This window comes from Maniola hyperantus, chromosome 10 (genome assembly GCF_902806685.2).
Source record: "Maniola hyperantus chromosome 10, iAphHyp1.2, whole genome shotgun sequence".
In the NCBI taxonomy this organism is placed as follows: domain Eukaryota; kingdom Metazoa; phylum Arthropoda; class Insecta; order Lepidoptera; family Nymphalidae; genus Maniola; species Maniola hyperantus.
Window position 1 is genome coordinate 8296343 of NC_048545.1, and position 72089 is coordinate 8368431.

Below are 72089 nucleotides of genomic sequence, written 5' to 3' on the forward strand. Positions count from 1 at the left end.
ACGTTATTATTAGTTATATATTAGTTAATACATAAGTAGTTAGTACATAAGTACTTTGACGTAAGATTTTACCTGTTATCTCCCAAAGCCACTATGATCCAAAGAAACGTCCAAACAAACGTTCCTCCTAGTGTTGGGGACAATACACAGAGAAACTTTCAGCTTTTATAAAATAACGAAGGTCTGGCACGTGCTGGCTCTCTCTCTATAATATGTACATTACATGTAGATAAACCATGCCGGGCACCATATCGAAATTACTCGTACCTAATATACGAAATTGACACCACATGATGAATGAGATGTCGTAGACTGCGTCTCTGCGTCCTATTTATGGTTTTCCTCCGTATGCTGTTTAGCCGTACCCAGAGGTGGATTAAATGTCGAGAGCACCCTAGGCAAGCACATCATAGGCGCCCCTCTAACAGCCATTATTTTTGCTAAGTAACTTATTTCAAAAGGACGAGAAATTGTCTCATTGCATAGCTGGTAGTTGGTGTTAGTCTCGCATTATTACTTACTAGAGGATGCCCGCGACTTCGTCCGCGTGGATTTAGTTTTTAAAAATCCCGTGGTAACTCTTTGTTTTTCCGGGATAAAAAGTAGCCTATGTCCTTCCCCGGGATGCAAACTATCTCTGTACCAAATTTCGTCAAAATCGGTTGAACGGTTGAGCCGAGTGAAAAGCTAGCAGACAGACAGACAGACAGACACACTTTTGCATTTATAATATTAGTTTGGATTTTGTACAGTTAGCCACTACTCACTATAAAAAGTTACACTTTTTATGGAACTCAGTATCGAAATGATGAATAGATAATTTCTTTACTGCAAAGAAGGAAGGCTTCAATTTCTTGCCAGATTGTTCTCTTTCGTATTGCATTTCTAACCGGGGAAAGAGTCAATAAGTATAAAGATACATTCTAAGAGTCTGTAAATATATACCTATATACATAAGTATATTACCTACCTAGTTCAAGTAGGTACGTAATTATTTTAATTTTTGTATTAATTTATTCCTAGAAAGTTTCCAGTTCAAAAATTTTCACCTCTATCAGTAGGTAGGTACCCTTATTATAAATGCGAAAGTGTGTTTGTTTGTTGGATTGTTGGTTTGTCCTTGAATCACATCGCAACGGTGCAACGGATTGACCTGATTTTTTGCATGGGTATAGATAAAGACCTGGAGAGTGACATATGCTACTTTTTATCCCGGAAAGTCGAAGAGTTCCCACGGGATTTTAAAAAAACCTAATTCCACGCGGACGAAGTCGCAGGCATCAGCTAGTTTTTAATATATTGCAATAAATCCATACTTAATATTATAAATGCGAAAGTGTGTCTGTCTGTCTGTCTGTCTGCTAGCTTTTCACTGCTCAACTGTTCAACCGATTTTGACGAAATTTGGTACAGAGATAGCTTGCATCCCGTGGAAGGACATAGACTACTTTTTATCCCGGAAAATTAAAGAGTTCCCACGGGATTTTCTAAAACCTAAATCCACGCTGACAAAGTCGCGGGCATCATCTAGTTACAAATAATTACTTGAATGATGTATGAAGTTAATTCGGTAGGTAAACGAAATTATTACTTCAGTCGAATTATTTCACAACAATCGACTTGTTTCCTATCAGCCGTAACCGTGTCGAGGAAAAACGTGCGACAGTGGAAAATAATAAGGCATTGTGGCCCACAATAATAATAGGCGAATTTGACATTGTCTTTCTAACGCTGACTCCAAACGACTGTAGGCCAAGAGTCAATGGCGGCACAGTACTGGTAGATGAAAACATTTACCTACCTCCTTGAAGATCCTGTAAAAAGTAGGCAATGGTAGTGCTTTTCTGCACGTATGAAATGCATGCCACTGCTCAAAGCGACTGTAATATTTTTAATTCATAAAGAGAAGAGAAGATTAACAATGTTAGACTCAAAAAGATAGCCACAGTTACTACACAGTGTTAAAGACTCACTAAGTTTGCACACAGTTACTATTATGATAGAACGTTAAGTAAAATGAATTTTGCCGTAGAGTCCAAAACATGGAAACGAGAGTGAATCCCTCTATGATTAAACAGGTATATTGTATCCATTACATTATGGATGTTATCAAAAATATAATTGCTTCAATGTTTACGTAATAATATAACACAATGTAATCTATCTCTCCTGAATCAAAGTAGGTTTCTACTTGGGGTACTAGTGGTAGATGTACGGAACTATGGATGAATCCAAACCATGAAACAATCAGTTTTAAGTTGATTTCATTATAAATTTATAGTGTTTCTATATTTGATGCTCTATGAACGTTAGCGAGTTTTCAAAGTCGTAATAACTGTACTGGTGGACTCTTACCCTACATCGCATAACGATTGCATGAGATAGTTCGATATCGTGCCAGATCTGTTCCCATTTAAGACGGCAATACAATCACTATTATACTATTACCATAGATGAATAATAAAATATAATAGGTAGTTATGGTTTTAAAGTCCTCTTAACGCTAAGTTTTAACGCAACCTTGAGATTAGAGGGCCGGCCGTGAAAATTCGTAATGTTTTAACCTTTTGAGTTTAGGTGCTACTTTTACTTTACTTTAGCTCTGGCTTTTCTTGTGAAAATTATTCAAAAAATGTTTATTGGCATAAGTAAGTACGTTGTAGGGATTGCAGTAATAAATTATAGAGAGTAAGCCAGCGTGTGCCAGACCTTCGTTATTTTAAAAAGCTGAAAGTTTCCCTGCGTAATTGTCCCCAATACAGGGAGGAACGATCAGCGACTATGAAGTTTGGACCATGGTGGCTTTGGGAGGTAACCTAGGTGATAAAGGCGTAAAAATCTTTAATATTATAAAGCCATGTTTTTAATATTTTGTTCAAAGTAGTATTCACGTCACGTCAAGCATTGCCAGACACTTAGTGTCGTGGCGAACCCCTGCCAGACGCCATTAAAGTTTAACAATTAAACTTTCATTAGAGTAGCTCACGATCGAGAACTGTCTTTCTGGTACCTATTTATCAATTAATTACATAGGATTTAATAAACACCTACTGAAGGTTAATAAAAATTATCTCTTCTTACATTTCCTTTTACCTAATTTATTCTGAGTATAGATAATAGAGAAGAAATATTATAATACTAGAGTAAGCACGGCATTTTCGTTTCATTAAGACACTATGACATTATCCAAGGGAAAATAAGGCAAACACGGAAAATGAAGAAGGTCAAGTAATTATTATTAAGTACATGGATCAAACTAATAAAAAGTAAATACCTATCAGTCCTGTGTGCGTGAGATAATACCGGAACTAGAACATTAGGTATGTACATACGTAAGTAAATAATAGTAGAATTGTACGTAATAACCTCTCATAGTTTAGGTGATAAGCAAGTACTTAAAGTAGGAAAATTTAACTCCTACAGTAAAATTTCAGTTTAGGAAAAAATGACATTTTACCCGATTATGACAGGTTATTATCGATATTGTACCGGGGGAATTATGCTTTTACTAGTATTTATGTATATGTAAGTGTGAATGTATGTCGGTTCATCTGTTCCATATTGAATGCCAAGATTTCGATTGGTAAATGAGATTAGATTCCAAATAAAACAAGTTTGATGTAAAATAAAAGATGTAGACTTATGTGGGTCTGTGTGGTAGTAATTAGTTTTTGTGTAAAATCCGAAAATATAATAATATTTTAATTAGTAGATATATTGTAAAGAAGCTTCTGAAAATTCACTGTTGTAACTTGTATCCGAAGATTCTCATATACCTAACACTATTCTCATAATATACCTAATTTCTACTTAGGTACATGTAAAATGTCAAGTTTCTCTATAGTAATAATATTATATGAAAATACGAACTGTTCGCCAATGAATTTTTTTTATTTCTTTTATCGTAAGACCGCGGATACACCTGTAAGTTTTACTTACGTAAGTAGCTTGCATGATTAACTTACGAGAACTAATGTAAACACTTTTATAAGTACATTTACCTTACTTTTATTGACAATTAATTACGTAAGCTACTTACGTTACGTATGTAAAACTTACAGGTGTAATTGCGGTCTTAAATCAGAAAATGAATAGCTAGCTCGACACATCCGCGCTCTAATGTACCTAGGTGTGAAACATGTTCATAATTTGTCATTTAGATAATTATTGCGAAATAACCTGCTTTTAAATTAGGTATACAACGACCAATATTTTTTTTAATTGATGAAACCCTTACTAATTAACATACAGATATAATAAAATTCCTACAATAACAACATAAAAAGCCTAAGATGTATAAAAATTTAATAATATTATACCTGATTTGGGTTAGCAATTAGCACCCAAATATTGTGATTTTATGATGGTTTTTCCTAAAAAATACTATCCTATGAGTCAATCATTTCAAGTAGGTACTTATATAAATTAGTTTTGGTCGGAATAGGTTAGGTTTTTACTTTGTCTATTTAAGTAGCTACTTCTTTAAAAATATATTAATAATGCACGCCTGATATAAAGCGTTGATGCTTAGCTAAAACGTAGGTATTTATCAAGAAGATGGCTATTCACTTTTAAGGGTCAAGTGAATACAGAAATATATCTTGAACTAAAAATAATACAAGGAACAAAATATGGGCTTTCACTAAAGCCCATATTTTGTTAATCATCTTGCATAATCATCTAAATCAAAAATTCAAAATCCAGAAATAGACCAGCATGAGCGGGTCTGCCATGATAGCTTAGTGGTCACGACGTCCGCCTCCTGTTCAGGAGGTCGTGGATTCGATTTCGGGCACGCACCTCTAGCTTTTCGGAGTTATGTGCATTTTAAGAAATTAAACATCACGCGCTTTAACGGTGAAGGAAAACATCGTGACGAAATCTGCATGCCTGACAGTTCTCCACAATGTTTTCAAATGAGTGCGAAGTCTGCCAATCCGCACTTGGCCAGCATTGTGGACTATGGCCAAACCCTTCTCAAACTGAGAGGAGTCCCGTGATCTGTAGTGAGCCGGCTATATAGTCTAGGTACCTACCTATTTAACAAATATATCGGAACACGGAAATTGTTACTTCATAACTACTAATGTAGAAAACTAACTTGTTCTCCTCCGTGAATAACACAATAATAATATGTAATTTGGATACTGCTACAGTTAGGTACTCCCACGGGCTATTGTATATCATGAGTTCATGAATTAGGTATATGAGTATCTGACGTCGTAAAAATAATATGTTACCCAAATAAGTATTGCTCAATATCTTTTTATTTGACTTATAATTTTACCTATAAATTCCCAATATTAAATACTGTTACGTATAATATTGCACATATACCTAATACATAGGTACCTATTTTAAATTCAAATTATAATTTGAAAGGCATTCCGAACCAGTGGTAGATGCATCCGACTATTCGTAAGTACTTGTAAAAGTTTATACGAATAAAAAAGATTTTTTTTAAACAGCATCGTTATAAAATAACGAAGTAATCATTTGAAGTATTATTTTTAACGATCATTTTAATTCAACGACCCACAATAATTCTGCCTTTACTAACAGCATAATATTATATATATTTTTTTCAAAATGTGTAGATATTAGCTATAAGCATATAAGCTACTAGCTATAAGCCAATGTATAAGTAGTGTATAAATTCTTATTAGTAGGTAAGTAGTAGGTATCCGTATAAGTTAGTAGCTAGGTTTTCATTGATCCGTTACATTTAAAATCGCTTACTTATTTTAAGTCTTAATTTAAAACCTAAACAGAGTCAATGAAATATATTACTTCTGAATATTATTACATAGGTAAGTAGGTACTCACCTTGATCGTCCAATAGTTTTAAATTTAAAACACAAACCACATACATGAACAAAATAAAACCAAAGTATTTTAAGTAGTGTAAATGCGCAACCCAACTTAGCGTTGTTTCTTTGCGCACGCGCACCTTTTCAAACTAAGCCGCGCGAAGGGAGGCCGAAGAAATATATACTGAACAAGCGGGGATATGATTTATCTTGGCTATTTACTTAGTAATAATATAAAAACTCTACTTTCATAAAGATTAGCAGATCAGGCAATGTCTGGACTCTGAATGTATTTACCTACTTACATCTCAGAGGAGAGCTTTTCTAGGTGACCCGAAAGTCCGTACTTAAGGATGTTTTTACTGTTATTAGTCACAAGTGACCCACCCGGGCTTCCACGGGTAGCTTATTAAAATTTTCGTAGGGATTTCTAATTATCTAATTAGAGATAAAAAGTGCGCAGGTTTCATTCCGACTGTGGTGCGATCCCAAGATGGAAAAAAATCTTACATTTTGTAACAGAAATGGTAACGACTACGAAAGCTTCACACGTCATTCGTACCTACACCTAATTTCTAGCGCGTATATAAGGTTTCTGTCCTTGGAGACCCGAATTTACTGGCAAGCGTCTTAAATCTGACCGCAATAATCATAAAAATAAGTCTGCGGAATCTTTGACGAAAGACCGAGTTGGTACGATGTTACCAAAGATTGCAGATATACCTACCTACCTATAAAAGAAAAGTAAAAATAAGAAAATGTAATAATTAATTTACGAAGTAGGTATAGGTACTTTACTTATACATGCTATACTAGGAAATAGGTAAATATTTCAATGAAATGATATGAAATTATTTATTTGTTTATATATTATATTGTACTGTGATAATAGAAGTTAGGTAGGTAATTATACCAAGGTACCTAAAGGGTAGGTACCTAAGATTAAGGACTAATGTCATACTTTGACATGACAGTTCACACATAGAGCTAATATGGCAAGTCTTTTGAGACTTCCATCAGACATTACAAAAATCTTTGTTTAAATCCCGCAAATTGCTAATGCGTGCGCCGCCATTTTAGTGACGTCAGTACTATATGGATGGTAGGTATATTTTTACTTAAATATACCTACGTCAAATGACGTCATTTCGATGTTAATAATGCATGGTTCCAGCGCAATAGCAATTTGCGGGACTTAAGTATAGTTTATTTTAATGTATTTAATTGACTTTTATCTCGACTTGCAAAGCAGCACTAAAATAAGTCGTCAAAATCTTGTAAAATCACCTACATAAATATGTCCGGGTTGAAATCCATCACTTTTATTAACAAAACACTGCAATAAATGTTTCTTGTTTCCAGCCCATTTCCTTTTATAGCGCATCAAACTGAAGCCTGAAGGTATTTTTCTTAAGCCAAGCTTTCACTAGCAATAATACTTACAGCTAAGTCGGTTGCGTCATTGCCAGTATCAATTTCTGCAAATTTTTGCAACTGTGCAGGAATAGATTTGCTGAAAGTACACCTACACTAGTACACAAGTACACCTACACATACACTTCAAGTGATGTGCAAGGTACAAGTGATTTGCCGGAGCTCACTTCTGCAAGATTTATTGCTAATGAACATATTTTGACCTTAAACAGACTTTTATTATTGTGCGCGCAAAAGCAGTAGTCTAAACTGAACACGAGGCATATGATCAAGCATTGTACAGAGATTTATCTTAGCTGGCCTTATGTATTTTAGTCCTAACCTGTTGTAACGTCAATTGGACTACCTACCTACTTGTTGTGTACTTTTTTTTTTTTTTTTTTAACGTGGGGAAATCCTCATGGATACCACCGCGCTCGGGGAGGTGCGGTGGTTATGTCGGACTCTTACCGACTAAAACCCCACGGTGTTCTGTCTCATCCGTTGTTGCTAGGCACAGGGACATGAATGTATTCGACTGCAACCTAGCTAACGGCTCCCGCCAAAGCAGGCCTAGCTCTGGGACTTAATGGGGTCCCCAACTCAGTTTTAGGCTCACCGGGAACAAGGGCTTGCCTTCCAACTCAAGGACCTATTCTCCCGCGGGCAACAGACTCCCCGTGTCTATTACCCGGAGGTCCTATTCAAGGGGGCAAGCGGCGGTCATGCGCAGCTCGCCTGCGCCCGATTCTCCTGCGGCGCATGGGATGAGAGTTCTCGGCTTCCTCTCTTACCCTCTCCGCTGCCTCCTTCTGCGTCATTACTTCCTCGCTGAAGGAGACCATCGCTTTCCAAGCCCTCTCACTGTCCACCATGGATACTTGTTGTGTACTTGTACCAACCTGAGAACTTTTTATTAAAAAAATTGTTACCGTAAAATGGACAACTTCTAAGCGTAGGACTGGGAAAACGTGCCACTAAATGTGTCAATGGCCACATATCGGTATGTGGCCATTTCATTGTACAAATATTTACTAAGCTGCATACAAAAAATCAGCTCGTTATTCATAATTTTTATGACCTCGTTATTTGGAAATATTCGGAGTGGAGGACACTCCAGTCATAAGAACCATCTATTATGTAGGATAATTGTTTTTCTAAGTTTATTATCCAATTATCTCAATGTTCAAAAAATACTTAGTGTTATTCAGACAATTTCGACACCCCACCAAATCGACAAGTTGTATGCCTGCGCAGTACAATAGCTAGGTACCTGTTTAAAGAATTTTCACAAAACCAAACTTGGGCGTCTCGTCAAACGGAACCTACAGACGAAGAATCAGCTTGTCACAAAAAAAAATCAGCCAAGTGCGAGTCAGGCTCGCGAAATGAGGGGTCCGTACTACAATCGTATTTTTTAGACATTTTGCATGATAAATCAAAAACTATTATGCATAAAAATAAATAAAAATCTGTTTTAGAGTATACAGGTGAAGACCTTTCATAATATGATACCCCACTTGATATAGTCACTCACTTCGAAAGTTGAAAATACTAATTATTAGTTCATGACCACAATTTAATTTTTTGTGTGTGATCTAACCCTAAATTCACGGTTTTCAGATTTTTCCCCAAATGTCAGCTATAAGATCTACCTACCTGCCAAATTTCAGGATTCTAGGTCAACGGGAAGTACCCTGTAAGTTTCTTGACAGACAGACAGACAACAAAGTGATCCTATAAGGGTTCCGTTTTTCTTTTTGAGGTACGGAACCCTAAAAAAACCACTTGGCGGCTGCTGGAATGCTAAGGAAAAAAAATCATCAGTTCTCAACTAAGTAATACTTCAGTAGATATTGTAATAAGTATATCACTTTGCCGACTTTGCCAAATATTTACCCAAAACTTCTTAGTCTGGCAAGATTTATTGTTACAGTAATTTCTAGTCTTGTAAGGGAAAATATTTACCGGCGATCTTTGGTTTACCAAACTAAAGTTCAAGAGACCAACGCGACCCGAGTTGGGTGCGACTTGGTTATCTTTCATTTCAAAATGAGTACTACCTACTAAATATTATTTAGAAACAGTAAGCGTACCTAATTGCCGCGAAGAAAATCGTCCTTTATTTCTATTCTTTTAATTTAGCTTTGTTAAAATTGAAAATTTTATACGTAGGTTGGTAGTCGAACCAATAGACCTATTGGTTCGATAAAAGATTAAATATTAAACAATATTGGTAAGCATAGACAATAGCTTGTTTTTTTCATAAAGTTTGATCAAATTACCATCAAAGTGGCCGGACAACGACTTTTATAATGGGACAACTTTTTTGAAAAACGCCCAGGTGAACGAATAAGCGGAATTCAACTTGTTATAATTATTGTCCCCCACCTGCATGCCAAATTTCTGTCTGTAGGTATGTCTGTCCCGTAGTTTAAGCTGTACGTTGACAGATCAGTCAGTCAGTAAGTCAGCTTTTCCTTTTATATAGGTAATATAGATTATACCTATCGTAAAAACTATTGAAATGTACATAAGTTAATTCCGAGTGTCTCAAATTGTTAACTCGTAAAGTTGCGAAAAAACTTCCTTTGGAATAGGGAAAATTGTTTCCTAAGTATTTAGATTAGAGGACGTCATTATAAACGTTTCACAACGTTTTATCTCTTGGCACGTCAAGTTACAAAATGTAGCAAAATGTGCATCGACTGTGACAAGTGACAAGCAAAAACAAAGGTGTTTGGCAGCACATGGTTTGAGATGCGGTTCTTGTTAAGCTGCGGTACTTATCAAAAATTATCTATGGGTACTTATTATCTTTTTGTTGTTATATTGTTACTAGATGATGCCTGATGGATTTAGGTTTTTCAAAAATCCCGTGGGAACTCTTTAATTTCCCGAGCCCTTTCCCGGGATATTAAAATCGGTTAAACTTTTGGGCCGTGAAAAGCTAGCAGATTGACAGACAGACGGACAGACAGACAGAATTTCGCATTTATTATATTAGTATGGAAGTAGGATGGATTATTCGGATGTGTTTACTACAAGCAAAGGAGTACACTAGAGTTGCATCCTTTCTCCTTTGCTGTTTAACATATACCTATACGGAGATTACAAAATCCGCAATGATTCCCGTTAGGTGGAAAGCGGATATCTATGCAAACTTAGGTATGAGGATGATACTGTCATCTTCACTACATTACTAAAAGATATGCAAGAACTTTTGCGTAGACTGGAAGCGGAGAGTCTGGAGCTGGGATTGAGTATCAACAGGAATAAGAAGTAAGAACATGCTTAAATAGTAGACCGCGCTGGAAAATTCCCGGAAAATTGCGTATCGCATCTATAGAAGTTAAGTCCAAGATCATTTTATTAATTAATAGGTGTTCATAAGTTATTAAAAAGTTAGTTTTAATACAATTCAAATCTCAGTTTTATTAAGTAAGTCCAAGGTCATTTTATTAATTAATAGGTGTTCTAAGTTATTTTTTCAATAAATTTTTATAGACATTGTCAAGTTGTTAGTCTTTAATTTATTAGATAGGTATTTTCTTCATGACGAACTTTAGAATAAAAACCCGTATCCATAACCGTTGATATTATAAATAGGTACCAAAGTGTGTCGTCTGTTTGTCTGTTACCTTTTCACGGCCGATCTTGGAGAAATTTGGCACCAGGCAAAGGTAGCTTGCAGGCTGCATGCTGGAGATTTACCTATATTATGAAGGTAGGTATTATAGCTATTAATATGCTCCCGAAAAATATATCTATTTACATCATCATTACTACCATGGTCAACCGATAGACGTCCAATGCTGGGCATAGGTATCTTGGAGGGACTTCCACATGCCACGGTCTTTCGCCGCCTGGATCCAGCAGCTCCCTGTGACTCGTTTGATATCGTCTGTCCACCTAGTGGAGGGTCAAAGTCACTCAGCGAGCACTGGAGAGGGCTGTGCTTGGAGTTTCTCTACGTAATCAAATAAGAAATCGTTGCTTTAGTTTTAAGTTTGCGTAATAATTATCACCACTATATCTTACAAATCCAACAACTGACTAGGTATCGAAAAGAGTAATTTATTGCCTATTTTGAATAAATCATTTGACTTTGACTTTGAAATGAGGAGACCCGTAGGATAACCAGAGCAACCGACATAGCTCATTGAGTAATTACGATGTTGACATGGCAATGGGTGGGCTGAGCACATAATTCAAAACACCGATGTAGGTACCTACAGTCTTTGAGGTCCGAAGTTGCTAGAAGGGCGACCTCGCACCGGAAAGCGCAGCGTTGGCAGGCCACCTACTAGGTGGATAGATCTAGGGGTAGGTACGTTCGACAGGAAAACAGAAATTATTAAAAACTCACGTCACGGTAGCAACTAAGTAGTTAATAAGTAGGTAGAACTTAAAATGATTAATTTTTAGCTTGAAATAAATTCGCACAGTTTTACTGAGAGTCCAATAAAAATAGTCAGGCTTGTGGCGTTTATTTCTTATACTGATAATAAAGTTATGAGGTCAGTATACCTATTTATTACCTAGGTATATTTTTCGTAACACACAAACAACTTTAAACTTCTTGGCTTAAAGTGCAGGAGCACTACATAACAAAATATAGCAATTATATCCGTAGTTAGACGTATTAGTGAGAGGTCCCGGGTTCGATTCCTGGCAGGGGAAATTTGAAATTTTATAATTTCTAAATTTTCTCTGGTCTTGTCTGGTGGTGGGCTTCGGCCATGGCTATAAGTTACCACCCTACCGGCAAAGCCGTGAAGCGATATAGCATTCCGGTACAATGCCGTGTAGAAACCAAAGGGGTATGGGTTTAATAAAAACTGCCATACCCCTTCCGGGATTAAGACGGAGGACGCCTCGCACACTCGCATGTCACCCGCGCTATCCGCACCGGGTTAGCACGGGGAGTGTGCGGTTCCCTCCTTCCCCGATTTCCATTTCAACCTTTCACGTACTAAGTACAAAGTAAACAAATAGAAATTCTACCTTGAATGTTTCGTTAGGGCTATCGGAGACACCAAAAGTGATAACTACTTAATGTTATTGTTGAGTTACCTTATTTAAGTACCAATATTCTTTTGCTTAGCTAGTTTTCATAAAAACTAGTAAACACACTTTGGATTCTACAAAAAACCTTGGTAGTTACCTAGGTACCTAAGTAAGATAAATAATTGTCAAGTGCAAACATTTAACATTGTAACTAATAATATCTAATTAAAATAGCAAAAGTAAGTAAAAAAATCTATCTATCTATTGGTGCAAGACCGGCGTGTGTCGAGCAGTGGACGTCTATTAGAAGCCGCGTTGGCCACGTTTTTCTAAATATTTTCAAAAGTAGGCCCTAAGTGAAGTCCGCCGATCTGCATTTTGTCAGCGTGAATCGTGATACACTACGAGTATGTATGGCCATTTTCAAAAGTAGGCCCTAAGTGAAGTCCGCCGATCTGCATTTTGTCAGCGTGAATCGTGATACACAACGAGTATGTATGGCCATTTTCAAAAGTAGGCCCTAAGTGAAGTCCGCCGATCTGCATTTTGTCAGCGTGAATCGTGATACACTACGAGTATGTATGGCCAAAAACATCTCATTCTGAGAGGAGACTCGTGTTCAGTAGTGAGCCGGTGATGAGTTGAGCATGATGATGATCAAATAGGTTAGTTATAACTATTCAAAAAACTTTCTCGATTCTCGGATAAACAAAGTCCTTAAGTAAAAGATGAGATTACGGTAGGTAGGTACAAGAAAACTTTGAGCTATCTTACTAAACTTACTTTTTGTTTAAGCTCCGTGTAAGCTGTGTAACTTTTGTCAGGCTCTAACTGTTGACTTTATCCCACTTTCCAGATTGACTGGATACAAGTAGATTATAGATAAGAAAACCCATGTACTGCCGTTAGGTCGATAACGGACACAAGTCACAAAGTACCTGAGTAGGAACCTATCCCAGCAATGAACATCCATGTTTCCGGTGAGACGATTTATTACGAATTAATGACGAGATAATTATCGGTATCCTTATTATAAATGTGATAGTGTGTTTGTTGGGTGTTTTTGCATGGGTAGGTATAGTCAAAGACCTGGAGAGTGACATAGGCATAAAGTAGCAGGTAGGTACCTACTTAGGTCCTAATATAAATTTAAGTATAAGTCCCGCAAATTGCTATTGCGCTGGAACCATGTCTCATTAACATCGAAATGCCGTCATTTTGACGTCAGCCGAAATAAAAATATACCATCAGCTCGAAACTTCAGTCTAGTGCTGACGTCACTAAAATGGCGGCCACGCACTCTGCGGGACTTATACTTAGGACGTTCCTTTCGGAGCCTCAAACAATTTAAAAGAAATTAAGACGTATAAGTTCCAAAAATGACCCTGCTGGCAATCGAACCCGAGATCTTCCAGTTACGTAAAGAGTAAAGAGTACAGACTCCAGAGAGGACGTCTATTAGGATTCAAATCAGGAAAATGTTTGCAGTAGTTTGACCCAAGCAAAATCAATAATATTGATATCCAAACTAAGTTGCGAGTCCCCTCAGTAGCCTCTAATTGGGCGCATTCATTATGATTTATTTCCATTTCTCGTGTCACACGAGACCACTTGTAATTTGGAAGATAAAATTAGATTGTGGGTTTTTAGTGAAATACCCACGGAAAAATAGCGAATGTTTTGATTTATGTTAGGATTTAGATGAGGGAATCAATCGTGACAAAACAAAGTTTGTGATAGTCGATAGGAGAAAACTAATAACCGACCTGAGATAACTCAAATTAATAACTGTGAGGTGGTCCCTAATTGATGTAATTAGGGACCACCTTGGTTCCACTAACACTAATAACGGGGATTGCGAGACCACACGGCCGGGTCGTGAGGTCTTGAAACTTGAAAGATAAAATTAGATTATGGGCTTTTAGTGAAATATCAAAGTTCGCTTAATGAAATTTATTGTCCTTCCGATCTTTCTACACGTGGCTGAGACGAGGACTCTAAGACAAACCGGCCGGCGAGAATCGACGCTCTGGAAATTTGGTGCTGGAGACGCCTTTAAAGAATAAAATGGACCGCACATCGTACAAACGTCTCCATCGTTAAAGAACTGAAAATAAATCAAAGGCCCACTAGTACAATTATTGCGAATCAAGTTCTTGAGCATATTACGAGGAATAGTGGTTCCATCGAACACCTCGTGCTACAGGTTCGAGTGGAGGGCACACGTCCACGTGAGCGTTTTCCAACTAGGTGGACTAAGTCCGTCCACCTAGTTGGAAAACGCTCGTTCGCTCCGCAACCAACACACCTGTCTCTGTGTGTGCATATAGACTCCAATAGACACCAATAGAAGTCGCTGGCGGGAGATCGCACGAGCAGCAGTGACAAATTCATAGTCACGACCACAACATTCATAGTCAAGAGTGAACAATGGAGAAGGATTTCGGTACCTATTCTTTTTTTAAATCTTTATTTTTGAGACAATTAACTTTTTATCTTTTTTTGTCGAAATTGATGTTGGAACTACCAATATGTTATGTGGTGTTGTTAATATTGGTTAGACGGCAAAACATTTTTATATAGGTAGGTATATATACCGAAAAGTTGATAAGTATAACGAGTGGTAAGTACTAAAGTAATAAGTATTACTTACTTATTGGCTAAATAAATAAAATGATACCTACTAATTTATTATTCTACGGGATTTTTTTATTTAAATTTTAAAATGGCCATTGAGAATAAATCAGCGGCATCTGCCGACATATACTAGCACCACTTGTCAAACGTAAGGTCGTAAAACTTATTATTTATAAACTTCCTGCCCTAGAGGTGGATAAGAGATAGGTAGGTAGGTAATTCTTGCAGAATGCAATAGATAGCGCTTACTTCACTAGGCAATCTAGGCAGAGTGAAATTACCAAGGATAACAAAACATACAGACATTTACTCATTGAACAAATCTAAACAACGCACCTACACGACTTCTCTATCACATTGTTTTTTGTTTCATTGCACGTAGCGACGCGAAAATTAAAATCTGCCCGAAGTTACCCCGTAAATACCAGAACGAGCCGTAACAACAACACGTCGGGTATTTAACATCCCTAATGGATAACACGGCAGGTATTTACAGTAGGTACGCGGCAGAATCGTGCGACTTAGGGCCGGTTGTTTCAACAAACTTTGACGGACACGTAACCTTTAAATATGGCGCTAACGAACGTAAGTAAAGAAAAAGCGTTGATTCAGCATCTATTAAGCGCTAACGTTCGTTAAAAAGTTACGTTTACGTTAACCAGTGCTGGCGCCATTGGTGATCGTCAAATCAGTTCGTAACTTCATACTTCTTACAAACGGAATATTTTATTTACAAATTATAACGGAATCAATTTAATTCAAAGCTTTTAATGGTAGTTTTTTTGAAGATGAAAGAGAATTTGTAAGAAAGAAAAAGTGTTTAAAATGCGAAGTAGCAATATTAATAACTATGTATATAATTTAATATACTTAAAATGAAATGAAGGCTTAATAATAATAATAATAAAATGAAATAAAAAAAGGATACGGAGAAGTAAGTTAATTTTTAGGGTTAGTTTTGCAACCAAAATAACAATGACGAACAGTTTTTTGTACAATGAAGCAACGCACTTAAATTAACAGATGTTAAAGTTCGTCTACGTCTGTTAAATTTTAACGAACGTATCTTACGAAGACCAATGGTTTGAAACAACCGGCCCTTAGAAATTAAATTAAATTAGGTAAAGGTATAGTTTATTGCCCTATGCTCTTGGATAGGCAGGTAATAAATCATAAGAAATCAAAAACTTTTTATTTGAAGTATTTTATTTTATTAAGGTAGGTACAAAAAGAAAAAACTCTCATAGCTATTACAAGAATAAGTTGCCAGCATTGTGGTTTTAATAAATAAGACTTAACTAAGTATAAAAAATTGCCCTTTTATTGCTTACCAACAATAACTTCTCAAAACTTACTTATAGTCCGTGCCAGGTCGAGATGGCAATCGGGGTATGAGGCGGGGGGATGCCCCGCACGCCCGCACCGGGTTAGCACGGGGGTTGGGCGGGTTCCCTACCCGATTGCTATCTCGACCTGTCGCGTACTATACATAGTTCGTACTTCGCTTTATATTGATTTTTTTTTCAGATAAAAACTTCTTTACACATTCTTTGCATTCAAAATACAGACAACACTCCGTCTACTTTGCATAAATAATTACATAATTTATTAAATTAATACTAATAATAAAACTACTACCTAATAAAATAAACTAACACATCCGAACTTGTACTTATCTGTTTAATTTTTTTTAAAGAAACGTATCGATAACTTGCTCTAATTAGGTAGCTCAGAAATCTCTTCAACCCATGTGGGCTATCTCATTCCGAAGTCATTTAACTGGGATTCAAACCTTGAAGATTTTATTTGCGAGGTATGCATTTAAACCACTGAGCGCCCAAATCTGCGATCTAGGGTTCACAATTTGTGTCCCGTGAAACTTTAGTATCCGGTCCGTGATGACAAAAAGGATAAGGTTACTTCTTAAAAATTTCACCAACTGTCCGTGAAAGTCCCGTCATAATCGGTTTAAGTAATAATTGCAGAAATAAAAAGATCATCCAAAGAAAAGGCAGTTATTTCGAAATCACAGTAGACTTTTCAATTTTATTTACATATTAATTGTATTTGTATATACTATATAGTATAGAACATTAAAACAAAACGTGAATATGGCTAATTCATCAATCAATCCGTTACGGCCAATCAGCCCCCCAATTGCGTAAGAATAACCATTTCATGGCTATCGCAATCGTCAAGAAATTCTGCCCTTTGATTGGTTGATTCGCTGTTTACATTTTTTCACAGCCAATCAAAGGGCAGAATTCTTGACGATTGCGATAGCCATGAAATGGTTATTCTTACACAATTGGGGGGCTGTACCTACGCTTAGTACGAGATTTTATGTCTCGTCTCACCAACGTTGATAGTATTCGAATGTCGAAACACTTCCGCGTTATAGTAAACTGGATCTTAAACGTCTTGTGTTAAAGCTCAAGTTTGTCTACACATCTACAGCCATCGCTCCAAGCGGAAACGTTGCGAAATTAAAATTAGTGGCATTAAATTTTTTACTTCAATTAAAGGCCCTATAGGCCCATTTTACTTTGACGTTATTGTGTTTCGACTCTCGAATTTTAGGAACGTTGGTGAGACGTAAAATCTTATACTAAGCGTACAGAGGTACAGTCCATTCATTATAACTTTTCCCCTAGCTGCCGTCAATGTTGGCACCATTGCTTTGTTTGCTTTATTCCTGAGCTTAGGGTTTATTATTGTGTGATTTGCAATGGTGCCAACATAATGTCAGGGGAAAAGTTATAGTGAACGGACTGTAATTGCAATCGTCACACTGTAGCTGTCATTTTACCGTAATCATGGGTTGTAAACAATCTCTAAACTAACAGATCTAAATTTATTGCTATCCCTTTCATAATTCTGTGGAAAAGGATTACACTAGATTTAGACCTGTACATTTCGTTTAGATTAGAGATTGTGTAGAAGAAAATTGTCAGGTGATAGAAAATATTACTGTATATCAAAACATCTTAAATGGTAGAATATAATTTCTTAGAATCAGTTGTATTATTACCATTTACCTATATGTATTTATATTTTTTTAAGATTCAACCTATGAAGTAATAATATCTGACATCAATTTTTTATTATTATCGTTCATAACAGATAATAATATTACTTATTACATAAATGATTAGACATACATTATAACAGCAGATAGACACTCAGTGCAAAAAAGACAAAACTAAAAAAAATAAAGACCATGGTTCCTTTTTGTGATTTCAAATCAAATTTTGAGATGCAAAAGAAACCTAACTGATTATTTGTATGTTCTAATCTTCCGAAGCTATAGGCATCTACATAAACAATGCAAGTCAAATGTATGACATAAATGTCTTGTAACCAGGGTGTTAATTTTTACTATACTCTGATTTTTTATTCGGTGGAATTCTGACATTGTCATTTTTATACATCAGCGGAGTTATTTGTATGAAAAACAACCTACAAAACAACAAAACTTTAACAGTGGAAAGTGAAAACTGGCAGCAATGAGATTGGTTGATTTGAGGATGTAATCTTGACTTATATGTTGAACATTTCTAAGTTTATTTTTAGTTCCTTTTAATTTTAATCATCTTGATGTGCCTAAAAGTACACGCTTAGATTATGATTCAGGATTTTTTAGAAATTCTTTCACAAAAACCTTGTTCTTTACGAAAACAACAAAAAATCGGCCAAATCGGTTGATTTGTTCTCAAATGATGATCTTACATACATGCGGCAATTGATTTATGTACTTAAATTTACCTATGTACAATATTTAAAGTCTTTTCTTTGCTTAGTTTCTTCTTTGTGGGAATTGTTTTATCTCTGGTAACAGTAAGAAACGTCAGAATTGCACGGAATTAAAATTAGACTATAGTATAGGCCTTAATATAAATCAGTTCAGTTGAGAATGGCTTATTTTTAGTAAGACAAATAATAAACTTATCGATGTATTGTACTTTCAGTGTGTAGGTAAGGTATACTCTTTCGTCAATGCCGTATTTGTTCCTGTTTCACTAGAAGTATTTTGAAGTTGCATATTACTTAAAAAACAAATCTGAAAATACTTTTCAAATAATACGATGCCCGCAGTTTACATTTGTCCATGTGGTACAGCGAATACGAAGCAAGTTCCTATGTGTATGAAAATGAAAACAACACCAGACGGCAAGTGAGCTAATGAAAAATACCTATCCAAATCGGCTCTATACACGTTCGCCGGGTGCATACAAATCTTAATTAGACCCAGGCTGAGATCTATAGACCATACTTTGACTTTGCTCAAACTTTACTTTTTTTTTTTTTTTTTAATAGATATAGCGAGCAAGCGAGCAGGCGGGTCACCTGATGTTAAGTGATTACCGCCGCCCATGAACATTTGCAGCACCAGAGGATTACTTAGCACTTAGATTTAAAACGAGACAGATATTATGCTAGAGAGATTTTGTCTCATTTAAATCTGAGTAAAGAAGTACACTCTATATAATTCAGCTTAACTAAATAATCATTAATTAGTTAACTAACTATTATTATACATATTTAAAATACTTGCGAAATAAAAAAATATTTACAATTTTATTTGTCGCTCGAATACATTTTTAAAGTTAATCTTAGTATAACGCGTAAAATTTAAGTCTTCACGCGCCATTTTAACTTTTTGTGTCATATTTCGTGTCAAAAGTACGATTTTAGTCCTTAAAGGTGAACGGTATTTTTTGACATGACAATTGACCCATAGTTAAAATGGCGCGTGAGGAGTCATTTTTAGGGTTCCGTACCCCAAAGGGAAAAAAAGGAACCCTTATAGGATCACTTCGTTGTCTGTCTGTCTGTCAGTTCGTCTGTCGTGAACCCGTTGACCAAGAATCATGAAATTTGAAAGGTAGGTAGGTCCCACAGAAGAAGTGAAGGAATAAATCCGCAAACCGTGAATTTGTGATTACATCACAAAAAAAAAATTGGAACGTTTTCATGAACAAATAATAATTAGTAGATATTTTCAATTTTCAAAGTAACATAACTATACCAAGTGGGGGGTATCATATGAAACAGCTTTACCTGTACATTTTGAAACAGATTTTATTCATTAATTTGCTGAATAGTTTTTGATTTCTGGTACAAAAATGTCGAGAAAAATACCCGTACAGAACCCTTGGCGCGCGAGTCTGACTCGCACTTGACCGGTTTTTTACGGACAAGAACTTATAGAAAGAATGGATATTACAATATTTTGTGTGCACGGTTAATCGATGTGCGTGAGCTTGCCTAATATGCAGTTTCATATTTTTTGATTTTTAATGTTGACACAAAAGAGTGAAGGCTGATTTACGCCAAAGTAACAACATGAGACAATGCGGCATTTGATTTAGAGACCCTTAGCAGCATGCGGCTGACGGAGACAACATGGTGCTATAGGATTTTATAATATTAAGGTACAACAATATGCTCTTTTGTTCAGCAAAAATGTTTCATGTTTCATTTTAAATTATTGAACCATGCGTCCTTGTGGCATGCCCAATGTCGCATTGTCGCTCTGGCGTAAATGAAGCTTAAGAACCGGAAGAAACGTATGCGGATAAGGCCATATCGGGCATACCACTGTTGCTAACGTCATTCGCATTTTCAGTACTGAAAAATGCGTTGAGTTGCGGTCGCCCTTTACAGCGACAACAAAAGGCAGTCACTGCCATGCTATAAATGTACTAACAGTCATTGTGTCTAGGTGAACTAACGCACATTATAGTCTGCGACAGGTCGAGATGGTAATAGAATACAGCCTCAATAGCTCAACCGGTAAAGGAGTGGACTGAAAACCGAAAGGTCGAGGGTTCAAACCCCGCCCGTTGCACTATTGTCGTACCTACTCCTAGCACAAGCCGGACTCTTAGTTGGAGAGGAAAGGGGAATATAAGTCATTTAACATGGCTAATATTCTTTAAAAAAAAAAACAGGGTATGAGGCGGGTTGACGCCCCACACACCCGTCTCCCGCGTTCGCCCACACCGGGTTAGCGCGGGGGCTTTGCGAGGCGTTCCCTTCCCGATTGCCATCTCGACATACAGACACGCGAGTTTTGTTTTCTATGAAACTTCTAAGGCGCCGCTAAATAGTCAATCCAGATCACGATCTTTAATCTGATTTAAATCTTTACCGCGGTTAGTGATTTAGATTATGTACAGGGCGCCTATGTGGCTACACAAACTTCTGCACAATCTCTAAAATTAACTAAATTGATAGGTCTACATCTAATACTATCCCTCTCCACAGTAACAGGGATCATTATGAAAGGGAAAGCAATATTTATGTTGCTATTGGAACACTCAATCAATAAAGCTAAAATGGTTATTGGTATTGGATTGTGTTTAGCTAGTATAATAATAGTTTTCGGTAGCATTCGGATTATACCCCGTATTTAGACCTGTCATTTTAGTTTAGTTTAGAAAATTGTGTACAACAGAATTGGGATGATGACTATGTCAAAAATAATTTATTTCTAAGGAACCCCAAAATTCGTAAAATCCACGTCCGCTGTTAGTTTTAAGTTTGCTTACCATTTCAATTATCGATTTAAATAAAAAAGTACGTCAAATTACAACCAATATTTATGACGTCACATTTATGCATTTCATACAAGCTCTGTTCACTAACATAGTGTCGCTACCCAACTAGTGTTTATTATTTATTTTATTAATTACAATAAACATAAGAATAACATATCAGGTATTCTATTTTATTCTTAGAATAGAAAACATTTATTTAACAAACACAGTAAAAATAATATAATAAAAGCGAAATAATAAATGCGCCTGCAGGTGTAACAACACTAATAAGTTAGTGAACAGACTATGCTAAGCAAGCGTTTGGACGTTTGATAAAAAGTCGCTGATTTGACTAGTAGTTATCATCCCTATTAGCCAGTATGACTATGTACACTTAAACATACAAGAATGTGCCTCAATATATGATCTTGCTGGGCGGCGCCGCGGTGCTGGAGCTCATGGCTTGCTCCAGCGTGTCGAGGCGGCGGTAGGCGTGGCCCCTGCTGTTTCTCCGGCGCCCCGACTGCCTTCCTTCTACTATGAGACCTAGAATCTGTAGAGGAAAATAAAAAACCGTTAACTTCGGATTTAAGCCTCAACAAAAAGAGTAAGACTGAGTAAGAGTATACACGGACTGCTCGAGCGGTTAGCCAGTGATCAACATACACGGACCGCTCTTGCGGTCAGAGTCAACAGCTTGAAGCTGCCCGAAGCAGTTGCAACTGCTTAAGCGGTTCATGTATGTACGTACGTAGAAGTCTGTAGTTCAGTATGCAGTCCCAGCTTGAAGCAGTCAGTCAGACTGTCCGTGTATGGCCGGTCTTAGGGTGACATCTATAGAGCACACTCTGACTTTGCTTTGACTTTAGATAGAGTTAAAACGAGACAGATGTATATCTCTCACATAAATCTGTCTCATTTTAACTCAATCTTAAGTCTGAGCAAAATCAAAGTGTGCTCTATAGATCTCAGCCTTAGGCCCACTACACACGGTCGACGGCGACCGTTGACCGGTGACTTCCATATAAACAAGATATTCTATCGGTCACCATCGACTAAGTTGCCAGGCGACTAGCCTACCCGGGCGTAGTGGGTCTAGTCCTAGTTTCTTGCTGGCTTTTCTTAGTAGAATCTGCTATCCGATTCCGTGGTGCTCTTAGCGGTGGTGGCGGTTTGTAACACACTCACCTGAGTAACCTCACTATCCCAAAAAAATAGAATTCTTTTTCTTTCAGACACATCTTAAGCTAGAAGAGTTGTCAAGGCATAAAAGCAATGTCATACTTACCACTTTAATGAATTTACTTTTGTTGTGATACAATATGTACAACAGTACCACAATGATAATTCCAGTCAGGAAAATGGGGAAGAAGTGATCATCATCGTCAGTGAACGAGTCTGGGATGCCATTGGGGAATATGTCTGGAACTGAGAAAAAATTATTTAATAATATTAATTAATACATAATTATCAAAAATCGATAACTGCAAAAGTGTCGCTACTAGATGGCATAAACAGTCGCTTCAGTATTGAGTGAACATACATATCACCGTTACTGGCAGCAAGCGAGCCGTAGCTTGTCGGGCGCGATCCCAGGAGATGCGGATTCGATTCCTGTCGGTCCGCAGTTTTTGATATATGTATTTAAAATTATTTAGAAATTTCCTTGAAGTGTAGGTAAAACACTATAAAAAACCGGCCAAGTGCGAGTCAGACTCGCGTAACGAGGGTTTCGTACTACAGTCGTATTTTTTCGACATTTTGCACGATAATTCAAAAACTATGATAGATAAAAATAAATAAAAAAATGTTTTAGAATGCACAGGTGAAGCCCTTTCGTATTATGATACCCCACTTGATATAGTTATCTTACTTCGAAATATGAAAATACTAATTATTAGTTCATGACCACAATTTAATTTTTTTGTGTGATATAACCACAAATTAACGGTTTTCAGATTTTCCCCCTAATACCAGCTATAAGACCCACCTACCTACCAAATTTCATGATTCTAGGTCAATGGGAAGTACCCTGTAGGTTTCTTGACAGACAGACAGACAACAAAGTGATTCTATAAGGGTTCCGTTTTCCCTTTTGAGGTACGAAACCCTAAAAATTATAAAATGTAAAAAATACTTCTTGACCCACTGTGATTTACCTAAGTTTCCTTCTCTCTCGCACACTAACATTTTCAATGAAGAATTGGTTAATACATTATACTTTCGTGTGAAGAGATAAGTTATAGATTAAGCGATTGATTAATTATTATTTACAAAGCTAGATTCAATAGTAAGATAAGTGTGTTCAATCATAACATGAAATCAAATTAAAGATAAAAAGTATCACATTATTTTGATTCAGTTTTTGACTTTAAGTTTTAATTGGTTTTATGTATGATTCAAGATCTATTAATATTATTATCACATTGCCATTTGAATTAAATTGTATATGATCAATTTTCAATTTTCTCAAATGACAGATGTGAGTGCAATAATAGAAAAAAACTTAAGTACCTGGTCCTCTTTGAGGAGGATATGTAATAGATTCAATTTTCAAATTAGGGTTAGGGTTATTGTTTCCCTTAATAACAACTTCTGGGTCAGATTCAACCCCACCATCTGAAAATTGAATTGCATAACTTATTATCTAACTGTGTTTAAATAGTAGGGTGACATTATTGTACAGTAGCTAAAGAAATCTCAGCATCCCAGCACAGTGCAAATCACAAATATAAGATTCATTATCATCATCATGATCAACCATCGCAGGTTCACTGCAGAGCACAGGTTTGGCCATCGCCGCCTCACTGCAGAGCACAGGTTTGGCCATAGTCTACTCCAGTTATCTCAGTTATATATAGTTTATCTCAGTTAATCTAAGTTCCCAACTTTCCACAGGATTACTAAACACCTCAATCACAGTTACCGGCATTAGCTGGTATAAAATGTAATGTAATCTAGTTAAAATTTCATAAAACATAACCTAAAAAAATTAAGTACAGTAGCCGGCGGGAAATATTGTATATCAACTTTTAGAAAGAGATTTCGGCTTCGCAGCACTCTACATAGCTGAAATCTCGTTCTTGTCTCTTCTTCTTCACTCTGGGCTGGTTTCCGCACTTAAGCGTTTCCGTCTGTTGTGCATTCGTTCTTGTCTCTATCACTCATACTAATATGACGTTATGTCAGTCTCAACGACAGAGACAATGCTCTACAAAACCGCTATCTCTTTCTAAAGGTTGATTACAATATTTCCTGCCAGGTACTGTATGTATCAGTAGGTATAATGGTACCAAGAATGCTAATTTATTTGCTCTCAACTAGTACTAGTAGTAGTAACTAATAGTAACTATTGGCAAAAATACTTACTGTCATTTTTGTTGTTTTTGTCTGCTGGCAGTTCATCATGTTGTTCATAATCTGCAAATTATTTGTAATTTACTTTACCTAATTTAAATCAAGATAGACAGTTGGCACAGAACCCTAAAAATTAAGAATTTCAGCCCTAGTGCAAAGCATACTCAATAATTTCAATTTATTCATACATTCCATACAAACATCTAAGAACTCTGAAGCAGTTCATGTACTAAATTTGTATTCACATAGCGGCACTCCGGCTGAAGACCTAAATGCCGCAAAACTACGCGTAGAACGCAATACGACCATTAGCATGACATGCACTAAGTGCAACCTAAGTGATATATATTGACTTAATACACTTATAACCATTGATGCCAAGAGATGGCGCCTAAATATAAAACTAGCTGGCGTGACTAATCATTTATTGAGATAATAAAATAAAGATATTTAATACAAAATTTTGGAAAAAATTTACAAAAAAAAAAAAAAAAAGTACCATCATTATAATATTGAAAATATATGTATATTTAAAAAAAAAACCAACACAAAACACTCGTCATTCCTGTAGCTCAGAAGACCAACACAATTTTCGTCACTTCTCAAACAGCTCCACTGGTGTAGCGGTGCACAGAGTGTAAATACTGTGTAAAGTGCCGGGTTCAAACCCCGACCACATCTTGTAAAAACACTTTTATCATTTTTTCCTTGTTTAATAAGACTATACTAGAATGGCTACCAGATCAAAACGAAGAACTGTCTGCTCAACATGCACACACACTATAAAAGTGAAAGAATACTTGGAATGTGCAGTTTGCAATAACACGTTTGACTTGAAGTGTGCAAGCATTACTTTAAAAAGGTATAATTCAATGTCAACCGATAAGAGACTCAAATGGAAATGTCATAAATGTAGGAAAAGTTCAACACAGGAAATAAAAAATCCACCTAATACTGAACAGCTATCACAAAACATCTCATTAGACAAAACTATTACCAACAGTTTATCCAGCAAAAACAATCTTACATTACATAACCAATCATTAGAAAATATAACATTTTGTAGCTCAATGGAAGACCTACACAATTCTTCATTAAAAGATGTCAGCACATGTAGTCTACCAGATCTTGCAACAGTAGAAAGCTCGGAAGTTTTAGATCTTAGACAGGACTTGGCAACCCTATCTGGGCAATTGGAAAGTGCTCATGAAGAAATTGAAAAACTTAATATAGAAAACTCAAAACTAAGAAAGTTAATTGAAGAAAATGAAAAACAAACAAAATTACTTAAAACCTTACTAAATGACGGAACCTCTTCAATCAACTCCACTCCGATACGAACAAAGAAAAAGAAATCTAAACGAACACCGTCAATGAAAACCTCTATACAAAACACGCCAACCTCCGACACTGAAAAAGAATATTTATGCACACCCATACGAATATCTGTGGATGAAACCTCAACGCTAATATCCCATAAACGAACAGAACAAATACCAATTAATTTGGAAACTACACCAGCAATATCACCAAAAACAGAAACAAATAAAAAACTGGCTCTAAAAAGTCAATCAGGCTCTACTAGTACCCAAAAAAAACAGGAAGGAAAATTTGTATAATAGGAAGTCAACAATGTAAAAATTTATCAACAGCGCTCATTCAGTCGAGAAGAAACAATCCCTATGAAAAATACACAATTGAAGCGTTCATTAAGCCTGATGCATCGACAGGGGATATCCTTAAATCCTGTGATTTGTATGATTTTTCCAGTAATGACAAATTAATCCTAACTGTAGGTGAAAATGACTGTGATCCAATTAAGATCTCATCTGACTTATATACAAAGATACATTCTCTACCACAAGTCCACATTATTGTAACTAGTGTAACCATCAATAGGCATTTGAATGAACAGAAACTTAATGACATGTTGCGATTAATATGTAACAGATTTCCTAATTGTACGTTTCTTAATCTGGATGAAAACATTTATCGAAATAACACGCTGTATTATAATATTTTTTGCCATAAAATAAATCTTATAATTGACCAAATAGACTATAATAACAAATTTTTAAATTTCAAAAAACGAAGATCCACAAATCGCTCTACAGTAAAAGGAACGATACCATATTATTTTAAAAAAGTGACTCATGACACTACTACAAAAATCAAAAATAGTCCAACTTTAACTTCAACTAAAGACGCGCCAAAGAAAGGAACAATTCCTTTCTATTTTAAGCCAATAAAAGCTGATGACAGTAAAAATGAAAAAAACCGGTTTTTTCGCCCCTAAAATAAAAAATTCGACATGCACTTGTAAAGTCCTTCACCAAAATATTGCTGGCTTTCTAGCAAAAAAAGATCTGATAGAAATCATGGTAGAAGATATGCAAGATCCAGATAAAATCGACATATTATGCTTCACGGAAACGTTCATTCCAAAAGGACATGAAAGTAATATAAAACTAAATGGTTATTTATTAGCATCAAATTACTGCAGAATAAAAAAAAAAGGGGTGGTGTTTGTATTTTAACATCACAAGGGATAGGATCAAAAAATTTAGAGTACCTGCAGACTATAAGTGTACCTAAAGCATTTGAATGTTGTGGGATAGAAATAGTGGACAAAAATCTCTTTATCATCTGTGTCTACAGGACGCCTGATTCTGATGTTAGTATATTTTTTGAAAAGTTAAGGACTGTGCTTCAGAAATACTGTAAAAAGAATAAAAAAATTATCATAGCAGGTGATTTCAATATAAATACATTACATTGTAATAAAATCACTGAACAGTTACAGCAAATTGTACAAAATTTTAACTTTAAATTACATATTAATCTACCAACAAGAAATAACACATGCATTGATCATATAATGAGTAATATTAACGGTGCTATCGGTTCATTACATAACTATGATATTTCTGATCATAACACAGCGCAACTTCTAAGTTTCGCAAGTGACAACATTAAAAATAAAATATCAATGTTCATGTACAAACGTGATAATAGTAACCATAATATTGATATATTCAAAAATTACCTAAGAAGCTTGTCCTTCAATGAAATCTATGAAGAGAAATTTTTTAATAAAGCATTCAATAAATTTCATTCCTTAGTAACTCTACTATATAGGCTTTGTTTTCCGAGAATAAAAATAAAAAATATGCAATTAAGTGGAAAACCGAAATGGATAACTAAAGGTATTCGAATAAGCTGTAAAACAAAAAGAGTATTAAGATATACAATATATATAAAAAAAGACTATGGCAATAAGACTAACTATTTGAAATATGCAAGAACATTAAAATATTGTATTGCCACAGCAAGAAAATTGACTAATACCCATTATATAGCAAACAGTAAAAATATGTGTTATGCCACGTGGAAAATTATAAAAAATGAAACGAAAAATGACATTAGTAATACCTGCATAGAATCAGTTATAGTAAATAATAATGAAATCACTAACACTAAAGATATAGCAAATAGTTTTAATGACTATTGGATAAACTTGCCTAGTGACAGTGATAAATGCTTGATTAAACAAAAAATAAAATCAAATATAAATCAAAATAAAACTGGAAGTAGTTTCTTTCTCAATCCAGTAACTGAAAACGAAATATTAAAAATAATACAATTCTTGCGGAATACTAAAGCAGTAGGCTATGATGAAATACTCACACGAATTATTAAAACATGCAAAGATGAATTAGTACCAGTTATAACATACTTAGTCAATATGTCGTTTGAAAATGGTGAATTTCCAGATGCCCTAAAATTATCTGTGGTCAAGCCACTACATAAAAAAGACGACAAAAAAAACCTGACTAACTACCGCCCAATCACACTTGTATCTATTTTTTCAAAAATCTTTGAGAAAGCAATGTATGGCCGTCTAACTAAATTTTTTACAAAAAATGATATAATAAATAAGCAACAATATGGCTTTCAAAAAAATAAGTCGACCACACTAGCTGCATTCAAACTGGTAAACAAAATAGCAAAAAATATAGATTCTAAAAAACCAACATGCGTAATATTCTTTGATATGAGCAAGGCCTTTGATTTTGTATCACACAGCATTTTGTTGGACAAACTAGAACAAAATGGCATCAGAGGACCGGCTCTTAAATGGATGGAGTCTTATTTAAAAGATCGTAAGCAACGTGTAGAGATAAATTCTATCGACGAGAAGGCTACCATAATTCCCCAAAAATCAAACTTTAAAATAAATAAATACGGAGTGCCGCAAGGAAGCGTCCTCGGACCGTTATTATTCTTAATTTATATTAATGACCTACCTAGTGTAACTAAAAATGACTGTTATTTATTCGCTGACGACATATCTATAATCATGACATGTAGCAATAAAAATAATATTGGTAATTATGAAAATGACATTAACAATGAAATTAATACTGTGGTAAATTGGTTGCAGGATAATAACCTTCAAGTTAATATTAAAAAAACCTCCTTTATACAATTTAGCGTAGGTAACCGTTCTAATAACTACAACCTTAAGATAAACTATACAGATACCCAAATAGAAGAAGCTCAGCAGGTTAAATTTTTAGGAGTACTATTAGATAAAAATCTAAAGTGGAAAGAGCACGTCGACATAATATGCAAAAAAATTCATAAATATGTTTATGTGTTATATAGATTACGCAAAACAGCATTGCCAAGTACGGTATTGGCAGCTTATCACGGCTATGTCGCATCAGTTCTTCGATATGGACTCATACTGTGGGGAAACTCTAGTGAGGCTTACAGAGCTTTCATAGCTCAAAAGAGATGCTTGAGAGCTATGACAGGAGCTTTTTACTTAGATTCATGTCAACCATTATTTAAAAAATTACGTATTCTCCCACTTCCGTGTATGTATATATATGAAATCTGTATCTTTGTGAAACAACGTGATGATCTATTTACAAAAGCAAAAGATATTTATCCAAGGAATACAAGAAACGGTGATAGACTGGTGATTGAACATAGGTTTTACAGTGCATCTTACGGAAAATGTAGTTATGTCATGTGTATAAAAATATTTAATAAACTACCTCCAGGATTACGGGTATTACCCCTCCAACGATTTAAGAAGGATCTTTTTAAGTGGCTTATAGATGAATGTTTTTATTCAATCAATGAAATGTTGGCACAGTAGGTTAAGTTGACTCTTATAATATATAATATATAGAATTAAACTTGACTTAGATTGTAAAAATAATTAAAATTTAATGAATTTAACTATGCTAATAATTATTAGAATTTTATTAATTGTGTTATAATAGAAAAAATTTTGCATGCCAGAAATGGCCGATTACATTGATTCTTACTTACCTTAAAAACTAACTACCATTGTGACATGTATTCTAGCAAAATAAAGGATTTATGATTTATGATTTATGATTTATGATTTATGATTTATGATTTATGAAAAAGAATGCCAAATCAATGATGCGGGGAGGAATGTTGTAGGGAATTGAAAGAAAGTGGAAGGAAGAAAGGGAGGACTTTGCCCAACATTGGGATGCATCAGGCTGAAATAAATAAAAAAAGAACTTCTTACCATCATTATCATTCTCATCATCTTCTGGATTAGTGTCCTCAGGTTTTCCTTTGACATCAATGACATCCTTAGATTCTTCAAATCCAAAGCCAGTCTTTTCTACTTCATCTTTCTTCGGTGGTTCTTCTTCTACAGCTGGGTGTTCTATCTCAGCTTTTACAGATGACACTCCAACGGGAGCTGTAGATGGTTCAACAATTTTTTTGTTTATATCAGATGTTTTCTCTACACCAAATGTATGATTTGCAGTTGATGATGGTGGATTTTTCTGCTCTGGCTTTTCGGGATTAACTTCTTTAGTAGGTTCATCTGGTTTCATCAACTTGGTTTCAACAGGTTTAACAACCATTTTGCCAGCAACTACTGGCACATTGCTGATATTTATAGATGGTCCAGTGGCACCGCTTTTACCTGTATTCGATGCTAATGCTCCAACGGGAGCAACTAAATTGTTATCCTGTTGTGGCACTTGTAATTGGCTTTGTATCACTTCCGTACCCCACTTAAAGTATGTACAGTAGTAATTAGCATCATCACTCAAGATATCACCCACACCACATAATTTTTGGCAAATAACTGGATCACTTATCACTTTTAGTAAGCCGCTATATGCTGAGTTTGGCTGTATGGTTGCAAACTTCCATGCTTTAGTGCTATCGCATAATGTGGCGACGTTTAGGCGCTCCTTCATTCTTGCTTCGTAACTCTCTTGTAAATTAAATTCGGAATGCTGGAAAGCTGCACAGAGCTGGGTGTTTATATCGTAAAACATGTAACATTCCAGATCGCTAGGGCTTGTGACCGAATCATTAATTTTGCAGTTAAAACTTTTCTTGCTGATCATGTCCGCGAGGAAGGCGTTTTCACAAGTATTTGCAAGATGTTGCAATGGGCCTGTCTCGTTGGGCACCACAGGAAGCCCAGTGCCATATTGACAACCATTTATTAAAAATAATGCAATGATGAAAATATGCATGATTTTATCAAAAGGAACGAGTTCTAGTTGGTAGGCGATTAGCAATACCTGTTTAGAATATGTTGTAACTTTTAACGGTATTTTATACAATAACGCACCAGTAAATTCCAATTCCAACCCAAATCGAAAATATTATTTAGGATTTAGGTAGGAATATTAGCGGATGCGAATGCGAGTGACACTTGACAGCACTTTGACATTGCAAAGAATAATGACAGACCATGACAGACCTTTGACAGACACAAATTTGACAGCTGTTTGTCACAGACAAAGCAGAAGCATAGAGTAAAGGAGAGTTGCCATAGAGATATTATAGAGTTGCCCTTATATCCTATATAAATTAATCTCAGAAATTAATAGTCGATTGGATTTAGAAGTAACTACGCTCTAGCTTAGCTAAATGTTCATAAGTAAGAAAGAGACAGTAGTAATCAATAACGTAAACTAGGTTCCAAACGCACCCAGCTCTGAGAAGAGCCTACATCCACAACAAACTCAGCCAGGTATTCTTTTAGTTGTCACCACATCTTTACAAACTCACTTTAAACTTATTAGAATAAATTAGTTATCAAAGCTGTTAAGCAACTCATTCCTAATCTTTCTTATAATTTAACGAGGTGGGTAACATTAAGAGGGTTATCTTGGACGCTATTATTTTTAAAACTATTGCGATGTTTATAATATACTAGCTGATGCCAGCGACTTCGTACGCGTGAATTTAGGGTTTTAAAAATCCCGTGGGAACTATTTAATTTTATAGAGTCCTGTGAAAAAATATACAACATAGTAGGAACCTACTTATCTCGGAATAAAGGTAACATGAGGCAAATAAAAGCTATTTTGTTTTGGTACTTATTTTTATTTAATATTCACAACGAAGCATAATAAAATAATACTATTAATAAAACAAATTTTCAAAAAAAAACCGACTTCAATAACCACAAACACTAAAAAGTAAAAAATAATTTAATTTATTACCCAATATATTATGTATACAAGAGTTATTGTACCTACTTAGTTCTATAGTAATATTTTTTGGAGCCGGCGATGGGTTGATCATGATGATGATGACCCTACGTAGTATTGTATGTAATTAAAGATCCCGGGCACGCACTTCTAACTTTTCGGAGTGATGTACGTTACAATATAACTTCCTTTAGCAGCGTAGAAAACATAGTGGTGAGGAAATCTGCATGCTTGAGAGTACCTAATTCTCCATAATGTTCAAGGTGTGTATGAATCCCTTCTCAATCCTCATTCTAAGTCCTGTGAGCAGACCCGCTCACAGTGGTGGGCTAGCAATCAAGGGCGGATCCAGCTTTGGTGCCAGGGGGGGGTCACATAGTCGTGGTCAAGTCACAACATCTCGACCTCTTGCGACAGGTCGAGTTGGTAATCGGGGTATAAATCAATGCGGACAAGGTTGCGGGCGGGCAACAACTAATACAGAGCAAAAGCGCGAGCAAAGCGAGCGCGAAATTTTCTGTCTGTATATCATCTGGTTAGGTACTTTTTCACGACCAAATGTAGGTAGGTAGGTACTACTCAGTGATAGCTTGCATCTCGGAAGGGATTTTTAACCGTAGTGAACAGAACGTGCGAGCGAAGCGAGCGCAAAATTTATGACATTATTTACACAAAAAGAAAAGATAAATGTCAGAAATATTGTATTACGATATAGATAAATGCCAGAAATTTTGTACTAAAAACTATAAAGTCATCTGTTGTATAAAGAATAGTTCTATTATCTTTAGGGGTCCCCAGATGCAACGAGCGCTTGGATAATAAAAACTTTACTATAAATAATAAATGTAAAGGACCAATCCGACCAATACATTATAGGTATATAATACATATTATTTTTTACTTTTAGAGGTTTTTACTGTCGGGAATTTTTTAAAAAGTGTGAAAAAGAATGAAATATTCTATCATTCGCGTTATCAGTAAAGACAATAAAGATCGGATATAAGACTATATAACAATCTCTACGGTCCTTTGTTTGAGATGGATTTTTTGACCGTTGATTTTATCGAAATAAATATGTTTTTGGGTATTAAAATATCGGTTGGTCTGTTATAGTTTGGTAATCTGGCAGGGACTACTGGGCCCCAATCGATCGTGGGCCCTGGGCAAGTGCCGTGTGATGTTCTTCAATCATTGAAGAACGTCACACGAAATGTGACATCTCGATGAAAGGTAGCGGTGGCGCGGTAAAATTCAAATTTTGGATGCGTTTGTTCGCAAGAACATAATGTTTTTGCCATCATACAAAATATTATATTAAATTGATTAAGTATTGAAGGAACTTACATAAAATCTAGGTATATAAAAATATAAAAAACATTATGTTTAACAATTTTAATTAGTGATCCACCTAGGTCCTGGACGCAGCTCAGGGGGGGGGGGGGGGTCATGACCCCCATGACCCCCCCCCCCTGGATCCGCCCTTGCTAGCAATGGATTGTGATGATGATGATGAATAATATGTACTTATTTAGTTTTATTTATCCTTAGTTTTTTTTCAATTTTTACCGGTGTTCCTCAGCAGTGCATAGAATGAGTATGAACTTTTGACAATCTGAAATAAAATATAGATAGATTATGTTCTAAATAAAGTTATTTCAAATTAGAACAGAATAGAATATAAATATTTTTAGTCAGTCAAGTACTTTTGAATCGTCAAATGCATCTACCACTAGTTCGGAATGCCTTTTCCCGAGAAGAACAAGCAAGAAACTCGGCGGTTGCTCTTTTCAAAGATTTGATAATTTACAATTTTATAGTGTACCTATATAAAAGAAACTAGCTGATGTCCACGGATTCCCATATAAGCTAGTTTGCCTATTTATTAGTGGAATATACTAATTCCGAAGAATTAGTATATTCCACTAATAAATAGGCTAACTAGAAACCACAATAAGCGGCTAGTACGCTCCGCCTCAGGAAGGTCCAATTGATGTTGTTTGTAGGAATGAGAGTAGATAATCTTACTTATAACAAAATTTCGCAATCAATTTTAGACTTGCATTTACATCAAAAACTATTAAAAGTATGCTTCTAAAAAGCATATTACACAATCTAAGATTATGTAAATGATAAAAAAGCGTCGATTTGACCTGCAGCTTGCTCCAGCAATGCGCGGGACTTCAATCACTACCTACCCTTATTATCACTACCCTCAATATAAATGCGAAAGGGTGTTTGTTTGTTGGTTTGTCCTGCAATCACGTTGCAACGGAGCAACGGATCGCCGTAATTTTTTTGCATGGGTAGGTATACCCCTTAGATGAATGACCCAGTTAAAGACCTGGAGAGTGTTGTAGGTAACTTTTTATCTCGGAGAATCAAAGAGTTCTCACGGGATTTTTAAAAACCTAAATCCACGCGCAAGCAAGTAATAAAATAAACTTATCTGAATAAAAAAATAATTAAATTTAAAACCTCATGGAGATCTCGTTGCATTATACGGTCAGCAACAAAGCTAGGTTTGCACCTGTCCATAGTCACTTGCATAGTCGGGGTGCAAACCTAGCTTTGTTGCTAACTGTATCTACCCAAGATACTGGCAGTATTGTTCCTTTAGGTGGACAAACTAATTTTTCGTCTAAGGAGCTCTTGGGTCCCCGGTCGACTAGATAGGTACACTTTTTGAAATTTCCTTGAAAGTAACTCTAGCCTCTGCCGCTCCTCTCTAGACCGCTGCACCCGGCATAGAGGCGAAGGTTGCATAAATGTGGGATGCAGCTTAAGTGTCTGCATGCATTACATCTCAAATAATGCGACCTGTCCATCCTCCAAGGAACGAGCCTCATACCACTAGGTCTCTTGTTCTAGTATAGCTGGCACATGAGCAGTGGCAAGGGTTCTTCGGATGATGTCGTTAAGGGCACCACAGCGAGAGAAGCGACCAGCGCATCCTATCTATCCGTATTCCTATTCTAGGGATAAGGACTTACCGAAACGAATGTGTTATTAGAAAGCGGAATTATGAATCCTGCTAGCGGTAGAATAGGCTTTTTTACCCTTTCCATGAAAAATATTAGATGATTTCGATGTTTAAGTGGAGAGTCCAACCAGTTCATTAAATAAGCAGATTCCTTAAGCTTTTGACTCTGAAATCAATATTTACAAAATCAGGATTAAGTATAAGACTGACCAACCCATTTCTCATTCCCAGTTCTCATTGGAGACAGGAACTTGGACATTGGAAACCAAAGGGTTTAAATGTTTTTATATATGTATATACCTACTACATAGATTAAATTATTGGTCTCGCTCCGCTCTAAGTAGATATACTATCTATATTTCTCATTGTAACTGTTTATCTCTACTAAAAAAAATTAAATAAAATAAAATTAAACCTTACGTACTTACTACAGTCTGTAGTACGTAGTACAGTACGGGACTGTAGTAGTTGCGCGAGCCTGACTCGCACTTGGCCGGTTTTTTTTTAAATAATTGCGACTTGTTTACCTCATGTGTGACCTCGTTGCCGTAGTAGCAGTACATGGACACTTGCATAAGAATGCAGCAAATATACAAAACCATTGACCAACATTGGACTGATGCTGGATCTGTCTGCAATTGTAATAGTAAAAGAAGTATGATTATATTGTATTGTATAAAACATGTACATACAACGATTAATTAGGCGATTTTTAATTGCCGATATTTTGACTCAGTTGCATCGTGGTCACGACGGGACTATACAGTGCTGCGAGAGGTGTAGTTCGAGCTGTCATGGGAAGTTGGTACCGATCTACCCTCTTTCTTGTTCTTTTCGCTGAAACTTCACGAGCTGTCTGGCAACATACACTCACAACGGCACTATTAACTTTGGATGTCGTACAATGCTTCCTGATTTGCATAATTCTACCACTGGATTCCACGTACCATACTTGCTAGCTTGAAGCCATCCTCACGATTGAAATTCTGATGCTTGCAAATTTTAATCGCCTCGCGCACTAGTCTGGGTAGGTACCTATATACCTAGTGGCGGTCTGTGGATAGAACTCGGGGGTTGTGGAGTTCAATCCAGTTTTGTTATTGGCTGTAGAATATGCTCCACGATCGCTGACTTCTGAGGATCGTTGTTTCTCACCGACCTATGTAATAGCTACGCGTTTTGTCTGAGGTAGAAGCGCATCCTTTCCCTTTGTCAAGTATCAAGTACCAACTATCAAGGCTAGTGCCAGTTACGCGGCGGCATGTCAACGGTCTACACCAGATTTCGTACTTCTTGATATACAGTGAGTTTAGAGTCTATACCAACCATGCTCCCAAACAAAGCAAAGCATTGCGAGTGGGACAGTTTTTAATTTTTGGATCCAGATATAACGTGTGAATGCAGAGAGTAGGTGTGAATTTACTTACGTCGACCATTCTATATACAGAGGTGCATATAATCCACCCACTGACTATGAATTGATAAGCAACAGCACCACCAAAAATGTCTTGAACTCTTCTAGCAAAACTAAAAAAACACAACAATCATGAAAATAAAACAATGCCTGTTTTTTTACTAATTAATCTTTATTTGGATTTATAAAGGGATAGACAATTCTATTAAATAAACTTAAATCTAAATTAAAAGAAAAAAGCATAAAATTAAAACTAAAATAAATTAAATTAAATCTAAAACCTCATCGAGATGAGAAAGATGGCTAATTCTTTGACCAAGGTAGCTGCCAGCTCTCGGGTCCCCGGTTGACTCGATAACACTTTTCGAAATTTCCTCAAAAAGAGCTCGAGCCACCGGGCTCCTCGGCCCCAAGGTGTCCATGCTTGTTTGCTTTAAATATTAAAAAAAGATGGAGCATATTACCATAACTTACTAAAGAATCTGTACATGGTGTTTTACTATATTTTCAAAGCGTACGCTAACTACGTCCGCAAAAGCTGCCTTTGTGATCATACTTTCTTTTTTGCTCCTCTGAATGAAATAGACGAGATTATTGCTGTAAACAAAAATAATATCACCATTCATCTTGCACATTATTCATTTATTTATTTTTATTATAGGTACCTACCCTTTATTACAATCAGATAGGTCCTACCTAGTTATTTAGGTAATAAAGTCTGGCAGAGGGTTGCCAATTGCCATCATACTAAGTGTCTTGCAATGTATGACGTGATTTCTAATACTGTTCTGAAGAAAAAGCTAACTGACTCACTGACTAACTGATTGATCTATAAACGCAAAGCTCAAACACCTGGACGGATCGGGCTGAAATGTGTGCAGATAGCTATAATGACGTAGACATCCGCTAAGATAGGATTTTTGAAAATTCAACCCCTAAGGGCGTAAAATAGGGATTTGAAAATTGTGTACTTACTCCACGCGGACAAAGTCGCGAGCATAAGCGAGTTAACTATAACACAGAACAATAATTACCTGAGAATGGAAAGTTGTGCTTTACACTGTGCCAAGAGAAAAGCGACGGTGACGTCAATGGTTGTATTGCAAAACGCGACCCAAGACGTTAGAGTCCAAACGTATAATGACGTCAGGTAGAAACTGAAATATTTCGCAGGATTTTTAAATAGTCATCAGTTTTAAACGCAAACGTTTACGACATTTTGGTAATCAACAGGTATAGGTAATGCTCAGGAGGTGATTAAGGTTAGGTACAGATTTAATTAAGTTCAGTTTAGCAAAATAATTTTCTTGTACCCTTTACATATTAGTGTTAATTAATCTCTTAAACTAATTAAAATTTCCTTGTCGTTGTTTTATAGTCTTTATTTAGATTACCAGGTTAACACTATTTTGTACAAACACAAAGACTACCAAAGTCAGCTGCTAGTACTTTGTGATGGTACGGTGATCGTCTCTGCTTCTTTCAATGATCGGCTATATAGAGAGGAAATTTAACAAAATAGCTAGGCTGAACTTAGGGACACTGTTGGCATTTGGAATAACATGTTATCTCACGTGTGGCAAATTTAATCTGCCAGGCACATTGCGTTGGGCGGACACATGGACATCTTGACCTTCTACCAGGTTTTCGCGAGTTTGCTCATGAAGCTTATTCCACTTGATTCTACTATTTTGAGTCATTTGACTTCTCAAAATGTCCCTTTAGGAGAGAGATCAGCTAGTTTAGAACGACCTGGTAGTGAGGAAAATCAGTTGGCATGTGTATTTAGCCAGATTGGGCCATCACTTTAAACCGACTGACGAGTCTTAAGGCAGGGGGAGTCCCTACGCTAGAAACTAGCCTTTATCCATTGTTATCGAGGCCTCGGCTGACTACCCTTTTTCGCTACGAAGCGTTCAATTGCCTTGTATGGGAGCAAGGTTATTTTTATGAGCTCGGAAGCTAGCCTCAGCACCATGGCATTTGTATATATGTATATATTTGTTCAGTTATGTAATAGGTTGGCCAACCTATCGTTCGGGTAATCCAGCCGGATAAGACATGACATGTACGGGTGTGCCCGTCCCGTCACCGCCGGGTGCCGCCAGAATCAACCGTGTGCCTTTAGTCTGGGGAAAACCAGACTTTTATACGTCGGACGTATCAAATTAATTACTTCCAAAATAATGCCTCGTGTGTCACACAGTTCGCCAGCCACATTTGCCCCGAAGTTCGGTGCAAAAGAAAAGACACAAGAAAAAAAAAAGGTCTGTACCTGCTCTATTGTTTACCCATTGTCCCGTTACCCGAAGATGCTCGTTCCCCTTCACAGCATACTGTTTATACGTCGTGATATCCTAAATGTTAAAACGTCTGCCATCTACTCGAAGTTCGATGGCTCGAACTCGACAAATACCTTTAGCCTTTCGTAGTTGTATGTATTCAACTTAATTAAATATCACTTGGTTCACCGTAGAGAGAAAACATCGTGAGGTAAACCGCAACCTGAGAGTTCTCTATGGAGCCCGCGCTCAGTAGTGAGCCGGCGAGGGTTGCTCATGATGATGGTGATGGTATCGTGGTAGCTGATAGTTCAAAACACACCACATTATCCAAAATATTTGTGTGAATTTGCTCAACAAGTCAATGTGTATTTTTGACAAGAGGCGTTCCATCTGACTGCGTTAGTCTGCCAACTTTATTCTATTTCTTATTTATTGCTAGGTAAGAGCTATTATTGTGAATTCGGTGTACTGCTGAAAATAAACTAGCCTGAACTTTACTTAATAGTAAGAGTCGTGATATAGGTAATATGAGAGATTTAATATTGGAGTCCGACACATGGAACCATGTATCCACGGCATTTTTGAATACACACAGGTCGATCGATTATTTGAGCTCCATTATTAAATGTCTAAAGAAAGTAAGATGTGACAAATAAAAGATGATATTTATACTCAAATGCTTTTATTTCTGGTAAATAAGTTGTTTATTTACTCTCACAATTGAGTATTTTTAGAAAAAAAAGAAACTGTTATTGTGATTTAGACGGAATTTTAAATGTGTTTGTTACATTTAAAATCCGCCAAATGTTCGCTTCCTAAGCCAGCCTATTTAGAAGGGAAAAGCGAACATTTAAACTTTAAAAACCCTTACGGCCGCGCAGTTTATTTCACAATCAATTACACACATAATATGTCATAAAATTTAAGAGAGTATCAATTTCTTAATTTTAGTTCTAAAACGAAATAAAGTTAAAGACACACTGTACACACGGTTATATACATATTCTAGCACAAGTACTTATTCTAAATACATCTGAACCTAGTTACACAACTTGTCCGGTTAAAACCACTTTCGGTATATTCTTTCTAATTTAAACCTACTCGCGAGGTTCACAATGCGCCCCCACTTCTCGCGACTATGCATACACAATGCGGTGATTAGGTATAATATGAAATTTTCACACGCTAAACCCGTGGTCCACTCCATCCAAGCCCAGGGTTGAGACCATTGTCTACGTCTAGCATGATATTGGTCTTCTAGATTATTTTCTAGATCTATTTCTTCTAGGTATACCGGTTAATTCAATTTTATAAGCTTAAAAGTTGTGGAACTACTTTCAAAATTTACACTAAATACAATAATCTGGGTACTTCACCATTAAACCGCCGCTGGCTCGAACACACTGTCTCTATAACCTTATCTTATTTCTCAGGACAAATTTTAACAATACACTATACTATAATTTTAATCTACACTCCAATTTTGCAAAGGAAGCTCAAGATATCTCGAATGGACGAGGTCGCGAGGTTCGCGCTGGGATTTGTACTTCCGGCCCGAGCCGAAATCCTGCCTTGACTGTCCTCCGTTCTTTTTCCAGTTCTCCTTAAAGGTCCCCGTGGTCGTGTGTCGAGCACGCCCACAGTTCTCTGAAAACCCAAAACACACAGGGGAGTACGGTTCTCTGGTTGGTCTCCTCTTGCGCACAAAAATACCCTATTGGCCGAAATTAAAAATTGCGCTCTAGGCTCCACCTTTCAAAATCTATCCATATCAGTTCGCAGATACTTGTCGCCTGTTATTTGTCCCCAGACGTATGATTGCCATTAAGTATTAGTTTTTGCCGTGTTTAGCCAGAAATTTTAAAATAAATCACGCATTTCTTGACGGTTTTATTAACAAACGCACTCTCTAACTTCGATAATTTGTTTTTGCTGTATTTAAAATTTATGGTCGCCTTTTATTTTTTTCTTTGTTTTAGATTTATTGCCTTAGTTTTGAGAACGCCATAGATTCGTGTATCACACGCTCATAAATTTGGTGCTATTATGAGTGACCATCTCAACTTACCTATGCCTAGCTTTACGCCTAGGCAACTGAATTTAAGCTACTCCTAGCCGCTAGCGGGACACGTCTTGGTCTTAGGGCAATGTAAATCAACTCCATACACTGCATAAACTGTAACTTGCAACTAGAACTCATTTAGTGCTCACGCAATTATGTCCGTTTTTATTTAGTGCTTCTAGGACCTTGTGACCGCAACGCCTATTGGGGTTTCGAACTATGAATTATACCTATGCAAATAAATAATTTGAAATCTGCCGGCTTTGTTACGATATACGTAAACCCAGCGAACTATGCCGTTAGGTTTAGCCAGGGATGCGCGATTTTTCCTATATGGTGATCTACTTATTATAAGCATGCAGAATTTCAATAACTATGTGAATAATTTTGTATCCGCCAGCTTTGCAAATATAAGCCGACCAACTATGCGCTTCCGTTTAGCCAGGTCCGATCGTGCGATTTTTGTATATGGGTGGGGTGATTTATTTATACAAACTAAAGAGACTATCTTCATGATATCTACGAATGTCTTACTTTAGCTCAAGGTTGCCATCATAAGGTATCCAGATGGCAAACTCAGTTTGCTTTCCTTGCACATGCAGGATAAATGGGTATAAAACCCAAAGGAAGCAAGTGCATAAAGCCATATAGTTGTCAGCTTGCAGCAATAATTTTCCGTAATAAGCTGTTTCTTTAAAATATTTCTCGTGATCTGGCTCTCCTTGATTGAATAGTGGACCTGTGAAAATAAACATTCTAATAATTTCAGTTGCATTTTATTTAATATGGTTCATACAGAAGTTTTTCTAAATGACTACTCTAATACCTTTCATGATATCCAAGAGTTCTTGTATTTCTTCTGCTTTTAACAACATGACGACTTGCTTGTAAATCGAATCAGAATGTGTTAAAAATAAGAATATAGTCCCCATAACTTTGTCCATATCGTCTCGCACCTAGTGAGGTCACAAAAATACCTATGTACTTAAGTACTACAAATTTTGTCATCATGGAAAAAGCCACACGGCACCTTTGCGCTTTTTTTCGGTATATTATACTATGTATAATAGGTACTTAAGTGCCTATTATACTTTACCTCAAAGAGTTTAATGGCTTGTTGTGTAGTATACACAAGCATACAGGCAAAAGTGACGCCAATAAAGCAAACGTGAAGATTTTTGTACAATTTTGGCGATTTCCGATCAATATGGAAACAACCAGCAATGCGTAAATTTAATATGTGAGGCGCCAAACAATTGTACGCCAATTTAGTCTCCATTATAATATCAGCTAACGAGTTACGAGTAAGTATTCCAATGAAGTAATCTTTAGTACAACAGCTGATACAGAAAATTAAATTCTGTTGATTCAAACTTCAACATGATGAAAAAACAATCAACTTGATAGTTCGAGAATTCTGGACGGAATGTTTACGCAAAACAAGTCTTAAGTAAGATAGGACCCATAATTATAATTATCGAGGGTAACATTTTCTTGTCAATCAACCGTTTTAATTGTAAAAATATATACATGTAACTACATGTAACATGTACAATAAATGTAACTATAATTACCGATATTATTATCAAATTAAAGTGATAATGGCAAGAAGGCATAATTATACCTACATACTAGTTAGGTTGAATTAGGTATTTAATCCTTAATTAGATGAGGCTTAGCTTTAAGTTTTATTGTACTTAACATTTTCATTAAAAAAAGTAAAATGTAAGCAAAATGGTTTATCTAAAGTAACTTAGTTTTAGAATGGAATCTTATTTAGTAGATAGTACCTACTCATATTTAAACAAAGTGATCCTATAAGGGTTCCTTTTTTCCTTTTAAGGTACGGAACTCTAAAAAAACAGTAGAGTTCTTGTATGAATGGAAATATCATATTTACGTCCACAGTCCACACCCTTGCAACAAAATGTAAAGTCGTTAGCATCGTTTTCCCATTTAATTTATTCAATGGATTGCCTAACGAGCCATAGTTGCCAAGTAAGTAAATAGCTCAGTCCTACCAGCTATAGTAGCTCCAGACATAATAATATCATGGAAAAATAATAATATAAAATATAAGTGAATCCCTATGATAAATCGTTAATGTGAGTCCAACATGTGCATTTGACCGACTTTTTTTATTGGCCCATCACGCGGCGATGGACCGATTTGTAATTAATTTTTGTACAACATGTTTACGTAAGTTATTTGAAATAAGCAAATCTTCAAACGAAGTTAAAGCTTTGAACGTTGCAAAAGCCAAGCAAAAGCTTTATGTGTACCTAGATGATATCACTTAGGATGCCCCTTTCCAGTATGACGTGTAGAGGCCGGCTTTCATCCATTTGCTCACATATGCTGTAGCGTTTAACAACATTGGACGTGCGGTGCATAGAACCCGGAAACATCCAAGAGTGCGTCCAAGCGTTCGTTTTGATAGGTTTTGACACTGAGTCAGGATGGGTTTTGATAAATTAATATGTTGACCCCCTTATTCGTATAAGGTACTTATAAGGTTCTACCTATATTTTGGGATTTTTTGCATCAGAAAAATATCTGCGTCCGGTTTTTGAGTTTACAACTTTTCGTTTGTAGGTAGTTAGTCCTAAGGTATAGGTAATACTGTGCGTTTGAACTGAGAAAATTACAGCTTATGTTTTACTAGATGATGCCCGCGACTTCGTCCGCGTGGATTTAGGTTTTTTAAATTCCGTGGGAACTCTTCAATTATCCGGCATGAAAAGTAGCCTATGTGCTTCCCCGGGATATAAGCTAACTCTGTACCAAATTTCATCAAAATCGGTTTAGCGGTTGGCCCGTGAAAAGCTAGCAGACAAACAGACAGACAGACACACTTTCGCATTTATAATATTAGTATAGATTCTACTCATTTAAAAGGCGTCATAATCTCAAAATTACTTACCGTGTGTTGTTTATAGTTTTTTTAGTTTGTACCTACTGTGTCGCTCTCATCCCAAATTAGCTTTTGCCCACGACTTCGTCCGTGATACATAATGTGTAATTTATAGCCCATTATTATTATTTTTTACTTTTGAATAACGTAGCTTACTAATGGTGAAAGAATTATCAAAATCGGTTCTGTAGTTTCAGAGTTTATCGATTACCAACATACAAATCTTTCCTCTTTATAAAATTAGTATGGATAAAGAATTATTGGTTTATTTATCTATATAGATTACTTTATGTAATTTCAAGGGGTAAACTAACATTTAGTGCCAAAGGTTGCTAACCGCTTAAGTTGTTGCCGGGCACCACATCACTTAGTGTTGTGGGCAAAGGAAGCCGCAGGCGATACGTACAACAGCATGAAGTGCATCGCAACGTTTAACATGCCAACGAAATTGGATCCATTTGCACATCGGCTTTCCTCACACCTGAAAAGACGAGAATTTTTCATAACACTAGTAAACTTAAACCACTTATTGGTGTTCGTTCTGCATTCAATCTCTACATAGTCTAAATACATAAAACGAAAAGGTGACTGGCTGACTGACTGATCTATCAACGCACAGCTCAAACTACTGGACGGATCGGGCTGAAATTTGGCATGCAGATAGGTAGCTATTATAACGTAGACATCCGCTAAGAAAATATTTTTGAAAATTCAACCCATAAGGGGGTAAAATAGGGGTTCGAAATTTGGGAAGTCCACGCGGACGAAGTCGCGAGCATAAGCTAGTATAAAATAAAGTCGCTTCCTGCTGTCTGTACATATGTATGTACATATGAACGCGTAGATCGTTTAAACTGCTCAACGGATTTTAATGCGGTTTTCACCAATAGATAGAGTGGTTCAAGAGGAAGGTTTATAGGTATAATAGTTTGATATTGGTTTATGTTAATTTGTTGAAATATGACGATATTTGAACATAATGTCTTTAAAAATCACTCATATTATGGATTATTAATCACTCCTCACTGACACCACATTAGTATCTACTATCTACATTTGCACCCATGTGAAGAAGGAAGAATTGCAGTCTTGGTCGCTGGATAATGGAGTTAGGGTCCCCCTTATTTCCCTTATAAATTATTATTTATCATGTACACCGTGAACCGTTGCAGTGGTTATTTTGACCCGCGAAGTTCCATCTAGGCCCTGACGATGATGGCGTACAGGAACCACAGCACGCCTACCAACTCGAGGACTATACTGTGAGGTGCTGTGAGTGACAGACACAACATGTACACCATCCAAGATCCTCCTGGAGGCGACAGGTAGGGTGATTGTGCTAAGGTCCCCTGTTTGTAGTCTAAGAGCTCATATTCCTTAACGGAACTAGGTACTTACGTCAAAGAAGTATAGCTAATAACATTGGTCCAACCTGCATCGGTGCGACAACAACACCTTTACTTAGATTAGTTTTTTGAAATTGTTAGCTCCATTTTTACATGTATTTATTTTTATTCTCATTCAATTTGAACATTAATTTATTTTTTAACTTTAAGTTTTGTTTAAACAATTTAATTGTAAAAGTATTTGCTACATATTGTGTTTTTTTTTGTGTCACAATATTATATTGTTATGGGTTGTAATTTTATTGCCTGAATTTTATTTATTTATCACAGTAGGTACGCAGCTATAATACTCAATATTTTCTGAATAATCTATTTATCAGCTTAATTATTTTAGCTATACCTACCTAACGACTAAAAATGTCAGGACTTTTTTTTGCGAAAACTTAAAATAAAAATTTACTGTTAAGAGCAAATCAACTCTCTGTTTCTCAAAGATAAGGAACCCCGAGGCATTTCCATTTCAGTCGCAGAAGTCTACGAGCAATTTCACCGGCGCCTTTGTTATCGTTGCGTGAATTACGCAGGTAATGGGCCGCGTTTACACCGTACGTGACTCGACATTCATTAAGCCGGCTAATTAAACCAGCCGTTGAGATTCCCACGAATTTGCCTCCGAGACGACACCACTTTCTTTGTAATTCTTTGGTGAAAATTTTAAGCGGAATGAGCCTTCTCTTTATTTCCAGGTTTCCCGAGTAGATTATGTAAGTAAGTAAGTATTTGGAGAGTTCGGCTAGATAGATATTTTTTTAAAGTTTTGTTATATTTTCGAACTTCGGAACATTAAATTTTATTTGCTAAATATTTTATTAATAATATTTAGTTTAATGAAATGAAATAAAATGAAATGAAATGAAATAATTTATTTGTGTGTGTGTGTTTAGATTGTTTTGAAACAATAATATTTTCGCAATCTTGTTTTAAATGAGGCACAACCTAGACGCTAAAAATAAGGTTAAAAGCAAGAACCTATAGTAGGTACGCGACGTGGTCTACCTAATAATTTTGTAAAAATAAGGCTTTCTTTCATTTTGAGCTTTTTATGTTTAGGTAGGTATATATTGATGAATTATTTTACCTAAGTACAATGTATAATTTGGTACTACCTACCTATATTTATAAGTAACACCTATGGCCTAGATCACAGAATAATATAATAGTACTCCTAGATCCATAGACTGACGATATCGTTCTGAGCGTATTGAGCCAAATACCTGATTTTTTTTAACATGAATGATGAGAGATGACCAACCAAGATGACGTCATAATTCATGAGCACTGAAACTCAATACTTAGTCAGTTATAGGGATGGCGTGGAATGAACACCATTTTGTTGAACACTTCTCATGTATAGAGCTAAATAATTAGAGGCCGTAGAGGTATGGGATGTAACTGCTGATCTTACTCGTATGAGCTTTGGCGCTAGGTCCTAGTCTAACTCAAATTAAACCGAGGGAAAACTGCACATTCGCACAACTAATAGGTATACCTAGTTAGTCGATAGTTTACATTCACAGAATAACTTTCTGTGAATGTAAATCGCAGGCTAACATTCCGACATTCATGTATATTCAGAGCAGCCAAATACATCGGAAAGCTTTTTGTAAATTTGTTTCAAAGGTATTTTCAGTTCCATAGAGTTTGGCATTCGCGTGTATACACAAGTTTACAATGAACTCGTTTCAAATATTCAATAACGATGACCATTTCGTATTTTTTGTAGTGTTATAAATTTAAGTATGTAATCTATTCGTACCGAAAATTGGTAACAGTAAAAAGAAAAAATAAGAAGTGTGCCTTTAAATCTATAAGAGATCTCTACCATCTGATGTGTTTATTTATTTATTTTTACTTTTTATTCCACTTATCTGTCGTCTATTCCTATCTTATTTGCTGTTGTATTTTTATTTATATATATATATATTTATATAAATACGTATATTATGTATATTTACTTTATTTAATTAGTACACCCCTTCCGCTTTCTTTAATTTTATAATATCCTCTACCCTAAGGTTGCCTGAAAGAGATCGCTATTTTAGCGATAAGGCCGCCTATAATTGTACATGCTATCTTTGTTATATGTCTATTGTTTTGGTTTTGGTGTACAATAAAGCATATTTTACTTTACTTTACCAGTGACCATAAGGGTGACAATAAGGGTTCGAAATTTGTGTAGTCCACGTGGTTGAAGTCGCGGGCAAGGCGCCACCATTATACGGTACCTACCAGAAAACTCTGCGTTGGGCGGCACCCCACTAGTTGGACTGACGATATCAGGGGAGTTGCTGGAAGTAGCTATATACGAGCACAATACCGTATTCGGTGCAGATCCTTGCATGAAACCTATGTTCAGCTACCGGTGTAAATCTACCGGTTGAAAGGACGACTATGAAAGAAGGAAATTCAGTCATGAGTAGGTAGGTATTTTTAAAGAGATTGTATACCGCGAAGTTGAGATTCCATCTTGGATCATTGGATGTCGTTGGTACCTTAAAGGAATAGGCCATTAAAAGTTCCTTAATTTGTAGTAGGCATTTGAAGAGATTTTGAAATATCACCCCTGTTTTGAGGAAGGGCGGTTTAATAAATAGAGGAGATAAACAACGCTTTAGGCATATTTGTTGTGGTGACATCCGAGCACTCTAAATTCGGAAGCATCGATGGCGTTTAATTTATTAAAGCCATCCAATGCTCGCTTGACACGCACAGAGGTCCGTTATCAAATTAATGTCAGTTGACATTAATTTTAGCCTAAAGTTGTTAGTAAATATTTAATATCAACTGGCTTTGTTCGTGCAATTTAATAAAGAGTAATTGAGTGATTTATCTATTGAAAGTAGAGAGAACTAAAATGCGGTAAGTCAGGTCTAGTAGAAAATGCTTATTTGAAAATCCTTTAGGCTTTAGTATTAATTAATAATATGTTTAGCGTAATAATTTATACATATTATATTAAAAATATTAAAAAAAACCGACTTCCAAAATAAATATATGAAGTCGGGCGAGCTTCACGCTTTGATTTCTAGTTTATTTAACTATGCTCGCCCGACTTCATATATACGAGTACATACACGTGTGGAAACAAAAGTTATTTTTACTTTTTAGTGCTTTTGGAAGTCGGTTTTTTATTTTTATTTTAAGCTTTTCAGTGTAAATAGTCATTGCTTGGTGCCTAAAATATCAATTCACCAGCAAAACTTTCAAAATCCACACGGCTTAGGAGTTCCTTGCACCTTGCAGCATCAGGATTGAAGAGTTGTGACTTGGAATTACATTTAAAAAACGGGCCGAATTGAGAACCATCTCCTTTTTTGGAGTTGGTTAAAAAGACAATTTGACTCTATAGATCTCGCCGTAGCTTTTAAATCGGATCAGTACCTAGCAGAAAATCTTTATATTATCTCTGTTTGGTAAGTACAGGTGTTTTTTTAAAAAATAAAAATGGCGAACAAACGAGCAGGCGGGTCACCTGATGTTAAGTGATTATCGCCGCCCATGAATAATTGCAGTACCAGAGGAACCACCAATGCGTTACCGACCTTTCAGGAATTTGTTGGTCTGCTCCTTGAATAACTCCATGCTGTAATCTAACTGGACTTCGGCGCGGCGGTGTAAAAATTAATGTATGTCTGATGTAGGTATCTGTTAACTGTCTGTTCATTAGGTAGGGGGTCGCACCATTCGCACACGGCACGTCGTTAATTTGACTGTTCTTTGATTGACGCGACGAATTATAAAAACGCAAATCCACGTGGATTAAGTCATAGACATTATCTTTCCATACTAATATTATAAATGCGAAAGTGTGTCTGTCTGTCTGCTAGCTTTTCACGTCCCAATCCATTTAACCGATTTTGATGAAATTTTGGTACAGAGATAGCTTGCATCCCGGGGGAGGACATAGCCTACTTTTAAATCCGGAAAATTAAAGGATTTTTAAAAACCAAATCCACGTGGACGAAGTCGCGGGCATTATCTAGTATAGTACATAGTACAGAGATAGCTTGCATCCTGGAGATGGGCATAGGCTACTTTTGATCCCGGAAAATCAAATAGTTCCCACGGGATTTTTAAAAGGCTTAGAAAGCCACGCGGACGAAGTCGTGAGCATACTGGGTAAAATTCCATATAGGTACATAATGGTTTAGGTACCTATTTGGTTCTTACCTAAGAAGGGGATATGAATGTTTCCCTCTAATTTAGTTTCATGTTAATGTAGCGCTAATAGGCATCGTTAAAGCGAAAACCCCCGTCAGCCGGAAACTCAAGTCTGCACTAACCGCCTCCGATGAACTTCGCTAATTGTTGGCCGACATTGAAAACAATTAAGAACACCTGTGTGATGCATACTGGCTACATCGGATCGTACCTAGGTATCTGAAAGTATTTATTAATCTTAATAACAATTTGTGATAAACACAAAAAACGTTTCTACCCGTGTCCGTTATAGACTTTGAAACCATCCCACCAATGTACCCCAAATCAGTTTCATTAGAAAGGCAATAATGCGAAGATGGTTACATCCCAGGCAAGCTAATAGCAAAATAATCAATTACTTCCATATAATACCATTACTATTTTACTAGTGTAAAAAATAATGTTTGTCTGACAGCTGTTTGTTCGTTATGTATGACATTCGCACATCGTTAATCTGACTTAGCCTTGACTGAACTTTGTACGATAAAATATTGTTGGCACTTGCGGAAATGGTGGTGCGCGAATTGCATTATAACTTGCAATGCATGCCGCGCTTTAGCAAGCTACCGATAAAAATCTCGGCTTTTGATACTAGAAGCAGCCACTCATGCTTGCGTCAATTCCTCTTACGAGGTACATACTTAGGTCTGCATGATTCGTCTAACAATATTATTAGGGAAATGATGAACAAACAACAAACATACATAAACCCATATTAGATAATTTTTCTAGGTATGGTCAGGCAAATAAAACTAACGGTAGTTTGTCTTGAATTTGAGAGCTAGCTGACCTCTAAGAAGGAAAGGGCGATGCATTAGCAAACAATAGACCAAGAAACGAAAAGCTCTTTATTTTGTACGATTGTTGTAAACAAAGCCTCCGAACTAAAAGCTTTCACGTAGATCCGTATTGTATCTATTTTACTTATGCCCCCAGCTAATGTTACGTGAACCTGCTAATTGTAGTATCGGTTTGTGGAGCACGAATAGATAATTTAGATTTATATTTTTACTGGTCAACGTGACCGAAATGTTATGTTCCCTTTATATATTACGTAATAAAGGCTATTTACTGCATGCGCCTTTTATTTATACATAATTAAATAAAATCTAGAGGTTTTCCAGAGCTTTAGCAAGCTACATTCAAGTAAAATTAGCTTTTCATTCTTGCCAATGAGCAAACCGAATTATTATTACTCTCAGTAATGATGAAGCAGTTAATTATTAAGTAAGTATTAACAGATAAAAAAAAGATAATAAAAAAATGTATAGTATATACAAAATATATCAAAATAAAATATCATTAAAAAAAATTAAAAAAAATTAGAGGTAGGCTTATTTATTTATTATTAAGAGATATAGCTCTAGAGCACTTCCCAGCGCTTTCCTTACAAACGTACTGTGGTTCTCATGTCGTCGAGTTTGATTGGTTAACAATCAAACTCGATGAAATTTTATAGATAGGTACGTTCTAGAAACAAGAATATTTGTATGTACATTTAAAAAACTATAGATACATTTTTACAGAAATCCGGAAGACCGGAAAACACACATACCTACCTACTTATTTGACTGTAGAACGTTTCTACAAAATTTTATTGAGTTTGATTGGTTAATTGAGAACCAAACTACGTTTGTATGGACAGCATTGGGAAGTGCTAGGGTCACTTACCTTAAACTTTAACTTTAAAAACCTTTGATTTTGTTATCAAAGATTTTTAAAGTTAACTAAGTAACTTATCCATAGTTTCTAAAAGCAAAATTTGAGTAAAAGCTACAGGCGTATGTGTATGTCACTTTGGTCACAATTAGGATTTCCGGACGTGACGTATGGAGGCCTTTAATCCATTTATCCTGACAGTTAACCGAATTGTGTGCTCGGTGCCGAGAAACTACCAGTTATAACCAAATGATTCGAGCATGCCGAGAGGAAAAATTGTCAAACATCAAAATACGATGATTATGATTTTTAATGACTAGTAAGCGCTTGATTGGGTCCGATCCTTATCTGATTGTAACAGATATCAGCCAGCTGTTCGATTACGTAAAAACTGCATCAATCATTGCTACAAATCAAATGCTTTGTGTGTGTGATTGACCACATTTATGGTATTTTTGCTACAACAATGCGTTTTAGCAAATAGCGAGAGAGTGTCAGTCAATCAGAGGTGATCGCGCTCGTCATCATCAACCGATAGACATCCACTGCTGGACATAGGTCTCTTGTAGGGACTTCCACACGCCACGGTCTTGCGCTGCCTGAATCCAGCCAGATCCCTGCGACTCGTCTGATGTCGGCCGTCCACTTAGTGGCGGGAGTCGAGGGGTTTTCAAACGCTGCGCCTTCCGGTGCGGGGTTGCCATTTCAGCACCTTGAGACCCCAACGTCTATCGGTTTTCCGAACTATGGGCCCCGCCCATTGCCACTTCAGCTTCGTCACATTGCACCTGTCAAACTACAGCGGTAGATAGTATAGATTTAGTCCAAGATGCAAGTAAGCAGCATAAGCAGTCTGTCCCGAAATGGCCACAATACATGTAACATGATACTGGGTCAAAATATAGACACTTTCAAAATTAATTTTGACTCTCGTCATTCGTACCTACTAGACTTAAATAATTTGAATTCATTACTACTAACATATTACAATATTAATTAAGAGAACCAAATACCAATACACTAAAACATTGCAAATGTCTACTGGATAATGTTAGCTCTCTAATTCTAAATTGGTGCTTAATGGAAAATCCTGCTCCTTTCTACAGGTAAATAATCTCCGCAGTAGTTCTACCTATTGAATAAACCAGCAATATTGATCGACCTTGTATTTATCACGCGTTTTGGTATTTAAATGGATACGTAATTTATTGAGGTTGTTTGTGGTACGATTATAATGGACTAAGAGCCAGCGCGTGCCAGACCTTCGTTATTTTATGAAAGCTGAAAGTTTCTCTGCGTATTGTCCCCAACACAGGGAGGAACGATCCACGACTATGACGTTTAGATCGTGGTGGTTTTAGGAGATAGCAGGTAATAAAGATGTAAAAAATCTTACGTCAAAGTATAAAGGCTGATTTTTTATACTTTCTTCGGAATAGCATTAGAAATCACGTATTCTATTGCCAGACACTTAGTATCGTTGCAACCCCCTGCAAGACACCTTTAAATTAAAACTATTTATTAAACTTTGACGTAAGAATTTTTACACGTTCATTACCTGTTATCTCCCGAAGCCACCATGGTCCAAACTTCATGTTGCTGATCGTTCCTCCCTGTGTTGAGGACAATACGCTAGGAAACTTTTCAACTTTTATATAATAACGAAAGTTTGGCACGTGCTGGCTCTCTCTCTCTCTATGAGTCAGAGCCCTTTCACGTTGCTTAACAGACTATTAATTTACTTATTATAATATTTACTCTATGGTATATTTTTCAGTAACAACCACAGTAGTTATCGTAGGTATATCTACGAAACTGTAGCATAATTCGTAGCTTTAGTTTATTCCAGCTGATACGCCCCGGGGTTTAATCGTGAAGAATTTGAAAAGAGTTTAGAAATTATGAGGTACCGAGAGGAACTGACAATCAAACACACACATACACATACATACATAATATGCTAGGCGTATAAATATTAATTAAATTTTGAACTCTGCGCAAAAAGTCTAATATTATTGTTTATACGCATACCTACATGGTACTAACCAAATTTTTATTAGGGTCATTGCAAACTATATTTTCCGTAACTCCCACAAAGGTCCCATAACGAAGTGAAATAGCCAAATAAGAAGGTCTTAATGCCGCAGTTAGCTGAGAATTCTCCCTTGTGAATGCTGGGTCATTAGCGCTGTGTTATTGCGAATTACCCCGAGGGGCCTTTCCATATAAACTGGCTAAAATTAGCAACTATTAAGCTGTCTAAGGCGCCATCTCCACGGACGAGAGAATCGCAGCGATAGACTCGCCTTGTGACAAAATTCGATACAAACTTTCGCTGCGATAGTATCGCCTTGTGGAGATGGCGCCTTAGGCCCAGTTACATGACAAGTATAGTTAAAATTACGTCATAATTAAACTTTAAAAGTAAAATGGGATGCAAACGTTCTTTAACCTTTATCATACAGATATTCGAATAGGTACTAACTGGTGCAACTCAGTTTGCTTTTCATTGTTGGTCAAAATACGTCAAACAACTGAACCTAAGTAACCTTATTAAATGCATGGAACTGCCATCATGTTGCCAAAAGGCAAGTTGTCAATTTAGACATAGGTACTAAGGTATATTTCGACGACCTCCCTGGCGCAGTGGTAATTAGCGCTGTGGTCTTATTTGGGAGGTCCCGGGTTCGATTCCCGGCGGGGGTTTGAAATTTTATAATTTCTAAATTTCTAGTCTGGTCTGGTGGGAGGCTTCGGCCGTGGCTAGTTCCCTACCGGCAAAGCGCAAAGCCGTGCCGCCAAGCTATTTAGCGTTCCGGTACGATGCCGTGTAGAAACCAAAGGGGTATGGGTTTATTAAAAAACTGCCATACCCCTTCCAGTTTAGCCCGCTACCATCTTAGACTGCATCATCACTTACCACCAGGTGAGATTGCAGTCAAGGGCTAACTTGCATCTGAATAACAAAAAAAAACCTACTTTTGTTATCCTTTCAAACGTTTTTACATTTATTCATTTTCCAATCAGTGTGAATACCCCTCTAATCTTAGAACTCGAAGCAAGAGTGCTGGTTGTCGCATTTAATCTAAATTTTCCCTTAACACTCGATACTTAGAGCTGTATGTGTGAAATTAAGCAAAATGGAATCTGTTTACATACGCAATTTAATGTTAAGCTGTTCGGGAGTTCGTATCTTAATAATACCGTAAAAGGAAGTTAAGCATTTCTTTTGTTAGATAGGTTTTCTGGCTATGAAACTTGCTTTTGCTATTTCTGTTTTTCTCTAACGATTGAAGATTTTTTTACTACTGTAGAGCCATTTTAGTAATTTATTTTTGACAGTTGTACAAAAACAAAAAGCTGAAAATATTAGGAACAGAACTGCAAAATAAACATTTAAACGTATTTTGCACTTCGGTTTAAATAAACAAAATAAACATTTAAACGTATTTTGCACTTCGGTTTCTTAATAAGTACCTATTGTTCAATCTAAATAATGTTTTAAATTTAAACTACTTAATGTTTTGTGAGAAATAAAACGCTGTAAATTACCTATATATTATTATTTTAAAGCGAGTCGAGTATAATTTATCATTTTTAAGGTTTTATATTTTATATTTTATATATTTTACAATATTGTTATTATGGCTGCCTTAAATATACAAGAGGCGTAGGCACTTCTTATATGTATTATGTGAAATACTTATTAAAAATGCCCAATTAAAATGGCACTGTGTAGGTAGGTCTAGGTACATAATGTATTTAAAAAAAATGAATATAAATAAAAACGTGTTAACGTACTTGAAATTATAGGTCTAGAAAAATTTATAGGTAGGCTAAAGTCAATACAAACAAATTTATTTACGCTTATAAAACTTTGAAATGTGTTTCAATTACACTTAAAAAGATTTAGTAGAGAATGTTAATTTGAAAAAGGCTGAAGCTTGAACGAACAAAGGCCTTAAAATCCATCAAGCATGTCGTTGATCTTATTTAGATAAGTAGCCGTCGAAAGCCGCCCTCCTTAGTCACTTGACTGATTACTGCTAATGAATGTCTTACTTTAATCTTGACGCCACCCGCCCTAACTATATCGTTAGCACTTTTATACCGTTCGCGTACTTTGCTTAAATAACGATACCAATTAATTATACTTGATATTAGTACTTAGGTAGGTATAGATACTAGAAAATATGACAGCTAGTGATATAACTAGGCTAATCCATAAGACATATTATGGACATAGACATAATAGAGTGAAAAACAACTAAGTCCGCGGCAGTTTGTGATGGCAATCGGAGTATGACGCCCCGTACACCCACACGTCACCCGCGCTCGCCCGCACCGTGTTAGCGCGGCGGCGCGGCTGTGCGGGTGTGCTGGGTCTTTCCCTCCCCAGTGCCATTTCAACCTGTCGCGTTACAATAGTTAAAAAAATTAATGTAGCAAGCATCAAGCAAAATCATTTGCTACGTTTCACGGAACGCGAATTTTTGCACAAGAATCACATTATATAAATGCATCAAATCAGTTTCTTTGAGAAACCACCTGCTAAGTGAATTTTTTTATTGATTTTTGAACGCTTTCCATCTTGATCATAATAATTTTGAATGTCTCGTGCTAGGCAGTTAGATGATCGTAGATTCTTGTTAAGTTATCTACCAAAATATACGTTAGATGCTACCGTTGCTCTAGTTTCAAAGAGATGTTACGCTGAATTCAGATTCAAATGAAACGCATTGGTTTGTTTTGGTATATTTGATCCTAGTCTGTAGACAGAGCATCAAACTGTGAGTATAATTATTGGAATACGGCGCAGTTTTGGCGCGTGAATTTTCGGTTATACCTATTACCTATTCATTCGTAGCGTGTATAGTTCACGACAGGTCGAGCTGGCAATCGGGGTGGGGATGCCTCGCACACCCGTACCACTCGTGATGCCCGGTATGCAAGATTTTCCTTAGTTTTAATTACCTACTCTGAAAAATCATTTCTTTTATTTTGAACATTATTTTAGAAGGCGTTGTAATAATTCGTCTTCTTTAAACATAAATAAGTATGCGGATGCAGTATATAACCTTTAATGTGCTGTAGATAAATACGGCATTACAACTCGGTCACGTAGGACAGGTAAGCGATACATCTGTATTACCCACGCGTGCGCTAGAAACAGATACAACAATTAACAGTGTAATAATTAATTATTTATGTAGGTATCTAACGATAGAAGCACTTGTATATTTTATAGATAAAATTACCGCAAATCGGATTACCTGTGAGCTCCTCTCTAGTTTAGGAATTTCGCTAAGCTATGCTAGAATACTAATCGAGTTTTGTTAGCTAACGGCTCAGCAGGGGCTGGACGGACTATGGCCAGAAATATCGCTTCTTGTTAACTGCACGGCGATTGTGGAAAAATTGCCTCAATCATTATTATAGGTAGACCAGCAGGCCGATTGCGAATCGACTGCATCTATCATTTAATGACAGCATCAATGTCAAAATATGGTTTTCCTATCACGGTTCGGTGAGACAGTCCACAAAGGATAGATGTGGACAAAAAAATGTTTTGACAGTTCATTTACACTATCGATAAAATTTATTGTATGAAAAATGCTATTGCGGACGCGTTTTGAAGTTTGATGTCATATAAGAACCTCGACAAATGTTACGTCAAATGAGGTTTTCATTGAAACAACTCGAGAGGTGTTTTTATCAGTGACATAAGCTATCCGCAAATCGTTTTACTACTCATATTAATTAAAATAAAGTTATGAAAGGGATTAAAAAAGGCTATAGTAATTCTTCTGCTAGATTAGAAATCAATTATTAATTTTAGAAGCTAGTATAATAGTATAAAAGCATTTTTAGACTAATATAAGTCTCATAAGTACTTTTAAATGAATATGTGATGACTCTTTCATTAGTAGGTTTGATGCACAGAGTACAATAAATATAGAGGTATACTAACACTGAGAAATGAGAATCACAGAGTACTTTTTACATTTTAAGTAAATAATTAAATATCATTGCTTTAACGGTGATGGAAAACATCGTGTGGAAACGTGCATGCCTGAGAGTTCTCCAAAATGTTATCAAAGGTGTGTGAAGTCTACCAATCCGCATTTGGCCAGCATGGTAGACTATGGCCAAAACTCTTCTCACACTCAAGAGAACCGTACTCTATAGTGAGCCAGCGACAGGCTGAACATAATAGTATACCTTTGACTCCTTTGAGAACAATATGGAGAAGTCTCAGGCATGCAGATTTCCTCATGATGTTTCCTTCACCGCTAAATCAAGTTAAGTATAATTAATTGTTTAAAACGCACATAACTCTTAGAGATGCGTACCTAGAATTGAACCCCCAACCTTCAATTATTCAGAGGTGGACATCCTAACCACTAGAAATTACTTTGGAATTTGAATTATTTAGGCAAATAAAACAACAGTTTGATGATTTTTTATGTTTTCTTTTATTAAAGTAGATTAGATTCTGACATTTTAATTATATCACCATCTGCTTCTTATAAATCTAATCTGGCACCGTTCATTATTTTATTTGTCTCTGCACGGGGTCCAAGAGCTCGAGTTCACAACATATCCCAATCCATATCTTTGTCAGGATGAAGAAATGAATGCAGCACTGTATCACCTTTGCCTGAAAAAAAATTATGATAACTGAGTAAGTGACCACTGACTGTGTTGCTTAATCTATACCACTAGGCACTACCAGCTTCTGTTTAGGTATGACGTTGTCTGCGAAGACTTTAGAATTAGTGTATATGGTATCTTTGTTGCTAATTTAGCTAATCCAAATTGTTTCTTTAAATATTTGTGGTGCGAAGGAGTAAGAAACATCCAAACTTTCATATGAAGAGCAACGTTTTAGGCAGCTCTAGATACATAAGGAAATATACTCGAGAAAGCACTTGTAGTGTGGAGGTACTTACTATGAAGTCATAACCCCCAGTAGCAATGGACTCAATTTGTATAATAGGTACTTTATGAAACGCTGTTAAAACTCCTCTAACTTTTCGGAGTTTAATACCATTGTAACAACTAAATATCACTTGCTTAGCTGTGAAGGAAAAGGAAGATCGTGAGGAAACCCGCATGAGAGCCTTTACTTGTATTGAATGATAACGTTTGTTAACTTACGAGTTCTAACTTCCAAGCAGCCACAGTCCGTCAATAAGGGTCCCAATACTTAGGCAAATCAGTGCCCAGGCATTTGCGTATAAGTTCAGTGAGAAAAACTAAGTCTCCGGAGTCCGAGGAGCAAGCAAAGTTGCAGAATTAATCACAAAAAACAAACGCGTAAACTAAGGAAAAACAACAAAAAATTGTACTTTGTGGTCTGGGGTTCTAAATAGTTACCACAGACTAACTACTTATTTGTAATAAGTAACGTAGCCAAATTTAGGAGACTGTTATGTCCATGTAAATTGCTAGATTACCAAGTGATTACCATAGATATTCGATTTAGTCGGGTTATAAATAGGTCCGTGCTACCAATACGTCATCAAAATGTCGATAATGACCAAATGCGATATAGTGCATTAGTCGTCCGCGATAGCAAATTTATCAACTGTAACGATCACGATTCTTAAGGATATTTCTATTGAGATGTCACATGTCAGTTTACGGCAATCGGCCTGCTGCTGCGCGATTGTGGGAGAATGACAGCTACAATGTCACGATCGCAATCATCTCTGATTGGTTAACGCTCGCTCACTATTGGCTACAATGAATTCTTGCAACAAGAATCGAACAAATTCAGCCAATCAGAAGAATTGAGATTGTTATAATGATTGATGCAGGTTTTAGACAATCGCCCTACAGAATCTCATGAAATGAATTTCCAAAGTTAGCAACACTGTACTCTGTGAATATCCAATGTACATAGTACTCTGTGGTGAATTATTATTAATGTTCACCACAGAATACTATGCACATGGAATATTCACAGAGTACAATGTTGCTAACTTTGGAATTTCATTTCATGAGATTCTGGTCTACCTATACACACGCAATCATTGTGATTGGCTGAATTTATGGTGTTCTTGTTACAAACTTACAACAATGCACTGTACCTACTGAACGTCAACCAATCAGAGTGCATTCGTGACAATATAGGTGTCATGTCATGTCATTCTACCACAAATCACAATCGAGCCGTAGACGATCGTTTGAGTTTTAGTTTCCTATTAAAGTGTGCGTCACTGCGTAGTACGAGCGAATGTTCTGGAGCAGCCTGGCATCCGAGTGGAAGCGCTTTGAATAATTTCGAAGCTGCCGTAGAGAAGATGAAGTTCCTTTTTCTGACGCTAGAGTTTCTAAGGTCAGAAGCTCAGGCATAGTAGACTTTTTTGACTAGCACTAGATTTAGGCCTCTAAATCTAGTATTATCTATTTCCACAGGGAGCATTATAAAAGAAATAGCATCACATTTAGACCTGTCATTTTAGTTCAGTGTGGAGATGAATTAACCACATTGTGCAACCAGCCTAAGCAGCCAGCGAAAACCAGTCAGATTAAAAAATATATACGTAGATTAGTTAGCTCTAAGTTTTACAAAATAAAAAGTAGTCAAACAATCAAACAAAACAATGAAAATCATGATTTTGGTGAGCTTATTTGGCTTGTTAAAATATAAAGCCTTTTCTGGCCCACTGGGCCCACTTTAGTGTACATTCGATGAATAAAACAAATACATTTTTGGTTTGAATGTTACCGTATGATTTATCCAACTCAATGGGTTTATAAAAAAAACCGGCCAAGTGCGAGTCAGGCTCGCGCACCGAGGGTTTCGTTCTACAGTCGTATTTTCTCGACATTTTGCATGATAACGATTCGACGATTTTGCATAAAAATAAAAATTAATCTGTTTTACAATGCACAGGTAAAGCCCTTTCATATTATGATAACCCACTTGATATTAGGTATAAGGTAGTTATCTTACTTCGAAAATTGAAAATATTAAGTATTTTTTGTGTGATGTAACCACAAATTCACGGTTTTCAGATTTTTCCCCTAATGTCTGCTATAAGACCTACCTACCTGCCAAATTTCATGATTCTAGGTCAACGGGAAGTACCCTGTAGGTTTCTTGACAGACCGACAGGCAGACAGACAACAAAGTGATGCTATAAGGTATCCGTTTTTCCTTTTGAGGTACGGAACCCTAAAAACTGGCAAATACCATGAGGCTTAGCTTTAAGTTTTATTGTACTTAACATTTTCATAAAAAAAAGTAAAATGTAAGCAAAATTATTTATCTAAAGTAGTTTTAGAATGGAATCTTATTTAGTAGATAGTACTCATATTGAAACAAAGTGATGCTATAAGGGATCCGTTTTTCCTTTTGAGGTACGGAACCCTAAAAACTGGCAAATACGCTTGATGTGAATCACATTGAAGAGAATTGAAGGCTGTATTATCTTGGTGTGATGTATTTCGACAGAATTCGTCTGTACGCCTTTTTTAAAGCTATTGTAATTTTTTACTCTTTCAGTTATGTGCGCATTTCGAATTTTATTTTATTTGAATGCCTTCTACATATACCTAACTCATAATTGAATAACGTGTATTTTACACATACTTATCATAATATTATTGTGTCGAGTAGGTACCACATATTGTGTTACCATTTTGAGGATTTGTTCTTATAATGGCTAGACGCAATAGGCTACTTGACTCATATCTAATTTCGTCCAATAAATGATTATTTATTATAGTATTTTGCTTAAGACAACGAAATATATCAATAACAATTATTAAAAACGCAGGATGGATATATAAATCCAATTTAAAAAAATACAGTTTTTATTTTTATTTGAAACTCAGAAAACGCTGTCAGCCATGATGTGACGTCATTAAATATGTAAACAAACAAATGTCATCCCTATAGACTAACGTAGTATCCATATAATTATATAAAATTTCAAGTCCTCCTGACTAACTTATATATCAACGCACAGCCAAAACATCTAAACAGCTGGTCCTACATACATGAAATTTGGTGGGTGTGTTCTTTGTAGGTTAAGAGAAGGTATCCACTAGGAAAGGATTTTTTGAAATTCCATCCCTGAGTGGGTTAAATGGGGGTTTGAAATTTATGAAGTCCACGCGGGCGAAGTCACGAGCATAAGCTAGTTTTTATATATTTCTAAAAACTCATGGTAAACGTAAAAAATTATCGTTTTCTCTTTATAAATTGAATAAGTTATTAAGTAAGACTTACAACAAAGTGATCTTTGCAAAAATAAATTTGGGTTGCAGTCGTTAGTGATATAGGATCCCTTTAAGCAAGTCTTCGCGTGTTACGTATATTTATTTCACTGGGCACTCTAATCCACAACTTTCCTGTGGTCTTTATCGATGCGTTTTTACATTCTCGGATGATACAATAACGATAATTACTATATTTTTCATGTAGACTAGTATAGAAGTCATGTTTATTAAACTTTGGGAGGTTATGCTGTTGTTTACAAATGCATGACGTCAGAGCACAGATAATCTATCGGCCAAACATGGCCGACAGTGTTTTCACCTGTCTAAGAAAAATATATTTTTAAATTAAAGTTTTACGGTTTTTAGGGCGCAAAAAAATATAGTGTTAATTTTTTTGATCTAATAGGACAAATATTAACCATTTAAGACCTACTTAAAAAAAGTGTCAACTAGCCTATTAATGGTTTTGATTTTGTTAAAAGGAATTTTATTTTATAGCAAAATAAATTTGATAGGATGATCGAAACGGCTGCTTTTTAATATGGGAGATAGACAGAAGCACTTCTTAAAATCTAGTTAATATTAATTATAAATGCGAAAGTGTGGCTGTCTATCAGTCTGCTATCTTTTCACGGCACAGAAATTTGGTACAAAAGCTAGCTTGCATCCTGGGGAGACGGACGGAAGGCTACTTTTTGTCCCAGAAAATCAAAGTGTTCTCATGGGATTTACAAAACGTAAATCGACACGGATGATATTGTCGCGGGTATTGTTTAGTAATCCATACTTCCATACTAATATTATTATAAATGCGAAAGTGTGTCTGTCTGTCTGCTAGCTTTTCACGGCCCAACAGTTTAACCGATTTCGGTGAAATTTGGTAGGTACAGAGTTAGCTTGCATTCCGGGGAAGGACATAGGTATGTTACTTTTTATCCCAAAAAATTGAAGAGTTCCCACGGAGAGAAAAACCTAAATCCGGCTGACGAAGTCACGGGCATCATCTAGTCTAGTATAATATACTAATTATAAAATATTACTAGTAAATTCAAACACGATAATTATATTATTAAAAATATTACTTGTTCACCGTAAACAACTAGGTACAGAATGTAAACAGAGTTGCATGTCGTAAAATATTTAACATGGCTATCGTATATCGGATCTGCTGAATAAACAATGTTTGCGCGCTAGTGATGGGTATATCAGGTACAAAGTAAAGAAATAAAGTGCACGCGCGTTCACCGGTGGCATACAGTGGAAAATGTAGATCGACGCTCTGCTCTGTAGTCACTGAAGAGAATTTAATTCGTGCTAAATTTCGTTTTAAAGAGTGAATCGGAAGAGCGATTTCTTTTATAAAACAGTCACTTATCTATATTAGTCCACGACTCGGGGTGTGAGGCGGGGGAACGCCCCGCACACCCGCACGTCATCCACGCTCGCCCGCACCGGGTTAGTGCGGGGGTTGTGCGGAGCGTTCTCTCCCGGTTGCCATCTTGACCTGTAGCGACTACACGTTTGTTTGTTTTACCTGAATAGCTAAGGACTTTATTATCATCGTGGTCTCAAGTGAATATCCACATATGGACATACCTATTCGAAGAGCTCATGTATAGGGATCTCACAACCCATGATCATATGCCACTTGTGTCCAGTGGGCAGTGGGTCTCTGCGACTTACATGATGTCAGCTGTCCAGTTAACGGGAGAGCCTAACAGTGCTATGTTATCTGGTGCGACATTGCACCTCGAAGGACGCCGACACACCCCAACATCGATCGTTTATGTGGGTACCTCCTAATTATGAACCTTGCTCATTCTCGTTTATAGTTAGCTAAGCACAACCACTATGTATGGGAAGGCACTGGCCCCTAGGATACGGGAACTCCTAGTTTAGGGGCCGGGACTCCTTTTGAGTCAAATGTAAGGATTTTTGTGATAAATAAATATTCATATTCATTCATACTCAAATATTCATATTCATATTCATATTATATCACTATTGGTTACTCTAGTTTTACTTAGTATCTCCTCAATTCTGAGCACGATTTGCTAACTATGGGTTTTAAGGCCATAGCTAGCAATAATGTAGCAAGTTTCAAAGCTGTATGGTTTACTTATTAAGAAATAGTTTTCACTCACTTACTGACTCATCAACGCCCAGTCTAAATCCTTGGACGTAGAAATCTAAAATCTTGCTCAGAGATAACCTTTACTTTACAATTCAGCCAAGAAAAAAGGCCGAATTTTCCGAAACTTGCGAGGGATATGGCATAAAGAGAACAGCTGCGGATGGTCGCAAGTGGCATAATTTCATCGCGTGGAAGGCTAGCACCTGTTTGATAAGCATAAATTAACATTATAGTATGCGGCAGAAAATAATGTAGGTACATCGACATTTAGAAAGAGGTTTTGTAGAGTATCGTCTCTATCGTTGAGACCGACAAAACGTCACATAGGCATGAGTGACAGAAACAACGCTCTACAAAGCCGAAATTGCATTCTAAAGGCCGATGTACATTATTTTCTCCCGCGTACCGTAAATAGTTAGATCTTGAGTGTCAAAATACAATTAACGAGCGCGGTGCGGTTACCGGCAAGTTCTGGAGTGACAGCAATTTCCGCCACAACGCCGCTTGTTACAAACACCTATGTTCACGTAAAATATCCAACACACTTGCATAACTTCTGAACATATGTAATGTAATCGGACGATTTATATTGAAAGTTGATTATTGAATTAAAAGCATTTTAGCATACTGATCGCACATTCCAGTTAAAGTGTCATAACTCATTCGCCGTTAGAGTCGCCTGCGTTGAGTGCAGTGCTCTCTTTTGTTCTTAAAATGTGTATGATGTCAGCAAAATAATGTTAGGCGTGAGACGTTGAGCGTACATTTGCGATGGGTCCGCGCAAACCTCAAAACCCATATGTGTGGGAGAACAACCACACCACGCTATGGTGTTCCTATAATATATTATCGCAGAAATTGATAGGCTTCCGTGAAAACGAGTGAGTGTTAGTCTATAACTCTACCCGTATACTTTAACACTACATAGACATTATGTTATTGTATAACATATTCTATTATACTACTACTACTACCTGCTACTACTATCGACAAAATATTTACCATATCTTTTCAATGTAATATTTGGAAATTAATTCTCTGCGGGCATGGAAAATAGTTCTGTTTTGTAGAAGTCGTGTTTAGAAGCCATTCAGGCTTAAATAAATTAAAGAGCCATCGACGCTTCTAAATTCAAAGCACTCGAATGTCACCACAATAAACGTAGGGCTTTATTTACTGCTCCCATTTAATCGTTTGGAAAATAACTTGCAGCTGTTATTTACGACACAGGAGTAATTCCGTACACGTGCACTTAATATACAGACACATTATTTATCGCTATTATTATTTCCTTCCGTTCATAATTAAGTCATGCTCAGAAGAATGTGCCTGAATTGTACTGCTCCTGAAAATGACGCAAGTGCAGGCAGGTCGGTGGGTCTTATAGCACACGTAAAGGGTTTCCATCGAGACCTATGGCGACGACGGCGCGAGCGGGGGTGCCGAACGTAGGCATTTGAGAATTTTATAGTCGCCGCGTGGTTGCTGCAGAGATTGGCTGCTAGAGTTAATAGTACGGTAGCGGGCAAGAAGTTTTGTATATCGACCTTTAGATTGGCGTACAATATTTTCTACCGCGTACCTTTTTTTTATACAGAAGGGGAAAATCCTCATGGTCACTCGAAGGTAGAGCCGGACTCTTACCGGCTAAAAACTTGCTTCTGTCGCCCTGTGTACCGTGTGCCTGCCTTTCAGCCTAAACACGGTAACAGTGTTGTCTATATTATTCCTATTTATCTTGGTTTTGTCTTCGTCTTTCTTCTTCCTCTTTAGAGCTTATCATTTTTTCCAAAAACCTTGCAACAGGCATCCATGTGTCTTCATGCTCTATCATTATGTGCACATTTTGACACATATATCCCTTAAGTATTTTCAAAATAAGTTATTTCCTTTCTTTGTCCCAATTTACGCAGTAAAATATTGTGTGTTCTGCATTATCAATTTCGTTACAGTACCTAGATGCACGTGGCAACATGTCGCGTAGGTAGGTACCTACAGTTTTAAGATTTTTTTAAGATTTTTTTTAAAGATATTTTTATTACAAAATATATTATATAAAAAATAAAATAATTTTTATTTTTCACACATAATTTAACAAACAATAACAGATGGGAACGATGATCCTGTAGAAGTATACACTGTATTGCAGTGATCATCGCCCTCCTCATACAATATGGCAATATGAGTACGTGTGTGTGTGTGTGTGTGTCGTGTGTGTGTGTGTGTGTAAATATTATATGCCAAGACTTTATAAGTTGTTCTGATTGATTGTAAGAAAGAGTTAAAAGGCATTTAGTACCTATTGTGCGCCCGGCCTCTAAGCCTTTATTCAATCATATAGGTGGTACTTACTTTATTTTCTACCTAAAACTTGACAGTGATATCGAAATCATAAATATGAAACCTTCACCGCAAATTGTATCTGACATGAAATGGTTAGGATCTTAAGGCAGTGGTCCGACCGCCGACGATGAACGAGAAACGAGTAGAACTAGAAACTTAAACGAGTTGGCGGAAGCGAGTGTGTAGTTTCGATAGTTGTGTCGCCGGGCTATAAGCGAGTGTGCAAGTGCGACGAGCGATGACTCGCGCCATTCGCCCACGGTCGCTCAGTCCTGTGCAATCCTGCGCGCGTTACTTGTGTTCAAGCGAGCGAGCATCGCTAAACGAATATCGCTGAGCGAGTTTATTTTTAAAAGCTCGTCGCTCAGCGACAAAACTAGTAAAGCGAGTCGTCGCCGGCAGTGTGAACAGTCAGAGAGCAACTTTTGATATATGCAGCTCTTTCGTTTACACGGAATGTACTTACATTTTATTGTGCGTTTCTTGACAGAGAAAATCGCCGATAGTTAGTCGTTTTCTCGCCGGCGCGGGCGGTCGGACCACTGCCTTATGAGCTAACGAATTCCAACATTCTGTGAGTTAAAAGTTTTATTGAAACAACTTCATGAAAAGCTTTCCTATTTTGAGGTTGCCTTGAATATTCATAAATGTCTAAAGTTGCTTCTAACGTTTAAATAACTCTTTTTCCGCATATCAAAGCAAGTCCTTTATTTTTATAGACTTCAAAGGAAGGAGGATGTTCTGACGCGTATTTTTTTGGCGTAATTACGATGGCGTAACTAGGTATACAGTACGCAGCAGAAAATATTGTATACATCGATCTTTAGAAAGAGATACTTAGCGGTTTCGTCGATCGTTGTCTCTGTCGTTGAGCCTACTAAACGTCACATAGGTATGATTGACAGAGACAACGCTCTACAAAGCCGAAACCTCATTTTTTTTAATAGATATAGCGAGCAAACGAGCAGGCGGGTCACCTGATGTTAAGTGATTACCGCCGCCCATGAACATTTGTAGCACCAGAGGAGCCGCCGATGCGTTGCCGGCCTTTTAGGAATTTGTTGTTGTCATTATAAATGTCTATGTACAATATTTCTTGCTGGCTACTGTATATTGTATGCATTGCATCAGGTCGAGATGGCAATCGGGAAGAAAACGCCCCGCACACCCGCACAGCCCCCGCGCTAAAGGATGATTTATGCTTGGCCGTGCCGGGCACGAGCCGATCGCCACTTAAAAATAGCTCACATAACATTAAGGGCCGGTTGTTTCAACAAACTTTGACGGACACGTAACCTTTAAATATGGCGCTAACGAACGTAAGTAAAGAAAAAGCGTTGATTCAGCATCTATTAGCGCTAACGTTCGTTAAAAAGTTACGTTTACGTTAACCAGTGCTGGCGCCATTGGTGATCGTCAAATCAGTTCGTAACTTCATACTTCTTACAAACGGAATATTTTATTTACAAATCGTCCGTTAAATTTTAACGAACGGATCTTACGAAGACCAATGGTTTGAAACAACCGGCCCTTAATGTTACTACTACTCTACAATTCTAAATATACGAGATTACAACAAAAATATTCTACTTAAAATTCGCGCTATTAAAACGAAAGCTCGCTTTGCTTAAAATTTTCACCAAAGAATTACAAAGAAAGTGGTGTCGTCTCGGAGGCAAATTCGTGGGAATCTCAACGGTTGGTTTAATTAGCCGGCTTAATGAATGTCGAGTCACGTACGGTGTAAACGCGGCCCATTACCTGCGTAATTCACGCAACGATAACAAAGGCGCCGGTGAAATTGCTCGTAGACTTCTGCGACTGAAATGGAAATGCCTCGGGGTTCCTTATCTTTTAAGAGACAGGTAGCTAGTGTTTTTTTTAAATTTGAGGATAAGTTAACCCTTGATTTTTATTTCAAGTAGATTTATTTATTTACTACCAGCTTACAAGTGACTGCCACATGGATGTCCATGACCCAGCGGTCCAATTGTACAGTAGCCAGCAAGAAATATTGTACATCAACTTTCAGGATGAGATTTCGGCTTTGTAGAGCGTTGTCTCTGACACTCATACCTATGTGACGTTTTATCGGTCTCAACGACAGAGACAACGCTTTTCGACACCGCTATCTCTTTCTAAAGGTCGATGTACAATATTTTCTACCGCGTACTGTAGACAATACACAAGCAAGTTTGCGAAAATTCATTGAAGCCACCGCCTTCCTAAAAACCAAACTACACTCTGCATTTTATACTGCACTCTCTTATTATGATAAACCAATTGAGATTTTGCAGAGAGACATTAAACAACAGGATATTTAAATAACCTGAATCCGCGCAGATGAATCGAGGGAAAAAGTTTTGTTTGCAATATAAAAGGAAAAAACTAATTAACTTTGATTTAAGTAAATAAACCTATAGAAATCCCTAATCGACGCGGCGTCTACGCAACTCCGGAACGCTACATTGCTTGGCGGCATGTATTGCTAGTAATACCTAACTAGCCACGGCTGAGACAATTTTAGAAATTATATTGCCCTTGCCGGGAATCGAACACGAGGTCTCTGCCGTTGTCCCACAGCGCTCACCACTGCGCCAATGAGATCCTAATCCTTTATTTATTTTTTAATCTTGTTTACTCTTAGAAATCATTCCATTCAGTTAAAATGAAAACAATGTATCTAAGTATTTATACGAGTATAATGTTATGAAAGCTTTTAGCTTAAAGGTTTTGCTAACAACAATCATAAAAGATAAAGGACTACGTTTCAGGGTCTATTGTTTGATAATGCATCGTCATTCCTTTGGTTGGAGGTCATTAAGTTCTAAAGTCCAGGGCGGAGCCTTTCCATTTGCGTACTATTAGTTTGTCTAAGCGTTCTATTGTTTCTTCGTCTAGAAATGACTGTGTATTACAAATATTGAATGCGTTATTTCTATTTGTACTACGTAAATTTAAATACGGTTTGCAAACGATAAATACACATCAACATAATAAAGTTCTAAACTAGAAAAAAAAACCCGGCCAAGTGCGAGTCAGGCTCGCGCAATGAGGGTTCCGTACTACAGTCGTATTTTTTCGTCATTTTGCACGATAATTCAAAAACTATGACGCATAAAAATAAATAAAAATCTGTTTTAGAATGTACAGGTGAAGACCTTTCATTTATCTCACTTCGAAAGTTGAAAATACTAATTATTAGTTCATGACCACAATTTAATTTTTTTGTGTGTTCTAACCCTAAATGCACGGTTTTCAGATTTTTCCCCAAATGTCAGCTATAAGATCTACCTACCTGCCAAATTTCATGATTCTAGGTCAACGGGAAGTACCCTGTAGGATTCTTGACAGATAGGCAGACAACAAAGTGATCTTATAAGGGTTTCGTTTTTCCTTTTGAGGTACGGAACCCTAAAAACTAGTAACAGTTCCTAGTAGGTACAGGCTATTCTTAGGTTCTTATAAAAATCCACCATTAACTTTTATCTAAATATATAAAAGGAAAAAGTGACTGACTGACTGATAGACTGGTATATTAATGTCAGTCAGTCAGTCCGTCAGTCCGTAAGTCAGTCAGTCAGTCAGTCAATCAGTCAGTCAGTCAGTCGCATTTTCCTTTAATATATTTAAGAAAATTAAATAAGATCACCATATTTTATTTCATAAGAATCCGCGTTTTTGTCGATATTTTGAATATCATCTCAATTTCTTAGTCTACTGATCGATGTGCAAGCATGTACCTGTTGGCGCAGGTGTTGTTAATAGTTTTTAGTGACGGCTACTAATTAACAAAGGGTCGGTTAGGTCGGAGAGCGAGCGCTAACTTCCCGACCGCCAACAATTTCCGTTTCAACGACGCCTTTGTAGCACCTGCGTTTGCATAAAATCTATTTATATTAAAAAACTAGCTTATGCTCGCGATTTCGTCCGCGTGGACTATACAAATTTCAAACCCCTATTTCACCCCCTTAGGGGTTGAGTTTTCAAAAAACCTTTCTTAGCAAATGTCTACGTCATAATAGCTATTTGCATGCCAAATTTCAGCCCGATCCGTCCAGCAGTTTGAGCTGTGCATTGATAGATCAGTTAGTTTGACAAACATTTTTAAAAAAATTTTTAATGAAAATATTACAATAAAACTTAAAGCCTAGCCTTATCTAATTACTATACAAATCATGCCCGCGTGGAATGGTGCCAAGAATACTGGCTGCATTTCCGCGCTGGACAGCCAGGCTGATCCGTTGCGCAAAAAATGAGCCAGCCCTTCTGTCACCAGATGCGGCTATTAATTTGTATATTATTTGTATTTGTATTTCAATTGTATTTAATTTCAGATATTCGTTTGAAAGGGACATGAAAAGGAAAAATCCATTTCAAGCTCGACGGAGTAAAATGAAATAGACGTTCCAAAGAAACAAAGAGTGTGATATACGATTGCAGTTTGGAAACTATTTCCATAATAACATGATGTATCGCTGCTACTAGGGATTTGCATAATATTTACTCCACGTATATGTCAGCTTGAGTTTCAATATATTCATCCCACAGACTTTAAGAGAGACTCAGGGAATCCTGTAAAACAAAATAGGGATTATAAAATGAAATTATAAAATAGAAAGAGAAATTATTTTTGAAGTCGGTAGTTAATAGGTTATTTTTTCGAAGGCCTATTAGGCGAATACTAGACTCCACCCAGAGCCTAGTATTCATCTAATAGGCCTTTAAAAAAGATCATTTGCTTTATAAAATTACTAGCTGATACCCGAGACATCGTTCGCGTGGATGTAGGTTTTTGAAATCCCGTGGGAACTCTTTGATTTTCCGGGGAATAAGGGTATAATCTATCTCCATTCTCAATTTCAGCTAAATCCGTCCAGTAGTTTTTGCGTGAAAGAGTAACAATTATTTTTATAGATAATTGCATGGTCTACAATTTAGTCTGATATATTTTTATGATAAAACTTACCGTTTGACTGGAAAACGCAAAGTTCACAAATATGGGTTACATATTTGTGAACTTTGACCTTGAATATCTTTTTTTGCAAATGTCGTGTCGATGGGCACTTTTCATATTTCATTTGTAATAGTGTTCTAAACATTCGTACAAATTTTCAGCTCTATGCGAATTAATTTAACCTTGAATGTCTAATTTGACTGGACTTTATAGTACCTAGACCTACTTAAATCGTTGCTATGTTGGTGGTTATACCCACAATGATGGCTATGATAGTATAACTTTAATTGCAATAGATAAAGTGAACATTACACGCAAGTCGTGCATATTTAAGTGGTAGTTTATCTACATTAGCTTTTCGTGCGGCGTAGAAAACCGATATAGCAATTACGTGCCTTCCAGTGTAATTCATGAAATGATCCCGATAATGGAATATAGAAATAAATGTAAGGTTCCGAGACGGTCAAGCGGTTTGTCGTCAAGCACGTAGATTTTTGCTTGTGTCAAACATTTTGACCGTTTACACAACCATGTATGCATCAAGCATCAAGCTTGAGTCAAGCATTTACAGTACGCAGCTGAAAGTAATGTACATCGACCTTTTAGAAGGAGATGTCAGATTTGTAGAGCACTGTCTCGGTCGTTGAGACCGACAAACGTCATATAGTATGAGTGACAGAGACAACGCTCTAAGTAGTAATGTATGTAAAAGTAATGTACATCGGCCTTTAGAATGACATTTCGGCTTTGTAGAGCGTTGTCTCTGTCACTCATACGGCATACCTAAGTATATGATGTTTTGTCGGTCTCAACGACAGAGACAGTACTCTACAAATCTGCTATATCCTTCTAAAGGTCGATGTACATTACTTTCGGCCGCGTATTGTACCTACAATCAAAAATTACAAACTAAATTTTATTAGAGAATCATAAAAACCGCATACTGAAAAGCATTTATTTCAAAATGTTTGGCTATAGTTGAGACTAAAAGCTATTGTAGTTTCTCATTTAGTGTCTATTGTTATTTTTGCGGCGTCATACTTCTGTTTCAACCATTAAGGCCAATATTCAGAGCAGCACCTTTCTTTAGACTTTACAAATATTGTTAAAGCTGCCTATTGTTTTAATAAGCATTAAAATAATCAGTCGTATTTTCTATTATAAGGTACCTACTAGCTTATGCCCGCTATTTCATCCGCGTGGACTACACAAA

The 72089-nt window shown here is 36.5% G+C and overlaps 2 protein-coding genes across 4 annotated transcripts; both read right to left on the reverse strand.

Moving 5' to 3' along the window:
• Positions 1-20808: 20808 nt before the first annotated feature.
• Positions 20809-31496, reverse strand: LOC117985777 (trans-Golgi network integral membrane protein 1-like). 3 transcript variants are annotated; one of them, XM_069501131.1, is made up of 5 exons: positions 30345-31496; positions 24782-24832; positions 23927-24031; positions 22701-22834; positions 20809-21965 (listed from the first exon to the last, which is right to left on the reverse strand). In XM_069501131.1, exons 1-5 carry the CDS (start codon positions 31318-31320, stop codon positions 21828-21830), a joined length of 1404 nt encoding a protein of 467 aa, XP_069357232.1. In that variant the 5' UTR covers positions 31321-31496; the 3' UTR covers positions 20809-21827. The 3 variants fall into 3 exon arrangements, with proteins under 3 accessions (XP_069357232.1, XP_069357231.1, XP_069357233.1); XM_069501130.1 differs by having other exon boundaries at positions 22701-22840; XM_069501132.1 differs by lacking the exon at positions 23927-24031 and having other exon boundaries at positions 22701-22840.
• Positions 31497-33841: 2345 nt separating this feature from the next.
• On the reverse strand, positions 33842-42306 carry LOC117986107 (putative odorant receptor 92a). Its single transcript, XM_034972933.2, has 9 exons — positions 42124-42306; positions 41854-41983; positions 41562-41766; positions 37715-37837; positions 37155-37277; positions 36694-36793; positions 35794-35898; positions 35277-35432; positions 33842-33898 (listed from the first exon to the last, which is right to left on the reverse strand). Exons 1-9 carry the CDS (start codon positions 42304-42306, stop codon positions 33842-33844), a joined length of 1182 nt encoding a protein of 393 aa, XP_034828824.1.
• Positions 42307-72089: the final 29783 nt, after the last annotated feature.

Coding starts and splice junctions, on each gene's coding strand:
- LOC117986107 (XM_034972933.2), bottom strand. CDS start 42,306: ATGGAGACTAAATTGGCGTACAATTGTTTGGCGCCTCACATATTAAAT. Junction 41,984..42,123: donor AAGCCATTAAACTCTTTGAG/GTAAAGTATAAT, acceptor TGACCTCACTAG/GTGCGAGACGATATGGACAA. Junction 41,767..41,853: donor ACTCTTGGATATCATGAAAG/GTATTAGAGTAG, acceptor TTATTTTCACAG/GTCCACTATTCAATCAAGGA.
- LOC117985777 (XM_069501130.1), bottom strand. CDS start 31,320: ATGCATATTTTCATCATTGCATTATTTTTAATAAATGGTTGTCAATAT. Junction 24,833..30,344: donor TGATGAGAATGATAATGATG/GTAAGAAGTTCT, acceptor AATAATTTGCAG/ATTATGAACAACATGATGAA. Junction 22,841..23,926: donor TCCTCCTCAAAGAGGACCAG/GTACTTAAGTTT, acceptor ATTTTTTCTCAG/TTCCAGACATATTCCCCAAT.